This window comes from Protopterus annectens, chromosome 2.part0, assembly GCF_019279795.1.
Source record: "Protopterus annectens isolate FY-2018-M chromosome 2.part0, PAN1.0, whole genome shotgun sequence".
NCBI classification, from domain to species: Eukaryota; Metazoa; Chordata; order Ceratodontiformes; family Protopteridae; genus Protopterus; species Protopterus annectens.
The window spans coordinates 378,848,863-378,920,951 of record NC_056728.1 but is presented as its reverse complement, the minus strand read 5'-3'; positions in this window follow the sequence as shown (position 1 = coordinate 378,920,951).

Sequence of the window (72,089 nt, the reverse complement as noted above, 5' to 3'; positions counted from 1 at the left end):
GTCCCTCATAATTTTTTTAATTTACTGGTAAATCACTGAGAATTGCAGTATTATGCTGTAAAATATATTAGAGTTTTATGCTTCTTATTGTTTAGACAATGCATGGTACAACAAAACCTGCTGTTCTATTACATTTTCAGTGAATTAGTGTAATGTTTAAAAATTGTCCCTGATTTTGAGTCCGTCTGTTATTTTTAGCTTTGTCCCTGACACTTAGGAAAGGAGGTTAAGAGCTATGCATTGCCTAGATGGGTCTATATTATGACATTGAAGTTCTCTAACATCGAATGTTATAATATCGAACCCGTAATGTTGAACGCTGAAAACAGCGAAGGTGCAGAACATCGAATTCTTTCCCAGGGAAAGAATTCGGTGGGCTGTTGCTGTGTCTTCACAGTTTTCAGCGTTCAATATGTTGGAGCATTACGGTTCAGGTTCAGGTAAGTGTGCGATTTTGTGTAGGTTAGGGGGCAGGTTAGGTGAGTTAGGGTTAGGGCGCGGGTGAGGTGAGTGTGGAATAGTGACGGACCTTAGGGTTAGAGCTGGGTTAAGGTAAGTGGATAGCTAGTACTGTATGCAAAGTTTAGTTTAGGTGTAGGATTTTAAGTGTATGTGTGTGGATGGCTGTTTTTTGTGTGTGTTTGTGCTGTATGTATGTTTCTCGAAATAGCAAATTTTTTCCCTGGGAAAAAATTCACTATTCTGTCTGTTCAATATTTTCACACTTCGGTATTTAGGGTTCGATATAATAACATTCGATGTTAAAGAACTTCGATGTTATGATATAGACCCACCTAGACCCAGTGAATGACCGTGAAAATGATAGAAAGAGAACACTCCACTCCACTTTAAAGGTTTGGACTTCCTGAGGTGCTGCTGGATAATCTGTTTGCTTTTTACAACATAGTAAATGCATACATTTTCAATATCTGGTGCCCAGTTTCCATTTTCTGTTGATACAATGGTTATTGGCTAGAATGGGTGAGGGAGGCTCACAATCCTACCAAGGCAAGCTATTTGTTTGCCAGTGCACTAGACTCTATGCCATATTAAAGTAAATGCATTATGGCAAGTTTTTTTTAAGTAATTTATTTCTATCATCTTGGGTGATTTTGAAGATTATGACTCACCTCAGTTGACTCCCCTTCCATACAAATGGTGATGTCCAAGAGGATGCTTTGTTAGTTGAACAGTGCATCCCCTCTCCCTTGACAACTAGGACAAACTTGTCATAATTCTTTTGGAAAATGGGGAGCCAACTCAAGCAAATGTTAGGTGAGTCCTAATCTTTATAACTGTTTCATCTTTTCACACTATTTACTATTCCAATATGCTGTTTTATCATATATGCAAACATTATGCAGATTATGTGCTGATGTAGATGCAATTTAATGTACACTGGCATAACATCCAGGCAATTAAAAGCAGGGTACTAGACGATAAATTTGTATCACTGAACAAAGTCCTCACAAAATCCACTTGCATCTCATTTTGCTGAGTGTTGTAAATGTATCATTAGATAATTTAAATTAATTTGGTCTGAAAGCCTTTAAGGAATACATAAAAGTTGGAGCTAGGTATTGCAAAACACTGCAGAGCATAGTAAATTTGATATAATAGCATTGGTATAATTAATTATTTCGATACCTTACTGTTTGATTTTAAATGAACCAGTAGAAGGTTGTTAGAAAAATGATTTTGATTGTATTTTGATTTTATGATTTTGAGCTAATATATAATAACTACCTACTTAATTGCTATCACCTCAGATAATAAATATATGACTGTTAACTTTAAAACTTGATAAAGACTTACTGATGACTTAATTGGAATATGGTCTCTGAGGTCCATGACACTTTAATGAATCACTTTTCATTGTAGTAAAATTTGCTGACAGAAACTCAATAAAGCTGCATTTGGCAAACCAGAAAATTAAAGCACAGTAGACCAATTTGTTGGCATTTGGAAGGGTAGGCCCCTTTGCAACCTATATACTTAAAATCCAAATTCACATAACTTTGAACAAAACAGAGACCTTTGGAGAAGAGGTGTTTTATCTTCTCCTCTAAGGTTCTGCTGTTTTAACATATAGATAACCTGTAACATATAGGTAAGCAGGGACGAGAAAGCACAGCCATGTACATGGTGAACAGAGGAGTTTGACTTTAATTATAAGGCTCAATGGTTGTGGAATCAATGAGTGTTTTTAGTATTTGTTTCTCCTGCCTGGATTGTCTTCCATCACATATTAGAGATACCTTTGCTCTGTGGGAGTTTAAATCAATGTTTCTCAAATGCTTAACTGCTAATATTGCATGTAGCTGATGACGGTACAGCCCCACTAGTTATTTCTTTATCTCTTTATTTTCTGTGCTCTGGCATGACCTTCTTTCCTAACTCACAGTAATCTTCATATCTGTGCTATTGAATCTGTATTTAATACAGCATAGCTGCTTCAAACTAATTCCTCATCTCTGTTTCTCTCATGTTCTTTGGTTCCCCACAACTTCATTTAATATTTATCCTGTCACTTCTTTTTTTCTCCATATAACAGTATTTTTATTTAACATCTTTGTAGTATTCTGTTTGGGCAACTAGTTAATTAGCATGAATCTCTTAAAATATTTCCGTAGATTATTTGTTAACATTAAGCAATGAATTAATCCTGTGCACTTCCTTTTATGCTTGCTGTTGGAAATGTTCACATTCTTATTTGTTTTTCTCATTATTTACTTGCACAATTATGTTTATCCTCCTTTGACCCAAGCTGAAATGATTTTCCTTGGATCCATATACCACCCCATTTAACAAAGATTACATAAATTAATTCATTAAACAAATAATATACTAAGGTCTTTTTTGGTTGGTGTCATTAATACAGTTGCTGCTTGTTCTGTTATCCATTTAGAGAAAAATATGACAGTAGTGGGACCTCAGTCACATATATTAACATACTTCTTTCTTCCTTGTGCAAATATATTCCATATTCGGAGATCATGATCTGGGTCCTCCTTTCAGAATGCCTTTTGAGTTTGTGACATTTACTTGGAAGTCATCCTCTATAATCTTCCATATTTTCATTAGTTATCAGACACTCTTTATATATTTTATGGTAAAGGCTATTACCATTCCGGGAAAATGATGGTCACCAATCCCATTTTTCTGCTAAACACAAGCCCTTACTTGATAACCCTTTCACCTTGCTTCCACTTAACCATTTCTCTACATTGTCCCATAACTCCCGGATGTCTTCTATCTGTATCAATTTATATATTTCTTGCCATATATAAGATTGTAGAAGCAATAATTCTGATGGAGTTCATTCTCCATAACATTCTGTTCACTTTATTTGCATCTCTGTTTAATATGATGTGCTTCATATTGATCACTACTGCAGGATAGAACAGCCAGGCAGCTTCCAAAGCTTCAGGACACCTTCCATGCATCCAAACTGTCAAGCAGCCTGAGCTGAGTGGACTAAAAGACATGTTTGGGTACAGAGCCCTTCATGCTTTCCTGCCACCAAGGAGTGTACTCCTCTGAGGCTTTCAAGGATCGACAATGAGCTTGTACTTTCCTTAGCTGGACAAGGATAAGTTCCATCTGGGGGAAAAAAAACTTTCATTTTCTTATTTTTTATTGATTTTGTATTACTTTCATGTTCAGGAAAGTTATTTTAAAGTTAGGAGAGTTGTATTTTAATGGATTGTCACAAGACTGTAACATACTTTTAAATGGAGTACTCATTTCTATCCAGTTAAAGGTAGTGTTAACTAAATGATAAAATATTTTCTATGGTGAAACTCTGTTTATTTTATCATTGTGGGGCTGCCGGGATAGGGCACACCAGCAACATGCTTGATTTTCATGAAATGTGTTGGCAGCTTAAACTTAATTCCAGTGTTTCTCCTGGTTTAAATGACATTATTTACATCAGCAATGTGCTTAAATTTAGGACTTTCAACATGTGATTGGACTGTGAAGATTTATTTCATTTATTTTATTTCATCCTTGTGATCTTCCTTTCCTTTATTTTTACTATTTTACTTCTGTCATTACTATTACATGCTTTTCTATGATTCATTTTAGAATTTGTGTATTTTAACATTACTGTTTCTTTTACCATTAAGAGATAATTGATCTAATTGATTTAATTTACTTGTTTTACTGTGATTAGGTCATATATTTTTAAATATGTGGTGCATCAGGTAATCTGTTTACTCTGATGAAGTTCTTCAACTGTCAGAATGAAAGCGCTTGGGTATTCCTTTAATAAATTAGTTTTTGGACATTGCTGTTTGCCCCTTGGACATTTTCTTTGTTTTTAGCACTTTTGGTGTACTCCTTTTGTAGGTTTTTTGTTTCAGTGGTATATCCACTTGTGGCGACAGCATGTCTATGAAAAACTTTCCTTTAACCCAGCAAACTCCTCTGAGTTCTTCCAGTCATTCCCACCCTTTGCCGGAGGAGCTGACAGTTCTTTTACAACAACTGACTCAATACATTACTCCCTCCTCAGCTCAACATTTTACTGTAGAAAATGTAAAATGGATTTAACAGTTCTATGCCTGCTGCCCCTGAGAATTTTTACATCAATGGAGAATCTTCTATTAGTGATTTGCAGAGACCAGTTTAGAGATATTCATAATATGGAGACTACCATCAGCGATTTTGAAAGCAGAAACAATCCTGCGATGACTGGACAAGGTAATTTTGAACCTTGGTTACATTCCTATGAGCTATTTGAACTTTCAACTAAAAATATGGCCTCTAATGCTACATTGCAAACACAACTCAATATTTTTGAACAAAAATTAAGGAAAATGAAAGTTGTTCAGTTGGAAAATGTTTATCTAACGAAATGTGTACAGAGATGTATTGTTCCTAAGGGTCTCCAATTGTGGAAGTACCCAAACAGTCTTATTTCTGGCTCTACACTCTTTAAAGACCTTATTAGTTTATTTAACAGTACTGGATCAGAATGTTAGAATTAATAAAGGCTGACAATGAGGCTAAACTAAGTGAGGTCCACTTGGACATTAAGACATTACATAATTCTGTCACTAATGACGTTCTTCTTTCTGTATACAATGAGCAGTTTAACAACATTTTTCCCAGGATTGTCTAGGCATCTCAATCCAGCAGGTTAAGTAAATTTAAAAAACTGGAAAGGGATCAAAATCAATACAACAATGATTGAGCTTACCATAAACTCCTGAATAAGAGTGGTACATCTATTATTGACAACAGTCTTGTTAATTTCTATAATCCACCTTTGTTGGAATAACAGCCTCTACCACACACTGACCACACCACAGTGGAATCCTCTTTAGTGTGACATTTAGAAAGGATCACTTCCAACTCATACCCATGAGAACATCTGGTACATTCCAACCTACTGTCAGCAGGAACAATTACAACAAAAATTGTCTGCAAAGGGGAAAGGGGAAAACAAGAAGATGAGTGATATAATTTCGGTGGCATTTTCAGTATTACCCCCCACCCCCACTTCTACTGATAAGATGGAGAACATTTCAATTCTTAATCTTACTGAGAGAGCCTGTTCTGAACCTGTGATTTCTCTTTTCAAAAAATGTTTTAATTTTGCTGCTAAATGCTAGGAGTCTAAACAGGAAACTGCACTCACTGCAAGCATTCTTAACCCTGGAATAAGCTGACATTTGTGCAGTCACAGAAACCTGGTTCAAAGCTATGAAGAGCACCCCAGCCATACCAGGTTACTCATCCTATCATTCATTTAGACCCCAGACTGTGGGCAGCAAAACAAAAGGAGGTGGTGTTGCAATATATATAAAAGACAAACACACCTCTAGGCTGGTCAAACAGTATGATGCACAGGAAACACTGCAGATGCAGTTAACAATTGACAAAACCCCTATTCAAATCATAGCTAGCTATAGCCCTCCAACTTTGACTGAAGATGCCCACTCCACCTATCTGGACATCTTCAAATCTATCAAGATTCAACCCTTTACCCTGATCCTGGGAGACTTCAACTATCCAGCCATAGATAGGAAGAAATACTCATGCCAAAACACAAATGTCCAGACATCCCTTGATTTTGTCAATGCAAATGCCTTAGAGCAGTTGGTTGACACCCCCACAAGAGGTGAAAATATCTTGCATTTAGTCTTAACCAGCTTGAATAACCACTGCAGCATCACTACAGTGTCATCATCCCTTGTAAGATCCAACCACAAAGCAGTCACTTTCGAAGTCACCATCTCCCCTGACACCCCCCCCCCCCCACAGCTAGGGTCAAACAAAAAAACTTCTCCAAAGCTGATTACAACCTCCTGAGGGTCGGTATAAACAGCTTCACATCCCCCTCCCCCTCCATTGGAACTGGCACATATGTCCAAACCTCTACCAAAGTACTATATGAGCATTTATATAGCTGTATGGAATCAGGAATACCAGACAGGACAAAATCCTCCTCCTCAAGGAAGAGTAACCCTGTCTGGTGGACATCTACAATAAATAAACTCTATAATAAAAGGAAAAAAATTGTTGTCCAGGACTAACAAAGAGCAGGTCCCTAATCGGAAGCAATCTCTCCTTAGCCTGAACAAGCAAATAAGAGCACTAGTGAAATCCTCCAAAGCAAACTTCAAGTCCAAACTGGCCACATCTACTAAAGACAAAAATCATAAGTCCTTCTTCACATATGCCCACAATTTCAAGAGACACACCCAGATCTGCTCAGAACCGGTGGTCAAGGACACCACATACACAAATGCTGCAGATATAACCAACCTGCTGGCAGACAAGTTCAGTGAAAACTTCACCCCTCTATCCCCCCATCAGTAAAACAGGATGTCCCCAGTACCTGCCCCCTCTCCTTATCTCTAGAGAGCAAGTCATCACTGCCCTCTCAAAGGCGAAAAATTCAGCCTCCATGGCACCCGATAACATCCCAGGCTACATCCACATGAACTGAGGTATGAACTTGCAGCACCATTAGCCATCCTATTCAACCAAAGCCTGAAGAACAGCTTTATAGGTTCATAGGTTCATAGGTAGGTACTAGGCTATCGGCCCAAGGGCCTACGTAAGCCTAGCTAACAAGGCTCCCTGGCTTATGCCACCCAAGAAAGTTATTTTCCTGTGCCACTGTTGAGCAGAGACACAGAAGTGGTCCCCAGGGTGTATTTCCTATTTCCCATCCACTCATCAAGATTTTTCTTGAAGAGTGCCAATGAAGAACTTTGCTTGACATAGATGGGTAGCCTGTTCCAAAGTATGGGAAGTCTCTGGGACAGGAATCTATCCCTCCAGCATGTCCTGTTTATTCTGGTGACAAGGTTTAGGTCCCCAGAGCGTGTAGCTCAGAGGGATTGGGATTTCTTTAGGTGTAGCTCTGGGTTTGACATAGCTTTATATGTTAGGCAGAGATCACCTTGGAGTAGGCGATATGCTATGGAGTAAAGCTGGAGTTTTTTGAGGTGGTCCGTGTAGGGCATTTGTTTGAGGCCAGTAATCCTCTTTGTGAGGTACTTCTGTGGCCTTTCCAGCTGCTGCAGATGTGCTGTGAGGTACATTCCAAAAGGGGCGTTGTACTCTATAATGGGTCTAATGAGTGTCGAGTAGAGGAGGACAATGACCTCTTTTTTTCTGGATGAGAACCCTTTTATGATGGGGTGTGCCATGTAGGAACTTCCTGACTACTGTGGCGATGTGACTATCAAAGGAAAGACTACTGTCCACCTGGGTCCCAAGGTCTCTTATCACACATTCGGTGTTAAGTAGATTTCTGCCTATGTGGTAGTTCATGGGTACAGAGTTTTTACCAAAGGGGATGACACTGCACTTTTTGGCATTGAGCTTGAGGCCATGGCTCTGACACCAGGCATCTGTCTCAGTGAGGCCCTTCTGTAGGATGTCCACATCATTTGGGGACTTGACTTTGGCTCCTAGTTTGCAGTCATCTGCGAACTTCATTAGCCAGAGGCCTTCTGTGTTAGCCTGTACTTCAGAGAAGTAGATACCAAACAAGAGAGGTCCCAGGACAGAACCCTGTGGTACTCCACTTGTCACTGCTTTGAGGTCATATTTGGAGTCTGCAACTTTTACACTGTGGGTTCTGTCAGTGAGCCAGTTGGCAACCCATCTTGTGACGTAGGGATTTATACGTAGTTTAGTGAGTTTAGCTATAATTCCAGAATGGGGGATGGTGTTGAAAGCCTTGGCGAGGTCAAGATAGGCTGTGTGAACCACCTTACCCACATCTACGGCTTTGGTGACTGCCTCAAAGAAATCAATCAGGTTTAGGAGACATGATCTGCCTTTCACAAACGTGAACTGGGTGGGATCCAGGGTTTGGAGGTTACCAATGTCTTTGTTTATGAGTTCCATGATAATACGTTCCATGGCCTTGCAGACCAGGATCTTCAGGTTAATAGGTCGATAGTTCCTGGGATCAGTGGTGGCTTCCCCTTTGTGGAGTGGGATAACTGTTGCTGTGTGCCATTCAGTGGGCACAAAGCCTGATGCGAGGCAATTATTGAACATTGTGCTTAAGTGGGGAGCCAGTTAATTCTGAAGTTTGTGTAAAACGCAGCCTGGGATGTTGTCTGGTCCCATGGATGCTGTGTTTTTGGCTTTAGAGAGTGCAGCTTTTATCTGTGTAGTTGTGATTATTCCTCCAGTATAGATATGGGACCTTTAGGGGGTGAGGGGGGGGGGGGGTAAAGTTAGCACTGAACCTATCTGCCAGGATGTTGGCAATATCAGTTGGTTCTATAATTTTCATGCCTTTGTGCTGTAACCCAGAGCAGATCTAGGTGTTGCCATCGAGATTCTTGACATAGTCATAGAATGCTTTATGGTTGTCCTTAGAATTAGTGGCGATTTTGTTTTCATAGCTAGCTTTGGAGGATCTTATAAGGGATCTCAGCTTCTTACTGAGGCTGACCAGGGAACTCCTCCACTCATGGGATTTTACTCTCTTTTGCAACAGTTTCTTCCTTCTGTTGTACAGTTTATTTATGGCAGGGGACCACCAGATTGGCTTCCTTTTTTTGGAGGATAGCGTCATGGTTCTGTTTGGGATAGCACGATCCATGCACTCGTGTAAGTGCTTATAGAGTGCATTTGTGTAGGATTCAGCACTTTTAACTGTATTGTCCATCTGTATGGGTGTCATGAAGTTCACCACTTCTGTCTTAAGAAGCATGAAGTTGGCTTTGGAGAAATTTTTTACCGTGGTTTCCTTAATGGGGGTGGGGGTGGGATGTGGATATCAAGGGTGATTAGCTTTTGGTCAGATCGGACCAACGAGGAGTTGACTTCAGGTGTTGAACACCAGTCACTCATGTTGGTAATGACTAGGTCTAGGATATTGTTGCCCTTGGTGGGGGTGTAGATAAGTTGATCCAGGGCATTGGAGTTTATGAATTTCAGAAAGCGTTGAGCTAAGAAGTTGGTACACGAGTAGTTTTCCCAGTTAATGGTGGGGTAGTTGAAGTCACCCATTATCAGGGTGTTTAGCTGAACCCTAATATTTTCCAGTACATCAAGAAAAGTGGAGTGGGAATCCTGGGGCATGGTGGGGGATCTGTAGCAAGCTACAATTTGGATTGCAGTTTTGCCCAGAGTTAGTAGCACTTGGATAACCTCGGATACATTATGCTGAGCAACTAGCCTGGAGGTGTGGATATCCTTAATGAATATGGACACACCTCTGCCTTAGGTGTTTTGGTCCAGGTTGCATGGCCGAAAAGTGTGGTATGAGTTATAGCCTGGTAGTGCAGGGGTGCTCTCTGGAGCCTTGAACCAGGTCTCAGTCACTACACAGATATCGATGTTCTCCATTTTAAGGAGTACCTCAAGTGAGTGCATTTTGAGATTTAGACTTCTAGCATTGAGTAGCATTACCCTCAGTTTTTGCTTACCTGTTCCTGTTACGGTGGTGAATTTGTTATTTGAACCTTGCCTAAAAAAGGCACTATAGGGGCAGCAAGAGCCTTAGCCAGTATCTGGAATCCCAGGGGCGACAGGTGCAGGCCATCTGTGGCAAAGCATCGTGGTCTGTCGACCATGTCATCCCAAGCAGACAGATACTGGATCCCCTTAGAATGACACCAGAAGCTTAGCCAATTGTTGAAGTCAATCATTTTGTCCTTGTACTGCGGTATCATTCGGGGCGATGGCAGAATGCTACTCAGGGTTAGGGACATACCTGCTTGGGCTACAAGATCGGAGAGCTCTTCCATGTCTCTTTTCATGTAGTCCAGGGAGGTACGTCTCAGGTCATTCACAACAACATGGACAATGACAGAGTCATATTTGTACTTGTTGTGGAGTGACCTGAGTGCGTGGGTTATGTGGTGGATCTTGGCACCCGACAGGCAGCTGACAGCAACCTTCTCTTTGTTTAGCCTGGTGAGTGGGACATCAGTGTGCCTGACTATAGAGTCATCTATGACTAGTGTGTTGGGTACGCTATTTTGCCTTATTGGCTGTGGTTGAGTGGCACATTGAGTCTGTGGTCTCTGTGTCATTTGGGTTGTGTTGGGGGATGGAGGTTGCTTGCATTTCTGCTTTGGAGGTCTCTGTTGCTTAGACAGATTATTATTTTTTTTTTCAAAACAAGACGGATTATTATTGAGAGCCTCCGCGAATGTTTTTGTGTTACTCTGTGTAGATTTTGGTGGTGTAGATTTAGTGAGACTATGTGATGAGTGTGGTGTGGTGCAAATGTTTACCTTCTCCTCTTGACTGTCAAGTTCAGTTTTGGTTGGAGAGAGCTTTACGTCCAGTTTGGCTAGATAAGTGCATCTCTCACAGGTTGTAGTGTTGGGTGGTAGGAAAAGAGGGTTGTCTGTGTAAATGAGGCAATTTCTACATTGCCTCAAGATGCCCAGATTCATAAGATAGACAGGAGAGAACACTGAGAGCTGACCCTTGGACATGCCTGAATAAAAAACTATTTTCCTCTAGATAAGTGAGGAAGGTGAGTACAAGAGCTGTTTTTCTCTAAGCAAGTGAGAAAAGTAAGTACAAAAACTGTTTTCCTCTAGGTAATGAGGAAGATAGAGTGCTATATTAATTAGTAGCGTATTTAGTGCTTACAAGTTCTGAACAAGTGCTGAGCATGAATAAGCAAATTTAAGTGCTAAAACTAAGAATCTGTATCTGCACTAGACAAGTTACAGGACAGAAACAAGTGCAAATGCAGGCTTTCAAATCAGAAAGTTGAGAGAGATGGAAGAGATTGCCCAAACAGCCAATAACTACAATTTCTGGGCCAGAACCACTCTTTATGTGGTAGACAGGTTACCTAATGCTTACCACTCCCACTGATAAGCTAGAAGGCTTCCCTCCAACACAGAAAGGTTTTGGGGGGCTCAGAAGCTTACATATAGTCCTGGATACAGCAAATCTGTATCTAGAACACTAGTTACGCTAAAGGTAGGAAACAGGCTTACAGTTTTTTTTTGTTTTTTTTTTTGTCCCAGCCGAGTTGCGGACAGCCACTGTCATCCCTTTGCACAAAGGTGGAGCATCCACAGATCCAGGAAGTTATAGACCCATCAGTCTAAGTAGCCTGATCTGCAAGGCCATGGAGCGGATTATCATGGACCTCATTAACAAGGACATTGGCATCCTCCAGACACTTGATCCCACACAGTTTGGTATCATCAATGGGAGGTCATGTCTGTTAAATTTGGTTGACTTCTTTGAGACAGTCACCAAGGCCATAGATGAGGGGACGATGGTGCACGCCGCCTACCTTGACCTGGCCAAAGCGTTCAATACTATTCCCCACTCGAGTATAATAGATAAACTTTCTCTACTAGGCATCAATGCATATGTTACCAGATGGGAAGCAAACTGGCTCACTGATATAACCGACCTAGTCAAAATAAGGGAAGCCACCTCAAGTAGTAGATGCATAACAAGCAGTGTACCCCAGGGAACTTGAGGCCTCTGCTCTTTGGGATATACTTCTCTGAGGTGCAGGCAAAATCTAGTGGGCTATGGCTGACCATGTTTGCAGATGACTGCAAGCTGGTTGCTATCATCAATTCCCCTAGTGATTTGGACATCCTACAAGAGGGTCTCACCCAAACAAATGACTGATGCCAGAAACATGGCCTCAAACCAAATGCCAAAAAAAGCATCATCATCCCTTTCGGAGAGAGTGAAGTCCCTACATATTATCACATTGATATTAAGGTCCTATGCACACAATCAGTCATGAGGGACTTGTGCAGCCAGGTTGATAGCAAACTGACTTTTGACCACCATATTGCCTCCATTGTATGGAAAGCTTTCTACATTCTACATAGCCCACCTCATTAGTAAGGGTATCTCATCCAGAGACAGGTGGTCATAACATCCCTGTATTTTTCCCTTATAAGACCCATTACTGAGTACAATGCCCCTTTCAGCATGTACCTCACAAAGCACATGCAGCAGTTGGAGAGACCACAGAGGTTCCTCACCCAGAGAATCTAGGGCCCCAAACATCTACCCTACACAGATAAGGTAAACCCCTGTCCCTCTACTCAGTCTCCTACACACCTCTCAGAGGTGACCTCTGTCTGGCATACAAAGCAATCTCAGACCTCGCCCTGATGGCACTGCTGCATATCTGCAAGTTAAGCTCCACTCAAGTAACTGTGCACATGACGTCAACCTGGTATGTGACATCAATAGGACTTGATGGCAGGACAGATTTGTGTCCCAGAGGCTCCCCCTTCTGTGGAATAGACTTCCTCTCCATGTAAAGCAGAGTACTTTATTAACCTTTTTTAAGCACAACCTGGACAACTGGATGGGAACAGAAAATATACCTCTGGGATTCCACCTGTGTCCCTGCTGGACAATGGCATAGGGTGCTGACTTGTTGGAACATGGGCTAAATTCTTGGCTAGGCTTGTAAGGGCCTCAGAGCCAATAGCCTAGTAACTTCCTATGATCCTATGATCCATTTTTTAACCTGGAATTATTCCAGGTGCTGGTCCATTTAAAGCTTTATGCCAGATTGCTTAATTTAAGTTTATTTTTTGACAATACCTCACCTTCTAAAGAAGCAACATATTTACGTTTAAAAATGAAAAGTGTCTTCCTACCTCCAATTAATCATATGATAGCAGCTTTCAAAAGGGTCTGTGAACAGGACTTCAGAAGAGATTGGAAAATCCATATTTTGAAGTCCTTTAATTTGACAACCCCCATAAGACAAGGTGTCCAGTCTATCAGAAGCAACAGAACTCTCCGGATTACGAAACTGGACAAGGGGGGCATAGTTATTATGTACTCTTCTGACTATTCAATTAAAATGTCTGAATTACTGGCAGATGAGAATACATACAAGAGGGTTTCTAAGAATAAAATAAATATTACTTCAAAGTGTATTCAATTTACCAACTTACAATTTCATTAAAGTGGACAGTCCCCTTATACTATGTATTTTGGGATTCCTAAAAGCCACAGGACCTCATTAAATCCATCTTAAAGGCTCACTGTAGCTGCCACAAGGTATAAGGCTGAGCCTCTTGCTATTTTCGTAGATGTTATTTGCAAAAATGTACTAGACTCTAAACTACACATAGGTTCATAGGTTCATAGGTAGGTACTAGGCTATTGGCCCTAGGGCCTATATAAGCCTAGCCAAAAAAATGTACCCTTTCTTTCGCCACCCAAGAAAATTATTTTTCTGTGCCCCTGTCGAGCAGAGCCACAGAAGTGATCCCTGGGGTGAATTTACCATTTCCCATCCAATCATCAAGATTTTTCTTGAAGAGTGCTAATGAGGAGCTCTGTTTGACATAGATAGGTAGTCTGTTCCAGAGTATGGGAAGTCTCTGGGACAGGAATCTATCCCTCCAGCATGTTCTCTTTATTGTGGTGACAAGGTTTAGGTTCCTAGAGCGTGTAGCTCAGAGGGATTGGAATTTCTTTAAGTGGAGCATGTCCAACAGCTCTAGGTTTGACATAGCTTTGTATGTTAGGCAGAGATAGCCCCCGAGTAGGTGATATGCGATGGAGTAAAGCTGTAGTTTTTTGAGACGGTCTGTGTAGGGCATCTGTTTGAGGCCAGTAATCCTCTTTGTGAGGTATTTCTGTGGTCTTTCCAGTTGTTGTAGATGTCTTCTGAGGTACATACCAAAAGGGGCATTGTACTCTATAATGGGTCTAATGAGTGATGAGTAGAGGGGAACAATGACTTCTTTTTTTCTGGATGATCCTTAGAGATTCCTGGCAACCACTGGAAAAGTTGAACCATGTTCCCTATGATAATGACTATTGGTTAGTTTCCCAATGGAATCATAATTTTGAAACAAGTAATGAAGGATACAGTATACAAAATATCATGAATCATGCATGCAAAAAGGAAAATGAAAGGAATAAAATATAAAAAAGTAAAGATTAATACCACATTGTAATACAATAAAACTATTTACATAGGTATCTAGTCAGAGTAAATGACTTTATCTTTGAATTGTAAATAAAACATATTAACAAATATGTTTGCCCATTTTCTCCAAAATTTCCATTACTGTCAATCAGATATTGTAGTATAAAGTGGTTCTATTAGTTTTTTTCTTTAAAGTATTGATTTCTATTTGACCAACAGTCAGGCTAAGATTCTTGAATTCACTGAATGAAGGAGAAGATACCTTTTTTCCAACTGATGGTAATAATCTTTTGAGCTATAGCTAGTAAAGTCCAAGGGATCGAGCATCTTATTTTGGAACACACTTGGGTATAGAGGAGTTAAATAAAACAAATTACTTAGTTAATTGGAAATTGTCATTAAAGACAGTTTGAAAAAGTAATTAATATTACTCCAATATACTTTAAGGTTTTTACATTCATAAAAAACATTTTGCCAGTCGGCTTTTAATTTTATCCCACATCTCCAACATGCATCTTCATTAGCAAACATCAATGCTAGTTTATGAGGTGTAAAAAAATTCTGTGTAAAAATCTTCAGGTAAACAATTGCCAGTGAAGTGATAGTGTAGTGTGTTTTGAAGATTTAAAATAGATTTTTTTGTCATTGTCTGTTGGAAGATGTTCATTTACTGATGCAAAATAGTTCCAGTAAGATTTTTGTGATATATTTTTGTTTTCTTAATAATTTTGTAAATGTTAGACAAATAACCATTTCCTTCAAAAGGTTGATTTGAGATAAATATAATATATTCAATAAGTTTAGGCATGTCATATCTGACTGAGATTTGCATTAGTTCTATTTTATTTATGAAAAATTGCCTCAGAGATTGTAGAGGCAACCACATATCTTTGTCTATATTGTATTTGTCCATAAATTGGTTAATAGAGAGGAGCTTACCAAGTTCTGTTAATTGATGCCAAAATAAAAGATTTCTTTTTTTCAGAGTATTCATCTTGCAAATTTCAAAAGTTTCAAAATTATTAGGGGTAAAGGCAAAAGGAAAAGGTAAGAAAAGCCAAGAATGGATAGTATGATTCTTATTCAAAACTTTTTAAATACAAACAATGTGAGATTTATATATTGTGATAGAATTCTAATATTTTTATTTTCTAAGATATAGATTTTAAGGATCCAATAAAAGACATATGTTAAAATAGATAAGCAATCATGATTTTGATTCTGTATGGATTCTAAGCAGAACTGTTATTGCAGGTATTTCAATATAGGGGAGTAAGATGGATTTAGCCACAATGCTATATTTTTAACAATGGCAAAGAGGGTGTATGTCTCTATATCTGGAAGGTTGCTTCATCCATCCTCTGAGTTCACCAAGTGATTGTTTACAGCAATTTGAGGTTTATTTGGAAACCATAGAAAGGTTAATATCAAATTATATTTTTGAATAATGTGTTTGGGGGCAGGTAAAAGACTTGCATGAGATATATATTGGGTAATATAATTGATTTAATCAGAAATAACTTATCTTCCATTGTAAATAAATGTTTGCTCCAGTTAGATATCATTAATTTAATTTTATTTAAAATAGTATTATAATTTAATACGAGTGACTTGTTTAAATCTTCTGATACATAAACTCCTAGATAATGGAGTCTGCCATGCTTTACAACATATTCAGAAAACGTTTTGCTTGTGATATTATTTTTTTTGTTACAATTTAAAGGCAATATCTTTGTTTTATTTTCATTAATGGTTGAAAAGTAATCATGGAGTTAAATAGTGCTTGCAAGAAATGGTTTGTATTAGACAGGGTCAAGAGTATGTTGTCTGCAAACAATTGGAGTTTCAAGTTTAAAGCTTTAGAGAATTGTATACCTTGGATATTATCATCTAATTTAGTATTATTTGCAAAAAATTCTATCAATAAAGAAAATAGCAAAGATGACAGGGGCAACATTGTTTATTTCCTATCATTACAGTAATGGGACTGGACCTGTGAGAACCTAACTTTACATACACTACAGAATTTTCATATTGAGATTTACGTAATATATTAAAAACTTTAGGAAATTTATATTCCTGTAAAACTAAGAGAAGGTAGTTCTAGCTTATGGAGTCAAAGGCACTGTTAATATCTAAGGAAACTACAGTCAGGTCTTCTTCTTCTTCTTTTGGCTTTTCCTGGTTAGGGGTCGCCATAGCGGATCATCTGTCCGCTCATGATTGGCAGTGGAGTTTTACGGTGTCGAGTTGCCAGCCCGACGTCCAACCTTCCACAGAAGGCACACACACATGCACACACTCACACCTAGGGCCAGTTTAGAGTGTCCAATCCACCTACTGCATATCTTTGGGATATGGGAGGACAGTTGGTATTTAATATGGTCAATTAATGTTAAGATTCTTTTAATGTTATCATAAGTGTTTTCCCTTTGATAAAACCTGTTTGATTTTCATGCACTAGTAAGGGGAGAAAATGTTTAATTCTGTTGGCATACATTTCCATAAACATTTTATAATCTATATTTAATAAGGTTATGGGCCTATATGAAGCATGGCTGTGGTGAATACATGTTTTAAAAAGAGGGAGGAGCATAGGGTGACATACAAGAGTAGAGGAAGATGCACACAGGTGGATTATATCCTATGTAGGAGGGCCAGCCTGAAGGAGATTGGGGACTGTAAAGTGGTGACTGGGGAAAGTGTAGTTAAGCAGCATAGAATGGTGGTCTGCAGGATGATGTTGGTGATCATGAAGCGGAGGAGGAGTGTCAAAGCAGTGCCAAGAATTAAATGGTGGAAGTTAAAAAAGGGTGATTGTGAGGTGGAGTTCAGGGAAAAGTTAAGACAGGCACTGGGAGGCAATGAAGAGTTACCGAATAGCTGGGTAACTACAGCAGAGCTAGTAAGGGAGACTGCTAGGAAGGTGCTTGGTGTGACATCTGGACAGAGGAAGGAGGACAAGGAGACATGGTGGTGGAATGAGGAAGTACAGGAGAGTATACAGAGGAAGAGGCTGGTGAAGAAGAAGTGGGATTGTCAAAGAGATGAAGAAAGTAGACATGAGTATAAGGAGATGAGGCGCATGGCAAAGAGAGAGGTGGTGAAGGCGAAGGATAAGGCATATAGAGAGTTGTATGAGAGATTGGACACTAAAGAGGGAGAAAAGGACCTGTACCGATTGGCTAGACAGAGAGACAGAGCTGGGAAAGATGTGCAGCAGGTAAGGGTGATAAAGGACAGTGAGGGAAACATACTCACAAGTGAGGAGAGTGTGTTGAGTAGATGGAAAGAGTACTTTGAAGGGCTGATGAATGAAGAGAATGAGAGAGAGAGAAGGCTGGATGATGTGGGGATAGTGAATCAGGAAGTGAAGCAGATTAGCAAGGAGGAAGTAATGACAGCTATGAAGAGGATGAAGAATGGAAAGGCTGTTGACCCAGATGACATATACTAGTGGAAGCATGGAGGTGCTTAGGAGAAATGGCAGTGGAATTTTTAACCAGATTGTTTAATGAAATTTTGGAAAGTCAGAGGATGCCTGAGGAGTGGAGAAAAAGTGTTTTGGTACCTATCTTTAAGAATAAGGGTGATGTGCAGAGCTGCAGTAATTACAGAGGGATAAAATTGATCAGTCACAGCTTGAAGTTATGGGAAAGAGTAGTGGAAGCTAGGTTAAGAAGGGAGGTGATGATTAGTGATCAACAGTATGGTTTCATGCCAGGACAGAGCACTACAGATGCAATATTTGCTCTGAGAGTGTTGTTGGAGAAATACAGAGAAGGTCAGAAGGAGTTGCAGTGTGTCTTTGTGGACTTAGAGAAAGCATATGACAGGGTGCCTAGAGAGGAGTTGTGGGTATGAGGAAGTCGGGAGTGGCAGAGAAGTATGTAAGAGTGGTGCAGGATATGTACAAGGGTAGTGTGACATTGGTGAGGACTGCAGTGGGAGTGACAGATACGTTTAAGGTGGAGGTGGGATTACATCAAGGATCAGCTCTGAGCCCTTTCTTATTTGCAGTGGTGATGGACAGGTTGACAGATGAAATTAGACAGGAGGCCCCATGGACTATGATGTTTGCAGATGATATTGTGATATGTAGTGAGAGTAGGGACCAGATTGAGGAGACCCTGGAGAGGTGGAGATATGCTTTAGAGAGGAGAGAAATGAAGGTCAGCAGGGCTAAAACAGAATATATGTGTGTAAATGAGAGGGAGGATAGAGGAATGGTGAGGATGCAGAGAGTAGAGTTGGTAAAGGTGGATGAGTTTATGTACCTGGGATCAACAGTTCAGAGTAATGGTGAGTGTGGAAGAGAGGTGAAGAAGAGAGTACAGGCAGGGTGGAATGGGTGGAGAAGAGTGTCAGGAGTGATTTGTGACAGACGGGTACCAGTAAGAGTGAAAGGGAAGGTCTACAAGAGGGTAGTGAGACCAGCTATGTTATATGGGTTGGAGACGGTAGCATTGTCGAAAAGGCAGTAGTCAGAGCTGGATGTGGCAGAGTTAAAGATGTTAAGATTTGCACTGGGTGTGACTAGGATGGACAGGATTAGGAATCAGTATATTAGAGGGTCCGCCCAGGTTGGACAGTTTGGAGACAAAGCAAGAGAGGCAAGATTATGTTGGTTTGGACATGTGCTGAGGAGGGATGCTGGGTATATTGGGAAAAGGATGCTAAGGATGGAGCTGCCAGGTAAGAGGAAAAGAGGAAGGCCTAAGATGAGGTTTATGGATGTGGTGAGAGAGAACATGCAGGTGGTTGGTGTGAAAGAGCATGACGCAGAGGACAGGAAGAAATGGAAACAGTTGATCCGCTGTGGCGACCCCTAACGGGAACAGCCGAAAGAAAATGATGATGATGAGCCTATATGAAGCACAATATTTTTCATCTTTACCAGGCTTTATTATTGAGGATACTACTGAGTATTTCCAAGAAGGGGTATAGTTATGTCTTCTTTGGCTATAGTTTATACTTTTAAGAGTAAAAGCAACGGTTGTCCTTTCAAATAGTTTGTACATTGCAGGTAGGATATTATCCAGATCTGGTGCTTTATTCATTTTAAGCTTACTGATTTGTGACTTTAACTCGGTCATACTGATTGATTTATTAATAATATCTATTTGCTGCTGAGTTAACCTAGTGGAAATGTTTTTAAGAAATTATTTAATCTTATTTCTTGATAAAGATCTAGGGTTTGAAGATTTGAGTGTATTATAATGATGTCTAAAGGCTTCTAAAATTTTATTTAGATCAGTTACTTTCTTCTTTGTATGTGGGTTGTAAATTTCTTTTATTTGTCTAGCTTTAATAATTTTTTTGTTCTATTTGCTAGTTGTCTTTGGTTAACAGAATTCATGGAGTAAGAGTTTAATTTAATTTTCTCAAGATGTATCATAGTTTTGTGATGTAGTATTTCAGAATATTTATTATTGGTTTGTGTTAGTTCTGGCATTAAGTTAGAATTACCTTTTTGTATTTCTAATTTAAGCTTATCAAGTTTAATTTGCAGATCTAACATGTCTTTGTTCCATACTTTTTTCTTGTTAAAAAACCAAGATATTGTTTTATCATAAATATATGATTTTAAAGAGTCCCATATATATATATTTCTGAGATATCTTCAGTAGCATTTATTTCAAGAAATGTCTTTACTTCATTTAAATAGAATTCTTTAAACTCTTTTTGGTTTGTTATATATAACGATATTCTAGTGACAGGTAAGGAGTGAATTGGGACAAGATCTATTTCAAACACTAATGCATTGTGGTCTGATAAAGGACAGGCTATGACTTTAACCCCTACTAGTTTTGTTATTAAGTCATTTCAAATATAAACCCTGTCAATTTGAGAGCGAGAATTATGCCGATGTGAATAAAAGGTGAAAAATAATGAGTTTAAATCAGTCAACTCATTGACATCTTTAAAAATGACTGCGTCAATTAATTTCATAAGAGCTCTTGACATAGGAGATTTCTTTCACTTACAAATTGAGTCAGTATCTTTATCATCCATGATACAATTAAAATCTCCTGCCATTATTAAACTACCTTTGGCAAAATGGGTTATATCGTTGAACTGATGATTAACTGTTTTAGCCCCAACTGCCAGCAACCAGTATAAGTTAGCTAAGGTATAAATGTTCCTGTTTATTTCAATAGATACTAAGAAGAACATACCAGACATATTGTGATGTATAGATATTATCCTAGGAGAAAGAGTAGTATTTCTGAATAAAATAGCTACCCCCTTTTCTTTTGTTTAAACTAAGAATTTGCTAATACTGTGTAATTATTGAAATTTAACTTATTTATGTCTCAATCTAGAAAATATGTTTCTTGAAGAAATACCAAATAAGGTTTATGTAAATTGAGGTACTTGAATAAACTTCTCCTTTTAATATTATTATTTAGACCATTGACATTGATAGACAGGCACTTCATATTCTTAATGTAAATTGGAGTTTAAATAATAATGTAAGGTTGAAACATGATGAAATATATGAAAAGAGAGAAAATAACAAATAGTCACAGGTACGAGAACTATGTGCATAGACATCCAGCAACCAAAAGTTAAAACATTTGAAGACTTAAAAATGTGAATAATAAAACCAACACCCAACTCTATAAGGTTTATAACCTCTTGTCTGAGTAGTAAATCCACCAAAAATCCCTCTATCCATATCTATGTACAGTACAGATAAGTGCTCTCTGTCTAACAATTATACATATATTGAGTATTGTTATTCTTAAAATCGAATATTCAGCTTGTAATAAAAGATACATGGCATTTAAAATGTAGATCAAGTCAATTGACTATCTGTATGTGATAATATTTAAAGAAATCAAAGAATAAACTTGCATCATGAAAATGCATAATAATAGAAAGATATGGATCTATTACAAAAGCTTCAGTATGTAACCACAACATTGATACAAAACACAGCATTATCAGTTTTATTTTCCTCCCAACAGTAATCTATTATGTTATATAGAATATGGATGTTTGACAGAGAAATTCTTTCAATATAGATTCACTAGAAAAAGATAGCAAGAGAATTCTCAGTTCAGAGAGTCATAATATGTATATGATCTCCTAGTTATGTACATGTGTATGGCTTCACACCATATCATGGAGTATTCACTAAGACACAACTCATTATTAAGAACCTTATTAGTTCATATTTCAGTAAAAATTCAGAATATGTAAACACATTTAAGTGTCACACTAAACGCTTGGCACTTCACTGCCATTCATAACAATGTATGCATTTTTGCTGAAAACTGCTTGAATCTTCACAAAAAGCAATAGAATTATATGGATGGGAATTTTAATGCAACAAGTAATGTAACATTTACAGAGCAGATGTATTTGTAAACAAAATAAATAATTGTAATATTGCCTGTTTATGGTGAAGGAATGCAACCCAGAATATAGCTGTAATTATAATAGCTAATATGTTCAGTGACAGTGTTCTGTTATGCGTGTCGGATATGTTTTCCACTAAAAGGAATCTGTAGAGATAATAAGGTCTGTTTATAGATAAAAAGTTGAACAAACAGTGTCAGTGATATATGGTGCTGGATTATGCAATCAAGGTGGCCCAAGAAGTTGATTTTGTCATTAGTAACATAGTTTTAAGCACTGCAGGAAAATAGTAAAGCAATCAATTATATGCTAAAGTCCAAACAAAATTCACTCATCTATCTTAGTAATGATTTGCTGTATATGTTGCTCTTAGGAAGTAGCTTTCTATGTTTTCGGAGAGGTCTGAATACTTTTTGTAGTAAAAGGGGTACGGGGCTCACACATCTAGTTCTTGTATGGTCCAGCATCACCTAGGCTTACATTTTTGTCCACACTGATAACTCTCTGCCTTTTACAGCAGTCTGTCTGCAGTCTTAGTATTGATTCCATTCATTAGGGAAGCATTAATGTGGTAATTCGCATACACCTTTAATTAGCTTAATCCGTTACAAACATCTGTTTTGTTTAGATATTTTAATAATATTCCGTTTTTCTACCTATCATTGCTCATTTGAGATTTAAAAGCATATTTGCGCAATATCATCATGTAACATATTAAAACAAGTTTATTTAAAACAACCCTCATTTAAGGATATGCTCAAAATTGCATTCTGTAACTTCATCAACACCTAGATAAAATAGTTAATGGAAGTAGTCTGTACCTGAGGATCTGATGATGTGGTTTACGTAAGAAGAACCACTGCAGCTGTTAATTGTGTTTCTCCACAAGAGATCAAGTCTGCTCCTCTATAATGTATCCCAAATTCAAGATCGGAGAGAAGAAATGATTACTGTATTGGGTAAATTCTTATTTATATAAAGAGCTAAACATCTCAGCTTGCCTCTTGACCTTTGAGCTGATGTCATTGCTAAGGTGACTGAGACATCAGTGAAAGCTCGCAGAGGCATCTTCACAGCAAACCGCTACTATGTAACCTTAATACAAGCAAGAGACTGTCTCGTGAGCATGGTGGGAAAGAAGAGCTTTGAAGAACTAAGAAAAATGCTCAATATCTGAGGTGTTTGGTTTCTGTTACATACCTACAATCAACTGCATTACTAGCTGAGTTAAGTACAAACTTGCAGTGTTAAAGATTGTACTGCATTTTATTTTATTTTTCTGTGTATTTAATTGTTTCATTGGTCTGTGTCTCTCTGTAGTTATTTATTTTTCTATTTAATTGTTTCATAGAATACTGTAGTCTCTTTCTGTCTCTGCAGTTAGTTTCCTGCCCACCCTCCCTGTTCTTGTTTTGGTATTAATCTTGGTGGCTTTGGAATTGCCCGCCCCTCATGTAAATTTGTGTTTGAACACTCCTCCTGGGTCTATCTCATTTGCTCACTCAACCGAGTACAGTGAGATCATATTTTGACTTCAGACACTCCTACCAGTCCCATCTGTTCATCTATATCCCAGCTCTATTCCAGTCTAGTGTCACTAGCTTATTCTACCTAATACAGAGAGAACATTTGTGAAGGGCAAGCCACTTAGGTCATTAATTTTGAATTATCTTCTGTTCCTCCTTTCTCCCTTTCCACTTTCCAAAAAAAAAAATTCTACGCTTGTTGCCTGCCTTTCCTGTAACTAGTTTAGTCCAGATACAGATTTGCTGTAACCAGGACTGTTTTTAAGCTTCTGAGCCCCCAAAGCCTTTCTGTGTTGGAGGGAAGCCTTCTAGCTTATCAGTGGGAGTGGTAAGCACTAGGTAGCCTATCTACCACAAGAGTGGTTTCTGGCCTGGAAATTGTAGTGTATAGGCTGTTTGGGTAGTTTTTTCATCTCTTTCAACTTTCTGGTTTAAAAGCCTGCATTTGCGCTTGTTTCCCACCTTTTCTGTAACTAGTCTAGTCCAGATACAAATTTGCTGTGTCCAGGACTGTTTTAAGATTCTGAGCCCCCAAAGCCTTTCTGTGTTGGAGGGAAGCCTTCTGGCTTATCAGTGGGAGTGGTAAGCACTAGGTAGCCTATCTACCACAAGAGTGGTTTCTCGCCCAGAAATTGTAGTTTATTGGCCATTTGGGCAGTTTTTCCATCTCTTTCAACTTTCTGGTTTACAAGCCTGTGTTTGCACTTGTTTCCCACCTTTCCTGTAACTAGTCTAGTCCAGAAACACATTTGCTGTATCCCGGACTGTTTGTAAGCTTCTGAGCCCCCAAAGCCTTTCCATGTTGGAGGGAAGCCTTCTAGCTTATCAATGGGAGGAGTATGCACTAAGTAGCCTATCTACCAGAAGAGTGGTTTCTGGCCCAGAAATTTTAGTTTATTGGCCGTTTGGGCAGTTTTTCCATCTCTTTCAACTTTCTGGTTTAAAAGCCCATGTTTGCACTTGTTTCCCACCTTTCCTGTAATTAATCTAGTCCAGACACAGATTTGCTGTATCCAGAACTGTTTGTAAGCTTCTGAGACCCCAAGCCTTTCTGAATTGGAGGGAAGCATTCTAGCTTATCAGTGGGAGTGGTAAGCACTAGGTAGCCTGTCTACCACAAGATCCAGGTACAGATTCTTAGTTTTACCACTTGAATTTGTTTATTCCTGCTCAGCACTTGTTCAGAACTTGTTGTTAGCACTAAATAAGCTACAAATTACTACAGCACTCAACCTTCCTCTTTACCTAGAGGAAAACAGTTTTTGTACTTACTTTCCTCACTTGCTTAGAGAAAAACAGCTCTTATACTCATTTTCCTCACTTGTCTAGAGGAAAGTAGTTTTTTATTCAGGCATGTCCAAGGCTCAGCTCCCAGTGTTCTATTCTGTCTACCTGATGAATCTGGGCATCTTGAGGCAATGTAGCAATTGCCTCATGTACACAGACAACCCTGTCCTCCTACCACCCAACACCACAACCTGTGAGAGATGCACTTATCTAGCCAAACTGGAGGCAAAGCTCTCTCCAACCAAGACTGAACTTGACAGTCAAGAGGAGAAGGTAAACACCTGCACCCCACCACACTCATCACATAGTCCCACTAAACCTACACCACCAAAATCCACACATAGAAACACAAAAAACATTTGCAGTGGATCTCAATAATAATTTGCTCAAGCAACAGAGGCCTCCAAAGCAGAAACGCAAGCAACCTCCACCCCCCCAACACAACCCAAATGACACATAACCCACACTCAGTGTGCCAATAAACCACAGCTCATAAGGTAAACCAACATACCCAACACACTAGTCATAGGTGAATCTATAGTCAGGCACACTGATTTTGCACTCACCAGGCTAAACAAGGAGAAGGTTACTGTCAGCTGCCTGTCGGGTGCTAGGATCTGCCACATAACCCACGCACTCAGGTCACTCCACAACAAGTACAAATATGACTCTGTCATTGTCCATGTTGGTGTGAATGACCTGAGACATACCTCCATGGACTACATGAAAAGAGACATGAAAGAGCTCTCCGATCTTGTAGCCCAGGCAGGTATGACCCTAACCCTGAGTAGCAACCTGCCATCGCACAGAGTGATACCACAGTACAAGGACAAAATTATTGACTTCAACAATTGGCTAAGCTTCTGGTGTCATTCTAAGGGGATCCAGTATCTGTCTGCCTGGGATAACATGGTGGACAGACCACAATGCTTTGCCAGAGATGGCCTGCACCTGTTGCCTCTGGGATTCCGGATACTGGCTAAGGGTCTTGCCGTCCCTATAGTGCCTTTTTTAGGCAAGGTTCAAATGACAAATTCACCACCGTAACAGGAACAGGCAAGCAAAAACTGAGGGTAATGCTACTCAATACTAGAAGTCTAAATCTCAAAATGCACTCATTCGAGGCACTCCTTAAAATGGGGAACATTGACATCTGTTCAGTGACTGAGTCCTGATTCAAGGCTCTAGAGAGCACCCCTGCATTACCAGGCTATAACTCATACCATCATTTTTGGCCATCTAACCTGGACCAGAACAACAAAGGTGGAGGTGTGTCCATATTCATTAAGGATATCCACACCTCCAGGCTAGTTGCGCAGCATAATGCATCCAGGGTTATCTAAGTGCAACTAACTCTGGGCAAAACTGCAATCCAAACTGTAGCTTGCTACAGATTCCCCCACCATGCCCCAGGATTATCACTCCTCTTTTCTTGATATACTGGAAAATATTAGGGTTCAACCAAGCACCCTAATAATGGGTGATTTCAACTACCCCACCATTAACTGGGAAAACTACTCATGTACCAACTCCTTTGCTCAATGCTTTCTAGAATTCATAAATTCCAATGCCCTGGATCAACTTATCCACACCCCCACCAGGGGCAACAATATCCTAGACCTAGTCATTACCAACATGAGTGACTGGTGTTTCACACCTGAAATCAACTCCTTGTTGGTCATATCCAACCATAAGCTAATCACCCTAGATATCTGCATCCCGCTCCCACCCACCATTAAGGAAACCACAGTAAAAAATTTCTCCAAAGCCAACTTCATACTTCTTAAGACAGAAATGGCGAACTTCATGACACCTATGCAGATGGACAACACAGTTACGACTGCTGAATCCTACACAAGTGCACTCTATAAGCACTTACACAAGTGCATGAATCATGCTATCCCAAACAGAACCAAGACGCTAACCTCCAAAAAAAGGAAGCCAATCTAGTGGTCCCCTGCCATAAACAAACTCTACAACAGAAGGAAGAAACTGATGCAAAAGAGAGTAAAATCCCATGAATGGAGGAGCTCCCTGGTCAGCCTCAGTAAAAAGCTGAGATCCCTTATAAGATCCTCCAAAGCTAGCTACAAAAACAAAATCACCACTGATTCTAAGGGCAACCACAAAGCATTCTATAGCTATGTCAAGAATCTCATGGCAACACCCAGATCTGCTCTGAGTTACAGCACAATGGCATGAAAATTACAGAACCAACTGATATTGCCAACATCTTGGCAGATAGGATCAGTGCTAACTTTACCCCCCTCTCACCCCCTAAAGGGCCCATATCTATAGAGGAAGAATGCAGAGTCCCTGTAAACACATCTATGCAGGTAAAAGCTGCACTCTCTAAAACCAAAACCACAGCATCCATGGGACCGGACAACATCCCAGGCTGCATTTTATATGAACTTCTGAACAAACTGGCTCCCCACATAAGCACCATGATCAATCATAGTATCACTTCAGGCTTTGTGCCCTCTGAATGGCACACAGCAACAGTTATCCCACTCCACAAAGAGGAGCCACCTCTGATCCTGGGAACTATCGCCCTATTAGCCTGACGAGCCTGGTCTGCAAGGCCATGGAACGTATCATCATGGAACTCATAAACAAAGACATTGGTAGCCTTAAAACTCTGGGCCCCACCCAGTTCGGGTTTGTGAAAGGCAGATCATGCCTTCTGAACCTGATCAACTTCTTTGAGGCAGTCACCAAAGCTGTAGACGAGGGTAAGGTGGTTCATACAGCCTGTTTTGACCTCAACAAGGCTTTTGACACCATCCTCCATTCTGGAATTATAGCTAAACTCATTAAACTAGCTATAAATCCCTACATCACAAGATGGGTTGTCAACTGGCTCACTGACAGAACCCACATGTAAAAGTTGCAGAATCCAAATCTGACTTCAAACCAGTGATAAGTGGAGTACCACAGGGTTCAGTTCTGGGACCTCTCCTGTTTGGTATCTACTTCTCTAAAGTACAGGCTAACATAGAAGGCATCTGGCTAATGAAGTTCACAGATGACTGCAAACTAGGAGCCATAGTTGAGTCCCCAAATGATTTGGACATCCTACAGAAGGGCCTTACTGAGACAGATGCCTGGCATGGCCTCAAGCTCAATGCCAAAAAGTGCATTGTCATCCCCTTTGGTAAAAAGTCTGTACCCATGAACTACCACATAAATGGCAGACTACTTAACGCAGGTGGACAGTAATCTTTCCTTTGATAATCACATCGACACAGTAGTCAGGAAATCCTTCTATGTGGCACTCCTCATTACAAATGGGTTCTCATCCAGGAAAGAAAATGTCATTGTTCCCCTCTACTCGGCACTCATTAGACCCATTGTAGAGTACAACGCCCCTTTTGGAATGTACCTCACAAGACATCTGCAGCAGCTGGAAAGGCCACAGAAGTACCTCACAAAGAGGATTACTGGCCACAAACAGATGCCCTACACTGACCATCTCAAAAAACTCCAGCTTTACTCTGTAGCATATCACCTACTCCGAGGAGATCTCTGCCTGACATATAAAGCTATGTTAAACCCAGAGCTGTTGGACATGCTACACCTAAAGAAATCCCAATCCCTCTGAGCTACATGCTCTAGGGACCTAAACCTTGTCATCACAATAAACAGGACATGCTGGTGGGATAGATTCCTGTCCCAAAGACTTCCTATACTCCTCATTAGCACTCTTCAAGAAAAATCTTGATGAGTGGATGGGAAATAGAAAATACACCCCGGGGATCACTTCTGTGGCTCTGCTCAACAGGGGCACATGTAATTAACTTTCTTGGGTGGCATTAGCCAGAGAACCTTGTTGTCTAGGCTTACTTAGGCCCTTGGGCCGATAGCCTAGTACCTACCTATGAACCTATGAAAAGAAAGAAAAAAGGTAAGTCTCATGCAAATAGGCACCAAGAAACTGTGTCTTGTAAGAAAATAAAGTAAAGCACTAAGAGATAGAAAGGGATAAAGCCAAACTAGTCAAAAGGGCAGAATGCACAGCTAGGGACAAAAACTCCAAAGCCAATGATGGCAAATTAAACACCCAATCTGCTCAGGACACATCGTCCAATAAATTGTGGACCAGGTTAAAAGAATAAAAAAACAACAAACAAAGCACCCATTTAAGACATAACACAACCAAGAAAGCAAATGTCCACAAAAACAGCCCAAGACCCAGCTCCAAACATTATCTGCACACACAGAAATGGAAAGAGAAAACAGGAGTCTATGGGCTTAGATATAAATCAGGGATGTAATTATTCTTGAATTGAAAGTATTCAGGACTCCAATCTGATATTAAATCAAACAATAATCTTGCATGAAACCAAAAGGAGATTATATCAGGCAGTAATAAACAAGCATCCAAGTCCATTTAGCAATACTAATAATCTATGTAACAATAAATTGTATATGGGTACTGCTTTCAAAGAAAGAGGGAGAGAATCATGTAGATGCTCTTAGAATTTAACTATACTAACTATGCTAGTTTATAATGAAAACTTAATCTTTAATAGATACATGAAGATAAATAAAAAAGAACAAAAAATATATGTATTTAATGATGATTATTACAGAAAATATTTTAACAGTAGAATAATGTTGTGGTGAGAATAAAAACATACAGAAATTAATTTTTCATTTGTCCTTCAGTTTTTTCTTCTTTTGTTCCACAGCTTTCCATCCATTTTTTCAGCATATCTTTTAGGTATACTATTAGTCCAGTCCATTGATTCCACTTGATTAAGTATACTGTTGTTAAGTAAATATTTTTTTTACTCAGATAATTTTTATTTTAAATGTATAACAAACAAAAACAGAAATACTTGTTTACAGTTAACAAACATATTAATTAATAGATTACTATATACAGTATTTACATTCAGCCTGACATGAGTAGATTTGAATAATAACAAGTTTATACAAAAATGATTAAACATAATTTATGATGCAGTTGTTTTCATGAGGAGACTGATTCCACTTGTAAAGTGTCAATCGATGTCAAAACTTTCTTCCAGGGATTATTGACTAATGGCTTAGGAAACATTCTTAATTCTTTGGTTTTTACCTCTATTAATGCTGTCTTCTTCACTAAACACAAATAATATTCATTATTAGGCTCTGCGGTAGAGTCCCATTTCCTGGTTATACATTTCCTAGCTATAACTGGTATTGTCAAGTAAAGGTTAGGTTTATTTATAAAATAAACTTAATTTATATTCAATAATATTAAAGCATTGATTATGACAAATGTGTCTATAAATTGCTTGTAAGAAATTATTGATTTCATTCCAAAAAACTTAAATTTTCATACAGTCATAGAAAATGTGAGACCAATCGGCTTTATTGTTCTGTTGACATCTCTAACATAATCCATTATTAGAAGAATTGATTTTTTAAATTTTATCAGGAGTTAAGAAGGATCTATGTAGATATTTCCAGTTAAATATTCTCTAGTATTAAGAATAAGAAGTTAATTTAACTGAAAGTAGTATGTTTGATTTATTTTTTGAGGTTAAAGGTATCAAATATCCTTTAGCAATGTACTGCCGATATGCTGATTTAGGTGTTGTTTTATAATTTTTTATTAAATTATATAAATATGATGTTTCATTTTTCATATTTTTATTATTATATATAATCCCAAACAATCTAGTTATAAATTTGAGTGGATTTGGGAAAGAAGAGTTACTTATTATCCTACATAGATCCTTGGAGTTTGTCAAGACATTCTAAAGTATTAACCAGTCATGAGAATTTAAACTATAACAGATATTGCATATCTAAGACTTGTTGTTTTTTATGCAATGTTACCAGCATATTAAATGTTTTTGTTCCCAAGAGGTAAATATATCCCTATGAATCCTATATGGAAATTTCTTAGTAATACTGAAAGAGATTATTATTGTGAACCAAAGCTTTAAATCCATATTCATATTAATAAATTTCCTAAAAGTTTCAAAAAGATGGTTGATTAAATTTAACTTAGTGGGTTTAGTTATATTATATTGTAAATTTAAACTCAATGAATACCATAATATGTTATCCTTATCTATAGTTAAAGTGTTTTTAGTAATTTGTTTTCATTTATTATTATAACCGAGTGTATCAATTTCCAGTTAGATGTATAATTAGGCTTTATCCAATTTATCACAGTTTTAAGTAAAGTAGCCCTTATATAGGATTCAATATCTGGGAAATGTATTCCTCCCTGAGCCCATTGTCTGATACAGTCAGAGGGATTCATGAAGCTCGGCGCAAGGCCGGTGTAAGGCCTGCGCCGGCGGTGCAGTGAATAGTCGGCGTAGTATCGCCATATGCATAGTAATGAGAGCGCGCCGCAACCACAGACACGTGCGTAGTGTACGTGAGCGAGCCCAAGTAGGATGCGTCTGGAGGCGTGGCTAAGCCGGCAGGCGATGAGCAACCTAATGTGCTGACTGCCACGGTCCGCCCATAATAGTAATGGCAGCAGCCAGGGCCCGTGCAGAATGAAACGCACGTAGAGTATGCAACATAGTACCCGTCCCAACAAAACGGAGAAGCAAATACAACCCACGAAGCCCTAAGTGTACCCGTCCAAGGAACAAAGGATACGCGTAACACCGTGTTTGTCCCGCAATGCACCATCAGTGGGCATACCCAGAGAAGGTGTACCGCAGCATGTCAGCGCGCCGCACCGACATAGGAGTAGCGACTAAGGTTACCACCTGTCCCACTTTGCGAGGGCAGTCCTCTATGGGCAGTTGTGTCCCGATAAAAAATATTAAAAACGGCAAATGTGCTAAGATTGTAGGACATAATGATATCCCGTATTTAATGTAATGGTTGCATGAAATGGTTATTTCCGTAACTGAAATACCTAAATGTCACAAGAAATAGAATAAGCAACCAAACTGCTACAACAATAAGCTTTTATTTAGGCAAACAAGTGAAGTTCTATGCTATATAGTGACCGTGGGTATGTGTCAGCCTGTAAAATCTGATGTGAGTCGAAAATGTCCCACCTTGGCCACTGGAAAAGGTGGCAACCCCAGTAGCGACATGGGCATGGTCACCAGGGTTACCAGCTGTCCCACTTTGCTATGGACAGTCCCTCATTGGACAGTTGTGTCCCGCCAAAATCGAAAAACTGGCAAATGACCTGAGATTTCCTGCCAAAAATATTCCCGCAATATACCTGTAATAGTAGCATAAAACATATATTTTGTATATGAAACACATACATGGCATAAGAAACTGAATAAGGAACCCAAATGCTAACAGAATAAGCGTATATTATGGCAAACAAGTGAAGTTCTGTCAACTCCACTTGCTGTGGGTATGTGTTGTCCTGCAAAATCCGATGTTTCCACAAAAGATGTCCCACTATGGGCATTGGAAAAGGTGTCAACCATAATGGTCACAAGCAGTAGTGAGAGTACACAGCCGGGTAGCTGTGTCGACATAACAACAGGAAGGAACCAAGATACCTAAACACAGGCAAACATGTGCATAGCAACATGTCCCACACCCAACAACGTGTTTGTCGCATACACAGGACGGTATGTCTAAGTGTAATATCCAGAAGCAGAACCCATGCATGCAGATGTAATACACAATAGCCCCATTGTAGCATGTAAGTCCCACCCATGTACGCCTGTGCACCCAAACCAGCTAGCATCCTTGTGCAGCTACACACCTACACACAATGGGCATACCTGAAATGTGGTAAGAAGTATTGTGTTAGGCAGTGCCACGCTGGCAAATATGTACCCACATGTCACCAACCCACCTCAGGTACAGATATGGAAATGGCTGCATGTGAATGTGTCTGCAGAATGTGTACATCCCGCATGTGGTATGTACCCGTCCACACCATATAGGTTTGCACACGCCACGGTGCACATAACTGTACACATGTGGACAAGTCGGGTTGTTGAACCACCGCATCGATGATTAGCTATGCAGAGAAGTCAAACACATATAGCGGAACATGTGCCTACCAAACAGGACGTCCTAACAGGGTGCCACAGGCACAGAAGGGAAAGGTGGGACATCACATGTGGAGAGTAGCGTTGCCGGACGGCCAAATACACACGGTCAAGGTAAAGGACGGAACAACATGCATATGGCTGGATGGATGTTGTTAGAAAATATATATAGAAACACATATGAAGTGCCAGTTTAGAAGCAAAATACTATATAATGCATTGAATTGTACCGTACAATATGGCAGTAGAAATGATCATGCATGTAATTGGTGAAGCTTAGCTGCAGTGTGATCGAACTCTGACCCTGGCAGTAACCAGTACAGCAGGCTTATGTCTCTCAGCATTAATTATCTGCTGGGTTACAGAAAAATAAATGTATGTACATGCATAACATCCTCCCTTCCCCTGAGGAGGATGGCCTTGTGAGCTCTATCGAAGATAGAGTACAACTCCTTACCAGAGAGACAAAGGAACGTATTAAGAAATGAACTGACTATTGTATCGGAACAGTCCAGGGTCCTTGAAACAGCTACAATTACAGAAGGACACTGTAATTGACCAGGTGCCTTGCAAGGCTGTGTTATTCTCATGGGAAAACATTTTAAAAGCATGACCTCAGCACCCACGTATGTATAGAATATTGCGGACCATAGTGATAGAAATGCCCTGTGACCGACCACGTCAGTAAGGTGGGCAAAAGCTGATTGTAAACACTATATAAAGAAATTGCTTACTGTATAGAGTCAGACAAAACTCTCATACTTGGACTGTATATTATTTTGCCTGCCTGTGTACACTACTAAAACGTTGTGAACCCGAGCTTCCTGTGTTATTGACTGTCACTTAGAAAAGCCTACTGATTTCTACAGTCTGGTTTTAACAACTTATTTGACATTGTGGTCCTTCTTAGCCAGAATTCCCTTGGTAAGCTACAGGTCAGAGTGCATGGGTGGTTAGACATCTGCGCAGGAGAATTTGCCTAAATGGTTCTTCTTGAGTGAAAAGACCTCCGACTGAATTGTTGTGTGTAAAGAGGCTGTCCACTGTCTGATCTGTGGCTGAAAAGCGGAAAACTGGATCCCAAGAAGAAAACGTGCAGTCATAAACAGGAGGCTCAGGTAAGGAGGGTTTGCCTCTTTGTCTCTATTGTAGATCAGGGACCAGACTACATTGTGTTTCTGTTAACAGTTGTGATAGCAGGTGGAAGACCAATCCAAGTAGTTTTAAATCTGGACATAGATCAGGGGAACACAGAGTAGAGTAAATAGTCATTGTAGACACTACAGTGGATACAGGGAAGGAGATACCACGTGGTACGAGAGAAGGGTTACGTAACAGTCGTGTAGAGGATATGGGAGATTAGTGCACAAACAAATCATGTGATCCGCGTTTGACGGGTGACGTGAAGTATATGCAATTGCAGAGAGCACATAATGTGAGATATTCTGCAAAATGGGGTAATAAATATGACATTGATGGTATATTAGACAAAATATCGTTACTGAAACATTGGAATCACTGAAAATGTGATGCAGATGTTCTAGGGTAACCACCTGTCCCACTTTGTGAGGGACAGTCCCTCTTTGGCCAGTTGTGTCCTGCAAACAAACTGAACAAATGGCAAATGTCCTGATATCTTAGGACAAAGATTTCTCAGATATCTTCTTAAATGGTAGCATAAAACAGTAATTTTGTATCTGAAACACCAAAATATCATAATAAACAGAATAAGCAACTCAAATGCTACAAGAATAGGTTGCTCTCCTGGCAAAAGTGAATTGCTGTCCTTTGTACTGGCCGTGGGTATGTTTTGCCCTGCCAAATTACACGTTCCTAACACTAATGTCCCACTTTGTGCATTTGAAAAGGTGGCAACCCTAAGATGTGCAGGCGAAAAAACAGCGACAATTGGGTATCCGTCAAGCACATAGGTGGATTGAGGTAGTGAACCGAAGGGAACAGAACACTAGAAATGCAAAAGCATCATACGCATTACACAAAGAAGATAATAATACAGTAGTATCGACAGCCCCCGCCTCTACCACCTCCGATACCACATCCAGGATATGAAGCGGGAGGGCAGGCTAGTCCCCCCCACGTTATCCTGTGGCAACAGAGGTATCACAACGACCAAATGTAAGAGAAGCTATTGAAACCACATCCCGAACTCGTAACATACCTAGGGACACTCAAGTAAGAAGACAGTCACTAGAACAGAGTGAGGATATCTGTCAATTAATTGAAGTACCGAACCCTCATGCAGGACAGGAAGGCCAGGACCCAACTCCCTTAGTGTATAGACCGTGGACACCAGAAGATATCTGTAAAGTCACAGAGGGAATTCCCCATCTACAAAGTAATCACTATTCACCATGCAATACCCTGTATCTTCTGATAGAAAAGCAAAGGGGAATGGCGGATGGTACAGGATTTACAAGCTGTAAATCATGTAATAATACCTAGGGTACCGATGGTGCCAGACCCACACACTATATTGAATGCTATGAACCCACCACAGAAGTATCTTACCATGGTACATATAAGCTATGCTTCCTTTTCAATACCTATACATCCAGATAGTCCGTATTGTTTTGCATTTACATTCAGGGTAACAGATACAGCCATACCCGGCTATCGCAGGGATACTGTGAAAGTACAACGATATTCGCACAGGAGATGGCTAGCAACACGGGGCCAGTCAAGTTCTACTTTATGTGGATGATATTCTGCTTGCGGCCCCTACCCAGCAGCAATGTAGGGAAGATACAATAGCATTATTGAAATATTCAGCAGAACAGGGACATAAATTAAGCAAGCATAAATTGCAACTACAGAGAATACAGGTCAAGTACCTGGGATATGTGGTATCCAAGGAGGGTAGAACATTACATGACGATAGGAAGGCAGCAATTTCACAAGCACCCAAGCCAACTACCAAGAAGGGAATGATGTCCTTCCTGGGCCGACTAACATTTGTCAAAGCTGGTTACCAAACAATGCTTTGGAATCTGCTCTATTGTCTGCTTTAATCTTTAATACACCTATGGCAGCACAACATATACTACACTGGATTCCAGTAGCAGAAACAGCTTTCTGCAGACTAAAACGATTGATAGCTTCAAGATCTGTATTAGGTCTCCCGAATAATCATAACAGATGTTGTCAGACTGTAGATTGTAAGCAGGGATATATGACGTCAGTCTTGATGCAACAGCATGGAAGTAAGCAACGCCCCATAGCTTACTACTCATTGCAGTTGGACACTGTGGCATGGTCAGTGCCACACTGTGTACAGGCAGTTGTTGCAGCACCCATGGCAGTACAGGCCTCGGCCTTAATGTTATTATTCCACCCTCTCACTGTGAGAGTGTCTCATGCAGTTGCGATCATTCTGCTGCAAGAGAAAATAGCATTCCTGACCCATGCTAGACATCTGTCTTGTTTGACCATACCCCTGAGTCAACCTCATATGGTGATTGAACGTTGTACAACATTAAACCTATCAACGTCACGTCCGACACCTGTGTATGGCACACCACACAGTTGCCTATATGAAATGGAGGAAATAACTCCACACAGACAGGATATCACTGATATACTCTTAGATGATGCAGAGGTGACAGTTTATGTATGCGGATCATGTAGAAAGAGTCCTACAGGAAAGAATCAAGTAGGTTATGCAGTAGTTATTGATAATGAGATTGTAGAAGCCCAACCCCTGCAGCATAACGTGTCTGCTCAAGCAGCAGAATCGATAGCTTTAACACGTGCTTGTACTCTAGCGAAAAACTGATGTGTGGACATTTATACCGATAGTCAGTATGTTGTCTGTACAGTGCATGTTTATGAGCAGCAGTGGAAGAATAGGGGAATGATAACATCCACCGGTAAACCGATTAATCATGCGCAATTGATCTTGAATGCATTAGATTCCATTCAGTTACCCATTAAGTAGCTAATTGTAAATGTGCAGCTCATACAAAGCAACAGGATAACAGTAGGAAAGGTAAGGCACGAGCTGATGCAGCTGCAAATCAAGCAGCCTCACAGTTGGAAAGTGTCTTTTTGAATGAGGAATGACAATCCTCAGACATTCTAGATGTAGAAATGTTACAAACAATGCAAACATCAACTACGAAAGCAGAAAAGCAGACGTGGGTATGACGAGGAGCAATCCTTGAAGACGGACTGTACATATCCACACTGAGAAAGTCAATATTAACGTCTAATGTATTCAGATATGCGGCTTTGTGGAGCCATGGGTAGAGCCATGTCTCAACAGGGGGGATGGTACAGTTGGTTAACAGAATATCCCTAACATACGGAATTAGGAACCACATACAAACATCATGAGCAGCGTGTCATATTTGCAGTAGACATCATGCACAGGGAGCATTTAAACCGAAGGGAGTGGGTTTACCTACACCACCATAACCGTTCCGTACTATTTGTATGGAGTTTATACAGCTGAATAAATGTGAAGGGAAGAAATACTGTTTAGTGATTATAGATATATTATCAAAATGGGTAGAAGCATTCCCAACCAGGAATCCAGATGCAGCAGCAGTGGCAAAGGTGCCAGTAAAATAAAGTATCCCTAGATCTGGCATACTGTAAAGAAGCTACAGTGACAATAGAACACATTTTGTGAACCAGACAATCCAGCAACCTGGGGATTATTTGGCATTTCCATGAATATAAATTGCATGTACAACCCACAGTCAGCATGACTGGTGGCGTGTACAATGGGATCCCGAGAAATAAGTTGAGGAGGTTGGTGGGTGACACCCAGACGAGTTGCATTTGCTGTCTACCTCTAGCATTGCTGAGCATGACAACAGTTCCAAATGTAAAGTGTTTGACCCCTTAGTAGTATTTGGAATGGCATATCATGTGCCAGAGTGGAAAGCTGTCATGCCTGCAGAGCTGGAGGTCGATGGCTCATTAGCAGGTGACATGAGAGGATTGTTAACCAATAACACTGTTTTGCAGTCAAAGTCTTTTACAGATAAAGAGCAAGCGAAGCCGGACGCATAGCTGACTCCAGTATCTTGTGTGTATTTCACTGTTATCCAAATAAGATAATTGCCGAGTCCAACGTGTGAAGGTCTGTACCAGGTACTGTTGGCAACGCCTACTGCAGTAAAGTTTGCGGAGAGGTCGTCCTGGGTTCACCTCACATTTTTCAAACCGGTAAAGGATATCAAGTCTGATTTACATCTTGTAGCTGATATACCATAGAGACTGAATCATCCGGGCCAGACTGTATAACAATACAAAGCAACCCCAAAGACATTTGGTTTACTGTCCTACTGATCATACACCTATTAACCATGTTTGTGTTGACTTTACATTTGCTGGGACCTTACCTGCATATAACTACACAGATACAAATAGTGATACGTGATGAACTGGCCACAGAGTGGCATCCAAACTTCAACACATACCTAGGCATGACGGCGTGTGCATGTACAGACTATGAACATTTTAAATTGCTGTGTTTGTACTGCCATACCTACATCATATGGAGGACTTCCGATGTATGTTGTCCCCTTGGGGATAGATTGAGACTTGTGAATATTTACACTTTGATACAGGTTCTGTGAGATCACAGGACAAAGTGGCACTGTACTTACCTGTTACAGAAAAAGGAATTGTTTGTTTTCATAAACATGATACAGTTCAAGTTGGTGGGAGTATTTGTAACATAACTGTGTCTTACAAATGTCATATAACAGCCAAAGATCACAGTACTAGTTGTAGCACCATTCATGATTTGTATTGAAGCTTCATGAGAACAAAGTGGAAAGATGTGCAGAAACATCCTGAATTGTATAAACAGTCCTCTGTTATAGACAGGAAAATGTTACATGCAGAGTTAACCCGCATCAGTAGTAAAGTAGAATATTGTTATTTTGTTTGTGGGAAAAAGCATATCAATGGTTACCTGAGAATTGGTCCGGCAGTTGTTTTTGGGTTATCTGGCTCCAGTCACATGACATACTGCACAATTGCCTCTGGAGTGAAAGCGAACTATAAGACATATAGCTCGAAGAACTGGGAACACAGTCGAGAAACCTACTAATCCAGTGGGTGAAATGGAAGCTGTTCTGAAAATCCATTCTTCTGCAAGAGATAAAGGAATATTGACTCATATGGACTTGAGTGACAGCGTTATATCCTGGGCTGGAACACTCCCAGCTTGTGGAGTAGTGAAATCAATCAGGGAACAGGGGAAGTTGTCAAAACCTGTCGGAGGAATGAGCAATGTGACTTTTCGCTCTTGAACTTGTGACTGATGAACTGGATGCAATGAGAACTGTTGTGTCACAAAATGTAATAGCGCATACGACTGCACCCTGGCGGCGAGAATTGGTGCGTCGCGCTTATCAAAGAAGACCGCTGTGTCTAAGTACCACATAATAAGAACAATATCAACGCCCACCTAGAGGTAATACAGCAGGTGTCATCCATGGCGGAACCAGGCCCAAACCCACTGACGAACCATTTCCACAAACCATTTGGTGGATGGGGTTCAGTCATACTGAATATCTTGATTGCCATTTGTGTTGTTCTGCTCATATTGGGAGCATGTGTCTGTTGGGATACTTTGCATGTAAGTATTAGTCAGGGACTCTGTCGACGTATCTGTAACCGAGACTATGTATCAAGACCTGTAGTGGTATTTGTTAATACAAAATGAAATCCTTTCTGAAATGTACAACAAATGACTTGCCTAGTTAAACGTTCCAGAGAGGAAGAGGCTAGGGAATGAAATAATGTTGTATATGTTTCTGGATAGAATAGAAGCAATCAAAGGAGGGAGAATGTTAGCAAAATATATATTTAAACATATATATGACGTGCTAGTTTAGAAGCAAATAGTGTATAATGCATATTATTCTATTTTACAATATGGCAGTAGAGCTTATCATGCATGTAATTGCCTGTAGTGTAGCTGCAGTGTGATTGAACCCTGACCCTGGCAGTAACCAGTGCAGCAGGTGTATGTCATTCAGCATTAGTCATCTGCTGGGTTAGAGAATAATAAATGTATGTACAGGTATATCTGTCATCCTTCCACTGAGGAGGATGGCCTTGTGAGCTCTATCTAAGACAGAGTACAGCTGCTCACCAGAGAGACAAAGGAACCTAGTAGGAAATGAAGTGACGACGGGATCTGAACAGTCTTGGAACCTTGACAGAGCAGAATTTATCGAAGGACATTCTAATTGACTATGTGGCTCGCAAGGCTGTGCTATCCTCATGGGAAAACATTTAATAAGCATTACCTTAGCACTGTTGTAGGAATACAATATTGTGGACTACAGTGATGTAAATGCCCTGTGACTGACCACATCATTAAGGTGTGCAAAAGATGATTGTAAACACAATACTCATACAGCTGTTACTTGTATAGAGTAAGACAAAACTCTAAACTTGTACTGCATAGTTATTTGCCTCCTGGTGCACAGTAGTAAAACGTTGTTAATCTGAGCTTCCTGTGTTATTGACTGTCATTTTGAAAAGACGAATGAGTGTTACAGTTTGATTTAAACAACGTAATTGACAGATGTGTATGTTCTAGCATGGGAATAGGTCAAGCCAACCACCACAATCACCATGTGTACCACATACAAACAGCCAGTAACACGCAGTAGTAGTGCATGAAGGCATACACGACTGTGGGAATAGTACAGGACATATGGCACGTGCCAAGTGTAGATGCATAACACAAACCCCAGGATGGGTGTCCCTGCAAAGAGGAACATGTGCCAACCACACCTCCCACAGATGTACCGGCAATAAAAACACATGCCAAACACACAGAAACACTACCGTCCAACACACGACTGCAACGGAGGCTGGTCAAACACCAACATGAAGCATGCACAAACAGGGACTTGTGTAATTGTTGCCTTAACACCCCCCCATAGGCCAAAGAAGAATAGAATGGACATATGCATGTAATGTTGTGAAGGATGTGTGGTAGTCCTCAGTATCACAGTGTTAGGGACACAGATACACTGTCATCAACTGTGACGTATGTGCACTGTAGACAGCATACCTGCAAGTAATACAGAGGACAATCATGTGCCACAGAAATATACACTTGAGAAAGAGGATAGGGGATAGACAAGTGTAAATGGGACAAACTATGAATATAGGTTCATACGTCCATAGGTACAGGGTAGGCCATCGACCCAGGTTCAGCCATAACCCTACACCATAGTTAGGATTAATTTGCCAACCTTCTGTGCCGGAGATAAAATACTTATGATATTGCTGTACCTCTGTCAAGCAGTGATAATGATGTAATCCCCGGCCTATATCTGCAATTCCCCATCCAATGGACAACATACCCCCAAACAAGGCTAGGAAGGATCTCTGTCTCACATGTACTGCGATGTAGATCCACAGCATTGTGAGTGTCCGGTGACATATGTGTCACTCCAACACATCCCATTAATGACCGTGACAAGGTTCATGTCACCTGCCCTTGTGGTTCTGAGGGATGCAGATACAGTAGGTGAAGCATAGACATGACATATGGGTTGACATGGCCTCGTATGTCAGGCACAGGTCAACACTAAACAACAGGTATGTGACTGAATGGGGCAGGGTCCTACAAGTGGGGCAGCATTACACAAAACCATGTCACCCTGCATCTGTATGACAATTAACCTATGAGGCCTTCCCAGCTGCTGTAGGTGTTGGGTCAGATACCCTCCGAATGGGGCAATGTAGTAAATCATAGGTGTAACACGTAATGGGTACAAGGAGACAATGACCTACCCTGATGTAGATGTGAATCCCTGCACAAACAGGTGGGCAATGTAGAAGTCCCACTGAACCACGATAGCAACGTGTGTGTTGAACGAATGGTGACCGACAAACTCTGTCCCCTGATCCCTGGTAATCACCCCTGCACTCAGTGGACAGCCAGCTATATGCTGGACAGGGGTGACCTAGTACTCCTCGACAGGTATGATGTTGCATTACTTAGCATTTAGCTGTGGGACATGTCCCTGACAGCAGATATACATATCTGGGAGGCCCCTTTGAAGGATATCTGTGTCAGATGTCCGTCCCACTATGGCACCTGTTTCGCAGTCATCTACAAACAATGTTGCCCATAACACCCCTGTGTGTGCCTGTACTGTGGAAATGTAGATGTATGAGAGGAGTGGACCCAGGGAAGGGCCCCATGGGACACCGCTTGCGACAGGCAGTAGGTCTGACATGCTGCCAGCAACTATGACCGCGTGGGTTGTGTCACATAGACAGTTTACAACACATCCTGTGATGTACGTGTTCACATCCCAGCCAATGGGTTTATCAACGATACCTGAGGGGGGTAATGTGTTGAAGGCCTTTGCCAGGTCGAGGTAGGCTGTATGGACTGCTTTGCCCTCATCAATGGCCTTGGTGACTGATCCTAAAAAGTCAGACACGTTTAAAAGGCATGATCTGTATTTGACCAAGCAAAACTGGGTTGGATCCAAAGTATGCAAGTCCCTTATGTCATTATGTATGACTTCCATCATGATCCTTCTCCATGGCTTTGCAGATAAGGCTTGTCAAGCTAATGGGATGGTAATTACCAGGGTCAGTGAATGCACCATCCTTGTGAAGTGGGACTACAGTTGCCTTGTGCCACTACTTGGAGTGATCCTGAGGTGAGGCTACGGTTAAACAGCTGTCCTAACTGTGGGTTTAATTCCCCATTGAGTTCATGGAGTACACAGCTGGGACACCATCTGGTCCCATGGATGCTGTGTTTACTGCCTTGGAGAGAGCATTTCACACCTGCGTGTCACAGAAGTTCCAGGATCTACAATCCTCTGGTATAGATATCTCTCCATGTGGGGGGGGGGGGAGTTAGCACCGAACCTGTCGTCCATTATGTTGGCAATGTGTGTAGGTTCAGTCATCCTCACATCATTCTGAACCCAGTGTGAGCATATCTGGGAGTGTCCTCCCAGGTGTTCAACATAGCTAAAGAAGGCCTTATGATTGTCTGTCGAGTTCTTTTTGATTTCTCTGTTGAATTTCCCCTGGATGATTTCCTGACAGCCTGTAGGTTTTCACATACAATGAGCAAGGGTGTCTTACCTTACAAGTATTCCACTCTATCTTGTAGTAGCTACCTCCAGTCGTTCTAGAGCTTGTTCATGGCTGGGGTCCACCAGACTGGATGCTTGGCTTTGGTACAAAGAGTCTCAGTTTTGTATGGGATTGCCTGACTCATGCAGTCCTGTAGGTGCTGGTGGAAGGCATATGTACGTAATTCAGCAGTTTGAGTAATGTTTACCACTGGCTCAGGGGCCTCAAAGGAGACCACAGTAGTGTTCAGAAGTGTAAATTCGGCTTTTGAGAAAGGTATATGTATGGTAACCGGCACCACACACAGCATTGCATGCCAATAGCAGAAGCTATTGTAGGTTGTCCAAACACATGTGTGGAACATCATAGCAATAAACCACGCCTGGATGTGGGTAATGCTAGATATACTCACAGCAGACGTGGTGCGTTCCCGAGTCCGACGCCCGAGGGAACACACACATATGCGGCCTTATGCATAGGCCAACTAGGCAGCCTCCTAGGGCGCCGCACTACTCGGGGCACCTTTCAAGCCTTTATTTTGTGTAGGTAGACCAGGACGGGGTTAGCGGGTGATGTGGCGGTGGCATCATCGAATACTTCTGCCTAGGGCACCACGTGACCTAAGGCCACTCTTGCCATGGGTAAATACAGCAGTACCCACACCCAGACGCGGGTCATTGCTAGTATGACATATCATCTATGGCAAGAAACCATATATTCCCTAGACATAATGGCACAGCATGATGCCTGTCCGCCGCCTAAACGCCGACATACGCCACCCGCGGCGGTGTGGACGTACTGCGCGAGATGTCCGTTACCAATGTCGACACTGTCTCGCTCTGTGAAACAAAGTCAACATAGCGATTCAATACTAAACAGTGACGGAGAGGCCGATGTCCCCGTTGCTGAGCTGTTCAACCTGTTCCGCCATGTTAAATGTGTGTAGCAGAGCGGGACTGGCCCAAACTAAGCAACGGACATGTCCGTGGCTCAGTGAAAGCCATCACGCAATATTAAACCCATGTAATATGGCGAGACAGGTCATGAATACCGAGGGTTACTAATGGAAATAGGTCCGTTCGACCAGACCGTGTTCAATTACTATAACAACATCGACAACGGGTACGCCGGCCAATCAGCGCACATGGTTAGGAATTATGGGGGGGGGACATGGTATCATAGACACGAGCAAACCGTGGCCATGTGACTCATCTAACATTCGTACATGGTCAGGGCAGTTCCGTACACTGGGCGGACAAGAGCAAACCCAAAGCACCACAGGGACACCCTGACCATCGAAGGCCTGTATGCGTTGGGGATATAAGCCCCTGTGATCTGAACATCCCTGCGGTCAAGACATATGCATCCTGGGCCATGAACGGGTGGGAATAAGGAATGTTTAACATGTAGTACCGCACCTTTCCCAGCAGGAGAAGGGATGCCAGTGACGTGCGTGAGTGCGGGGGGGTGGGGGTGGGGGGATATGTAAATGTAGCTAAGTACCATGGGTATGCATATTAATGACACTGAACAGCTAACGTGTAGTGGTCACAGTAACCGGCAAACGTGAATGCAGTCCTGTTTGAATTACGACTATGGAACATATAAATGTGAATGTGTACGTAATGCGTCCATGCTGCAAAGACTGTTACATGTATAAAGGTGTACGTGCGTTCCGCACACGTCCGTCAACCGGATCACAGATATGTTACCGGAATAGTCACAACTAACACAGACCACGTAACCACACAGGGCCAGTAAACATATGGAGACAGAATACGGATATGCATGCGCCTGCGCGTAAACCACAATTAGGAAATGCACGCGTGCATGCGTGTGTGATCCCCTCGAAGCAGGGCAGGTTAAGGATGTGTCCTCCACGTCAACCAGACAGGTCTCATAAATGTCAGCCTCTGAAAGTATGGAATCGGGCAATGCCATGTAAAGTACCGTTAGATATAGTGAGAAACACACGCTATGTGATGAGACAAACATAGAATGTGGATAGAATAACGTATGTGTTAGTAGTATGGATTGATGACGGTATGCATCAGTAACCCGACCCACTTGTCAGAAGGTGCCCCATACGAATTGGCGTCCAGTTGGCTCACACTTGTTGACCGGCTACGCTAGCTGGATATATGTCCAGTGTCAGCAGAGGCCCGTGGAAAATGCCCACACACAATCATAGCACAGCATACCAAAGTACTCATATATGTAAACAAAAAAGAACAACAATAGAATGTGTCCTGAAAGGACTGGTTACACACAGATCCCAGACGACAGACAGATATATGGCAGTGGAAGCACGTCACAATTATGGGATCAGGTCCCTAAAGAAGCAAGAAGGTCACACATGACACGCCAGCGAATTGCCAGATAGACACTGGTCAATGTAACACACAGCAAGATTGAGGGCCAACCAGCCGTACACCATGCCAGAACCTGTACAGCGGAAAGGTATGGCATGGTAATTGATGTGTGTACACAGGTAATCCACAGACAGTAACAAAGAAAGGTATGAAACGAGGGGTTCACATGTATACATCTACACACAGCAGCCCGACGGCCCGTGATATATGACGCATGGACATAGATTTGTCACCGAAAAGAAGATGTAAACAACTACAGTTCATTCCATTTCATATTGATATAGTTATGATACAGTCATATTCACACGTAACATTGTGACTTTCATTTACATTCATATTTATACATATTATGCTTCAATTGTACTTATTGATTCCATGCTTTGGAATCGTAATGCAACAGTTATACACATTGATATTTCATACCATGATCAACACACTACATTCTAAGGTTTACTCACAACAATTATCAACTATGTGTCAATATACTGATTGTATTGACCAATATTGTAGTTATATAAACACATTGTTGTTGTATTATTGTTTCCATTAAGTAATGTATGCAACACTGACTTGTATATGTCACGTTATCTTCAAGACATGGAGCACTGTCCACTTAACTATGAGCAGGTTTACTGATTAATTGACTTTAAACTGACTCTGAAGGAAGTGTATAAGGGACGACTATGTAATGTATTTCGTACTACGACGATGACCCATGATAGTGGGTGAAAGAGCTTAGTATGATTTGACTGTGGAGTGTATCGTTTCTGTCATTGTCCGTTTTGGCCTGATATATGTTCAAGGATGTCTTTTATGAAGATGACCAGGACTAAAGGTTTGCTGTATTTACGCTTACTGGCACGTGGATATGGATAGGCCAAGTAATACATAATATGGGTAGACGAACAGACATCCGCGATTGGGGAACATACTGGCCAGATGTTGACAGTCCAACACGTTCTACACTTTACATATGCACATCGGTGTCCATTGTAGGACTCCAAAATATACCCATTTGAGACATGAAACAGCTGCAGACGACCCAGACGGTGTACAGCCGTGACTACGGCACAGCTATACATATGCACCACCAGCGTGTTCAAGGTTGATGACAACTGTCCATGAAATGCAGGACATATGAACAGAAATCCACAGATTGTCGTGTCCATATAAGTGAGTCCACATCCCAGTCCCGCACATGAAGGATGTGTAATGGGTACCGTGGAGGGTTGCAGCCATGGGATCCTGGGTATGCAAAATTGGGGCTCGGTGTTGTTTGGCAGATAATCCGTTGTCCCGCCCCGTGGGAGGGATGTGGGTATAGCCCATGCCTTACTCCCCACCAATGATGCAAAGCATCCACCAGATAATGGTAAAAGCATGTGTGAAATGTGTACAGCCCTATATTACTGTCCAGTAGGCAATTCCCATGGATGGACAGGTGTACGACCAAGATGGCACCCATAACTGGAAACCTGGTGGAATTACACAGCTGCAGTAAGGCATAACACAGGAAATACAGATAGGGAGTACAGTAGACACTCCCCATACAAAGTCAGACCGCCGTGCGAATACCGGCGTACACAGCGCTCGATCCACCAGCAACAAAATGGGGAGCACTCGCTACCATACAGCGGAACAGATGGGCGACCTGTGGAACACATACTAATGGCACACTAACAACGTCAAGTAGGATATGTAAGCTATGGCGTTCCCACCTATAAAGAAGACATGCTTCAATGAATACATAGGGGATCAACATGTTCCGGTGGTGTTATGTTGACAGTACAGTGACGGATATGTCCTATTGGGACGTCTGGGATTTATGTAAACCAGTTGCTAACCTGCATCTTTGGATATACATCAGTTATTTACAGTTCTAACACACCTGTTTTACGTAGCACCACGTAGAATGGGTAGTCAAAGAGACATCCACGATTGGCGAACATACAGCAGCGGTCAAAACCACTGGCCAGTTGGACACAATCCAGCAACATCTACCTTTACATTTGCACATATGTGTCCATTGTAGGACCCAAAAATACATTATAACAGAACGCCGACCAGCCGTTTCCGACCACCAGATGATGCGATAGCCGTGACTACGCACAGTTAGACATATGCACCACCAGTGTGATTAAGGTTGATGACAGGTATCTATGAAATGTAGGACATATGAGCAGAAATCCACAGATCGCCGTGTCCATACATGTGCGCCCACATCCCAGTCCCGCACACATGATGGATGTGTAATGGGTACTATCGATAGGTGCAGCAATGGGATCTTGGGTATGAAGAAATGGGGCTCGTGTTGTTTGGCAGATATTTCGTTGTTCCGACCCGTGGGAGGGTGTGGGTGTAGCACATGACCTACTCCCCACTAATGGTGCAAAGCATCCACCAGATAATGCTAAATGCAGGTGTGGAATGTGTACAGGCTATAACAGTGTCCAGTAGGCAATCCCCATGGATGGATATGCCTACGACCAGGATGGCACACATACTTGCAAGCCCAGTGGAATCACACAGGTGCAGTAAGGCATAACACAGGAAATGCAGATGGAAACTACAGTAGACACCCCCCATTGAAATCCAGACGGCCGTGCAAATACCAGCGTACACAGCTCTCGATCTGCCAGCAACAACATGGGGATCACTCGCTGCCATACTGCGGAACACATGGGCGACCAGTGGAACACATACCAATGGCACACCAACAACGTCAACTCGGACGGTCATAGGATGTTGAAACACTGGTGTTCCCGCTCATAAAGTACATCCGTCAATGAATCAATCGTGTCCACATGGTCTGGCTGTGTCATATTGACAATACAGTGGCGTACATGTCCTACTGGGCTGTCTGAGGATTACGTGAAGCAGTTGCCAACCTGCAGCAGTACAGCAAGACCATTTGGGTTAATCGTAGTAGAACATGGGTTTCGTAGCACAACATAATATGTGTAGTCAAACAGACATCCTCGAATGGGGAATGTACAGCAGCGGTCACAATCACTGGCCACATGGACACAGTCCAACATGTTCTACATTTTACATATGCACATTTGTGTCCACTGTAGGACCCAAAAATTAATCCGTACGCTATGTCAACCGTCCGCGATTGGGAGAGCCAGATGATGTGACCGGTGTGACTACGGCCCAGCTACATATATGCACCACCAGCGTGTTCAAGGTTGATGACGACTGTCCATGAAATGCAGGACATATGCACAGGAATCCCCAGATAGTCCAGTCCATAGATGTGTGTCCACATCCCATTCCTGCACACATGGAAGGTGTGCAATGGGTACTGTCGGGGGTTGCAGCCATGGGATCGTGGGTATGCAGAAATGGGTGTCGGACTTGATTGGCAGAAAAGCCGTTGTCCCGCCCGTGTGTGTGGGTATGGCATATGCGTTACTCCGCACTGATAATGCAAATCATCTACCTGAGAATGCTAAATACAGCTGTGACATGTGTACAGCCCTACACCAGTGTCCATGAGGCAGTTCCCATGGATGGACAAATGTACGTCCAGGATGGCACCCATAACTGCACACCTGTCGGAATCCCACAGCTGTAGTAAGGCAGAACACAGGGAACACATTTAGGGAGTACAGCAGACACTCCACATAGAATGTCAGGCTGCCATGCGAATACCGGCGTACACAGCTCTCAACCTGCCAGCAAGTGACTGGGGATCACTCGCTTGCATACCGCGGAACAAATGTGCGACCTGCGGAACACATACTGATGGCACGCCCACAACGTGAACTAGGATGGTTATAGGATGGTTAAGCTATGGCGTACCCACATATAAAGAACATCCTTCAATGAATTAATAGGATATACATGTTTCGTCTGGTAAAGTTGACAAAACAGAGGCGGGAGTGTCCCAATGGGATATCTGCAGATAGGTGAAAGCAATTGTTAGCTTGCAACATTGGAATTACACCATTTGGGTACAGTGGCGGATAACCCGGTTCACGTAGCACTACATAATATGGGTACTCAAACAGACATCCGTGATTGCTGAACATACGGCAGCAGTCAGACCCACTGGCCAGATGGACACAGTACAATAGGTTCTACACTTGACATATGCACATTGGTGTCCATTGTAGGACCCAAAATTATCCGAATGCAATGTGTACAGGCGATCTAGAGAACCAGAAGACCTGATAGCCGTGACTACGGCACAGCCACATATGTGCACCACCAGCATTTTCAAGGTTGATGACAAGTGTCCATGACATGCAGGACATATGGATCGGACTCCCCAGGTTGCCGAGTCCATAGACGTGCGTCCACATCCCATTCACGCATACATGGAGGATGTGCAATGGGTACCGTCGAGGGTTGCAGACATGGGATCGTGGGTATGCAGAAATGGGGCTGTGTGTCGATTGGCAGATAATCCGTGGTACCCACCCGTGGGAGGTATGTGGGTATAGCACATGCGTTACTCCACAATAATAATGCAAATCATCCACCGGAGAATGCTAAATGCAGCTGTGATATGTGTACAGCCCTCTACCAGTGTCCAGTAGCCATTTCCCATGGACGGACAAACGTTCAGTCAAGATGGCACCCATAACAGCAAATCTGCTGGGATCACACAGCTGTAGTAAGGCAAAACACAGGGAATACAGATAGGGACTACAGTAGAGACTCCACATACAAAGTCAGACCGCTGCGAATACCGGCATACACAGCACTTTTCCCAGCAAGTGAATGGTGATCACTCGCTGCCATACCGCGGAACAAATGGGTGACCTGCGGAACACATACTAATGGCACACCAACAACGTCAAATAGAAAGGGTATAGGATGTTAAAGCTATGGCGTACACACATATAAAGAACATCCTGCAATGAATCAATAGGTTATACATGGTTTCTTCGTGTTAATGTGACAATACAGAGGCGGGAATGTCCCAATGGGATATCTGCGGATTAGTGAAAGCAATTGTTAGCCTGCATCATGGGAACTACACCATTTGGGTTCAGTGGCGGAAGACCCGGTTTACGTAGCACTACATAATATGGGTACTCAAACAGACATCTGTGACTGCTGGACATGCAGCGGAAGTCAAACACACTGGTCAGATGGACATAGTCCACTATGTTCTACACTTTACATATGCACACTGGTGTCCAGTGTAGGACCCAAAAATTTATCCTTATGCAATGCAACCTGCTTGGAGCGGGAGACCCAGATGAAGCGGCAGCCATGACTACAGCACAGCTACATATATACACCACCAGCGTGTCCAAGGTTAATGACAACTGTCCATGAACTGCAGGTGATATGCACATGAATCCCCAGATTGTCCAGTCCATACAGGTGCGTCCACATCCCATTCCTGCACACGTGGAGGATGTGCAACGGGTACTGTCGAGGGCTGCAGCCATGGGATCGTGGGTATGCAGACATGGGTCTTGGTGTTGATTGGCAGATGATCCGTTGTCCCGCCCCGTGTGAGGGATGTGGGTATGGCACATGCGTTACTCCGCACTAATTATGCAAATCACCCATCGGAGAATGCTAAATGCAGCTGTGAAATGTGTACAGCACTATACCAGTGTCCATTGGACAGTTCCCATGGATGGACAATCATACGGCCAAGATGTCACCCATAAATGCAAACCTGGTGGAATCACACAGCTGTGGTAAGGCACAACACAGGGAATACAGACAGGGACTACAGTAGAGACTCCACATACGATGTCAGACCGCCGTGTGAATACCGGCATACACAGCACCCAATCTGCTAGAAGGTGAATGGGGATCACTCGCTACTATACCGTGGAACACATGGCCGACCTGTGGAACACATACTAACGGCACACCAACAACATTAAGTGGGAAAGTCATAGGATCCTGACACTATGGCGTTCACGCTTATGAAGAACATCCGTCAATGATTTAATAGGATCTACATTCTTTGGTTGTGTCCGTGTGCCGATACTGTGGCGGACATATCCTAATGGGACATTGGAGGATGACCTAAAGCTTCTCCTAGCCTGCATCATTGGATCTACACCATCCGGTTTCGGTTTAGAATACCCTGGTCAACGTAGCACTACATAATATGGGTAGCAACCACACATCCGCGATGGGGGAACATACAGCAGCGGTCAAACCCACTAGCCAGATGGACACAGTCCAACAAGGTCTACACTGTACATGTGCACAATGGTGTTCATAGTAGGGCCCCAGAGATTCATCCGTATGCAATGTCAACCAGCCACGATCGGGAGACCCGAAATAACTGACAGCCGTGTCTACGGTACAGCCAGACATATGCACCCCCAGCGTGTTCAGGGTTGATGACAGCTGTCCACAGAGGGCGTGACATATGTACAGATATTCCCATATTGTAGAGCCCATAGATGTGCGTCCACATCCCATTCCCGCACACATGCAGGATGTGTAATGGGTACCGTCGAGGGCTGCATCCATGGGATCCTGGGTATGCAGTAATGGGGCTCGGTGTTGTTTGGCAGATAATACGTTGTCCCGCACCATGGGAGGGATGTGGGAGTAGCACGTGCCTTACTCCCCACTGATAGTGCAAAGCATCCACCGTCTAATGCGAAATGCAGGTGTGAAATGTGTACTGCTCCATACCAGTGTCCAGTAGACACTCGCGAGGGATGGACAAGTGTAGGACCGAGATGGCACCCATAACCGCGAACTTGGTGTAACCACACAGCTGCAGTGAGGCATAACACAGGTAATACAGATGGGGAAACCAGTAGACACTCCACATACAAAGCCAGACCGCTGTGCCAATACCGGCGTACACAGCTGTCAATATGCCAGCACCGGAATGGGGTTCACACGCTCCCGCGGGAGACATGGGTGACCTGTGGAACACATACCAATGGCACAATATCAACGTCAGCTAGGAAAGCCATACGATGGTGAAACTATGGCGTCCCCACCAATGAAGGACATCCTTCTGTGAAGTAATACTGTTAATGTCAATTGACCATGGAATACACATAATCCACATCAAAGACCCGCTGGCACCTTATGGCACACAAAGCACGACACACATAGGTAGATGATACAGTCAACGTGAGCGTTCGTCCACGACAGGTCACATGTGGTATCCAAAGGTTACTCCATAGACATGTCAGCGCTATCACCCGTACGCTCCGTGAGACATACACATAACATAGACGCGTCCAGGCTTTATATATCCCCCCTTACACTTCCATGTGTTACCTTCTGTGCAAACAATGAACATGTAACCACAGCATAGAAAGCACAGACGCAATGTTTACCACACACACATATGTTAACACCTCAGAAGGCATCCTATTAACACATGTATCATATGATATTGTACTATGCTGAATACTCATCATTGAATGATCTAACAATGTATATGGCAGATATGCACAGCATATCACTGTAATACAGCGGTACAGAACTGAATGAGTGGACGAATGTGTGCTAACCCTACATCTGTACCTAAACTACATCCATGTTACGGGGGCTTGCTCCACCTGCCTCTCAAAAGAGGCCTCATCAGTGTTCCATCGGTCAGCCCTGGTGTGTGGGCAACCCTCCACCTACTAAACCAAATAGATCCGCATACTATAGCATAGCTGATGAGGTCCCCCACTGGTATTACAACCTGGACATCATAAAATGCCGAATGTAGATGTATGCCTTGAGATCTGCCCACATCCGGCCGTAGGCGTACAGCATTCCTGCGGCTGGCCAGGGCGCCGCACTACTAGGGCCACCTGTCTAGTAGGTGTGTCATGTAGGTATACCATGATGGGGGCACCATGTGCTGTGGTGGTGGATGCCAAGGAGCCCTACAGCCTAGGGCAGCAGTCGATCTAAGTCCGCAGCCATAGGAGGGGTAGTACAGTCTGCAGGTATGTGCAGACGTGCACATGAAACTGCGGTCCACAAGGATTAGCCATGGTGGCGACACATGCACAGATGGCTGTAGCGGGACACACACACAACCATGCATACAGCACAGGTAGACATACACACACCATAACTAGCCAAGTACACACAAGGTGTATGGCGTGTACGGGTACACTGCCAGGACTGCAAGGATAGCTGTGTGTTACGATATCCAGCAGATGTCAATACGGTGTTCTGGAATACGGACAGTGCATGGACAATGAGTGGATATGCAACGGACCACAGTCATATGTGTCTCCCGTGCAAATATGTGATACATGGGAAAGACAGCCGTCCATGCTAGAGCAGCAGTACGGCCACAACATAGGTACGTAGATATACAATGACAGAGATACAGACGGACACATGTGGCAGGCCCGGGTGTGTCATGTACACAGCATCACCCCAGCACACCATAGCATGGTGTACGTGGAGATCACGCTACGGTGGTCGCCAACCACAACAGACACACAAGCGGTACACGAACTGCATACCACCATCCAGAAACACAGGGATGGCGGCAGGATAGGTGTGTTATGCATAAACCACAAGGCAATACCATATGAACCCATGCAGCTGGGAGCATGGACACACACACACATGTGGCAGGCATGTTGTTTGACCACACACCCACATACCCAAATGCACAAACGTACAACACAGGTATGGAATGTGCTACGTGGACCACCGAGCACACCACCAGCAGAGGCACATGTACAGGTGGGTGGCAACATCCATAAAGGAATGGCCGCTGATAGCCGAGGTATGTGTTGCGAAGCGTCTAAAAGCTAGTTTATCTGCAGAGGCAGCTGGAAACACACACACACACACACACACGGAAGGGCCGGGAGTCGAACCTACGCATATCTACATGATCTCACTACAGTATGAAGCATTTACAGAACGCTACCGAGTTTACTGAGCACAGCGCTGTCAGAGGCATACTTCTAGGTGGGTGACATCACTTGTAAGACAATAGCCGGCAATAGCCGAGGTATGTGTTGCGAAGCGTCTAAAAGCTAGTTCATCTGCAGAGGCAGTTGGAAACACACACACACACACACACACACACACACACACATATGCAAGGGCCGGAAGTCGAACCTACGCCTATTTACAGAACGCGCTACCGAGTTTACTGAGCAATGCGCTGTCAGAGGCATACTTCTAGGCGGGTGACATCACTCGTAAGACAATAGTATGTGTTGCGAAGCGTCTAAAAGCTAGTTCATCTGCAGAGGCAGTTGGAAACACACACACACACACACACGGAAGGGCCGGGAGTCGAACCTACGCCTATCTACATGATCTCACTACAGTATGAAGCATTTACAGAACGCGCTACCGAGTTTACTGAGCACAGTGCTGTCAGAGGCATACTTCTAGGCGGGTGACATCACTTGTAAGACAATAGCCGGCAATAGCCGAGGTATGTGTTGCGAAGCATCTAAAAGCTAGTTCATCTGCAGAGGCAGCTGGAAACACACACACACGGAAGGGCCGGGAGTCGAACCTACGCCTATCTACATGATTTCACTACAGTATGAAGCATTTACAGAACGCTACCGAGTTTACTGAGCACAGCGCTGTCAGAGGCATACTTCTAGGCGGGTGACATCACTCGTAAGACAATAGCCAGCAATAGCCGATGTATGTGTTGCGGAGCGTCTAAAAGCTAGTTTATCTGCAGAGGCAGCTGGAAACACACACACACACACACACACACACACACACACACACACACACGGAAGGGCCGGGAGTCGAACCTACGCCTATCTACATGATTTCACTACAGTATGAAGCATTTACAGAACGCGCTACCGAGTTTACTGAGCACAGCGCTGTCATAGGCATACTTCTAGGCGGGTGACATCACTCGTAAGACAATAGCCAGCAATAGCCGATGTATGTGTTGCGAAGCGTCTAAAAGCTAGTTCATCTGCAGAGGCAGCTGGAAACACACACACACACACACACACACACACACACACACGGAAGGGCCGGGAGTCGAACATACACCTATCTACATGATTTCACTACAGTATGAAGCATTTACAGAACGCGCTACCGAGTTTACTGAGCACAGCGCTGTCAGAGGCATACTTCTAGGCGGGTGACATCACTTGTAAGACAATAGCCGGCAATAGCCGAGGTATGTGTTGCGAAGCGTCTAAAAGCTAGTTCATCTTCAGAGGCAGCTGGAAACACACACACACACACACACACACACACACACACACACACACACACACACACACACACACAAGGGCCGAGAGTCGAACCTACGCCTACCTACATGAACTCACTACAGCATGAAGCATTTACAGAACGCTAACGGGATTACTGAGCACAGCACTGTCAGGAGGTATACCCCTAGGTGGGTGGTATCATCTGCAGAGGCAATGCGTCCGATAGGGAATGAAGACAGAGTGCGCAGTCACGCAGCCTGTTACCATCCCAAGGTGGCTGTACAGTAACACGTTAGTGCTGCAGTCGGGAATACCAAATAACTAGTGATCAGTACATCACGACAGAAATACGGGATGCACCACATGACACTTTACCCTATGGGAGGGCATCCGTCGTGCAGGATGTAGGCAGCCAATGTGGCATGACAGCCACATATGTGTCACCTGGATGGTCACCATGGCTATACAGGATGCCATTGGCCATGGCTACACGCCCAGTTGCAGACATCGATGACGACTGTCGTGTGTACCCCCGGCGGGTGTACTGGCCATGCCTCCCACACCTAGCGGTTGCAAAGGGGAGACAGACATGCTCACGGGGTATCAACGCAGTCGGGCGCGGTGTGCACTGTCCTGTGTGTCTATCTACACAGCTGCTTACTGGGCATGCTCAGACACTTAGACTCGGCACAGAGCAGACATGCATACACATGGAGCAACAGCATGGGTGGCAGAATGTGGACCGTCGCATGTCTGTCCAGCCACACAACAGCAACCCAGCCATGGCACAGACGTGGCCGTTGCGAAGGGGATACAGGCATGCACCCGGGGTATTACTGCAGTCGGGCGCGGTGTGCACTGTACTGTGTGTCCATCTACACAACTGCTTACTGGACATGCTCAGACACTTAGACTCGGCACAGAGCACACATGCATACATATGGTGCAACAGCATGGGTGGCAGAATGTGGACCGTTGTGTGTGCCCAGCCACACAACAGCAACCCGGCCATGCCACAGACGTGGCCGTTGCAGCAGGGAATATCCAGGTGCAATTAACCATGGGTAGGACCGCCCTACAGTTTGTTGCATGCTACAGACCACCCTCCCAAATCCAGGATACCTGCACAGCCGTCCTGAGGACACTGGTGAGTGTGCATGCTCTCACAACAGCACCGTATTGGGTGACGTCAAGCACCCATACATAGACTGGGAACATTACCCATGACACAACACCCTACGCCACAGGTCCCGGGTGTTCATACACGTGACCGCTGTGAAACAGCCATGAACCATACCCACTAGGGGGGACGTATACCAGTTCTTCCCATCACACATGGGGAGGAAATGCTCCACACAGGATGTACATCCCTCAATGGTGATGTCAGACCATATAGTGTATCCACTGGTAATCCACATCCTGCACCCAACACTGGCATGGGAGACCTAAGTGAGGACCTCTTCACAGCAAACCACAGACATCATACGACCGGTGTGGTACCCTACAAGTCCACCATGCCAGTGGTGAACACAGGCCGCACTGCCAACTCCCTTATGAATGCCTTCTCTGAGCACACACAGGGATGTCTGCACCAAGTGATCATGATAACATCAGGACCTTGTCCACCAAAGGTAGGCACATGGTCTGGTGGACCACAGCCACTGACAAACCGTACATCAGCAGTTGGAGCTAATACATGACGGAGCATTATCAGTACCAGGAAGCCATCACCCATTCATACCAGCGTCAACATACGGCCACACATACAATCATCCAAGGCCGCTTGTGGTAGTGGTACTGCAGAGGGCACATGAGACAACCATAGGGCCTTCCTCAACTGTGGTAGGGACATGGGTGGGAGCGCACAGACATGGCCAGAAATGATCCAGAATGGTACAATGGTCACTGCACCCACAGACATTGTCAACAAACCAGCGGACATGTCCCATGCATACATCCACCCCCCACCCCAAGAGGGGACATATCCATCCCACCAGAGTCTAGCCTCGAAAACATCTCATATGCCCTGGAGTAATCTGATATCTGTTAGATGGTTAACACAGCACCAATGGGCCCCGATGGTGTCCCTGGCTGTGTGCTACCCAACCTCATTGAGGCCCTCACCCCACACATAAGGCCACTGTCTCATGTTAGCCTTACTACGGGCTAGGTCCCCGCTGGATGGCATATGGCATCTGTGGTCCCACTATGCCAGGGTAGTGCTGTTATGGACTGCAGACATTACCGCCCTATCAGCTTGACAAGCCTTGTCTGCAAAGCTGCGGGGAGGGCCATACAGGTGCCCATGAATACAAACAGTGGTGTACAGCCAATACCGGAACATACCCACAACAACTTAGTCAAGGGCAGATGCTGCCTCCCAAACCTGCTCGTCCTGTCTGGAGCAGTCACCAAGGCCATTGATGGGGGTAGGTCGGTTTGCACACACTACCATGCCCTGGTGGGAGCATTCAGAATGCACTCCACGTGGGTTTCATGGAAAGGCTTACCAGTGTACATATGGGGACATAAGTCACACGATGGTTCTCAGAATGGTTGGAGGTCACACCACACAGGGTGTGTGTTCCTGGTGCTGTGTCAGACTAAAAGCTGGTCTCGAGTGGAGGCCTACAGGGCTCTGTCCTGGGCCCCCTGCCATTCGGCATTTGACCTTACAATGTGCATGCCAACATAGGGGGATTGTGGCAGACAAGGTATGCAGATGACTGCACACCGGCCACCATACCCAACACCCCATCTGACACGAACATCCACCTAGGGCGTCATACACATGGATAACTGGTGCGAGAGCCATGGCCTGTTGCTACATGCCAGAGAAGGTGCAGACCTACCCAGTGTGAAGGACATGTTTGCCCCAACATAACATGTAGGTGGTGATCCATTCAACATGGTGGACGTGTTCATGGAAATGGGTACCACACCTGTCAGTAACCTCTGTCAACACACACAATGCCAATGTGGGTGGGAAGACATTCCACTGTGGCCACCTGGTCTGGAAGGAATCACATCCACATCACGGGTGTTCATTGTACCCCTGTACACATCACACACCACAGCAATGATTGTGTACAATGGCACATGTGGGCTGTACCTAACCTGACACCTGCAGCACTCGGAAGGACCACAAACATTCCACGAGGCGGGGATAAAGGTGCTGGGACATGTGTCTCACACTGCCCAACCAAGGGGACTCCGGCTGTATACCTTCCCAGCACGTCTGCTCTGTGGTGATCTGTGCCTGACATACACAGCCATGTCCAACCTGGGTGACATGGACAAGTTCCACCTCCTAGGCTCCGGGAAACACGGCCACAGAAGCAACTTACACACACCTCACCACAAAGATGACTAGGACGTGCTGGGGGAACAGGGTCAACGCCCAGAGACCCCCCTACAACACGGAGAGGATTGCCAGCCCATGTGAAGCAGAGGCCCTGACTGCCTTTGTGCAGGAGTAATCATGACGTGTGGATGTGTGATCATGAGTATGCACCAGGCATCATCTCTGTGTCAGTGCTGGACAGGGGACAGGAGACTGATGGATGTGGTACCCTCAACCTAAGGGGTGTTAGCAGCCACACACAGTCTTGCTAGGTTTACACATGCCGCAGGACACATAGCCTGGTATGTACATGTGCGCCTATGTACCTATGTAGGGGTCCATGCCGGTTATGGTACCTGTGCTATGCTGCTATTGCCAGATGTGCCTGTGGGTACCCCACGACTACATGTGGGGAACTGATAACAGTGCTCCCAGTGGGCACATGCAAGTACACCATAAGTGGCATACGGGTTAACTGAACCAATATGGTGCTACACATGTAACCAACACGCATACTGTGTACACAGAACAATGAATGCTGCACCTGCACTACATGGTATATCTGCTGCATGATGTCAGTGCACAAACCACATCACATACGCACCTGTCACCTGCCATACACAGCCAGCACAACATACACATCACATACTATGCAGACACAGGTATCACATACACCTCTCACTATGTTGTCCACCCTGTGCATCAGAATATGTTTGCATAACCGTGCACCAATGGTGTAGCTCATGATTATGTGGCAGAGACTTCATCATATGCACAGGGTGATATGTGTGCCACAGGCATAGGCTGTACCAATGGATGACATCATGTGTGTGCGTAAGGGCCTGTGCATTTACTGGGCATGACTGTGCAGAATGCATGTGGATGTGGTGGAGCCCTACAGTTGTGTTTGCTGTGTGTGGGTATGTGTGTACACAGTTCAGTCATCTGTGATGCCTACACGGGGTATACTTGGCAGCCCCAGACTGTACAGTGCAGGTGGTATGGCTCACTGTGTCGGCCTGCGGCGACGTGACCCGTGCCTGCCTGGGGTCACACAGGCACTACCAGGTGGAGGTATAGAGTGGCCACTCTCCGATGACACATGTCCGCTGGAAACGTGTCCACGCCGGGGCCATCCAGGGCCACGTCCATGTGGCCTGCTGTGTCCTGGTGTGGTCGGTGTAGTAGCAGCTGCACTGCTGCTGCTACCAGCACTGTGTGGGTGGGCATGGGTGGTGGCACGCACACGTTGACCTGTACTTGGTGGTGTTACTAGCCCACGGCCATGTGCCCTATGCCTCACCCCTACCAGGTGTTCCTGCACGGACAGCTCACACTCACGGATGGCCATGCCTCGGTCGAGGATCCCAGCCATCTCACCCAATCTCCTATCCAGAACATCGGCAAGATGCTGTTGGGCATTCGCCAATGACTGGATGTTCTCATTTAAGGAACGGATTGCAGACCTCTGCAGCCTCTGCCCTTCCTGGTTCTGCCATTCGGCACGTGCCTGCGCCGCCATTATAGTCTGGAACATGCGTCTGGTTATACCAGCTGCTGCACCCTGTATGGCAGGTGTATGTCTAGCAGTGCTCCTCCTACGAGCAGCACCTGCCACATGCCTGTGTGGCACTCCACCAGTCATTACACTGGCAATGTCGTGTGTACCCGCACCTTCTGCAGCCACCACACATTCCTGCTCGGTGCCAACAGACGCTGACTGTCCGTCATCTATGGGCAATGGTGTTGCAGTATGTGTCGGCATCTGAACTGTGTGCGGGGATGAAAGGGACGTATGTGTGATGTTCTCCAATGGCACAGTGTCTGCCTGTGACGACCCTGCCTGTGCCTCATGCACATGGTCATCACCACTAGTATCTGTGGGGACACTAGCATCAGATGGACCGCAGGAGGGGAATGCACCTACAGCACCTGTCAATACAGAGACATACCGTAAGTTACATTACAGACATGCTGACACACACAGCCACACACACACACACACACACACACACACACGCTGACACACACACGTGGACACACACACATGCAGACACATCATGCATGTGATATTGCATGTGGCATGCAGCATTCCCACACCACAGCCCAGTGAATGCAGCCCAGACATTAATAGTGGCAGTATGCATACTGCCCTGGAGTGCACACTACAACAGGCAGGTGTCTGTTAGTAGGCATGCAGTACACACATTCATGGTAGTTTGCATGCATCACCGTGATACACCGTGTGGCCACGGGCGAGTTAACTGTACACATGGCTGCCATCACTATGTCATGTACACCGCAAACACGTGCGGTATCATGTGGACATGTGTCAATGGTGTCCCACCACATGCACCACATCACAACGGATGTCACAGTGCAGTGTTATGTGTACAGTCTACAAATACAATGCATCTGTAACAAGGATGTCTGTGCATGTGTGGTTGGTGTGAGCTGTGTACATAGCTGTGCAGTGTGGAGTACGGGCACTGTGCCACTGCACGGTAGCAGGACACCGGTATGTTTCTGTGCGATGCGTGACCTGGACGCATTACATTGCCATGTCTGAAAATCAGTTCAGCTGCTCAGCAGCACGTATATGGTGGACATTGGTGGCACCTCTATTGGCTGGGGACAGTCATTCCATTTCACTGGTGTACCACATCGGATGTCCAGGGGGCCCACTACAGTGATGAGCCCACTATGTGTGGACAGGGTGCAACGGTGACTACCCACTGCGGATGTACTGTGTGGCAACATGCCTGTAGGTATCACCCATGGCCTTGTTTGTCTGGGTCATCGACAATTGTGTGTGATGGACCTCATGCACACGGCCCTGTGGTGGCACATGTGACATACAACCGTACTAGTCTGAGGTGTCACATTCCCTACGGCTATGCAGACATTGTGGATGTCTGCTATGTCGTGCATAGGTCATGTCATGGTGTGACAATGTTGCAGACAGACATCCACGTGCATGGGACATGTCATGTGCCATGTCACAACATGTGCACCCAATGCAGGGGCATAGGTCACAGTGGTAACACCTGTGCTCTGGCCAGATCACAGCTCACTATGTGGTACTGTGTTCATACTGCAGAGGCATACCAATGCATACTACACATGCAGCCATTGTGGAACACCTTCACCATTGTATGCATAGCTGACTGCACATAACACACCAATGGGTTATGTGGTGTCATGCCACTCTATACTAACGGTTGGATCTACTGTACATGGGTGGTGTGTGTGTCGGATGGTGCAACCTGTATACCGTGACTGGGGCACACCCAGGTGTGCATGTCATACCTGGACACATGGGGAATATCAATACACCGTATCATGCCTTTTACTAGCAACAGACTTACCTGTGACAGACCCTTGTCTTTGCGACACGCCAGACGTACCTGTATAGGGATGACACAAAGGTATGCACATTATCCATTACTATCGCCACAGTAAGCATTCTGCATGTCACATCATGCACCTGCGTGTTCACATGTGCTCTGCACATGTGTGCATACACAACATAGCATACTGTAGTATGCATCCTGTGTGGCCATATACCTGGCATGTGTTGCTATATTATGTATTGTACTATGACACCCACTCCTACGTCACTTGTCATACAAACATGCAACACTGACTTACCAGGCAGCTCCGAGCTCATTGTTTGGGAGACACCCACCTCCATGATGGACGTGAGGGTTTCAGCGTGTTGTTCCATGGGTGTCCCCAGACCGGCCAGGAGCTCCTCCGTGGCTGTGAGTGGGGGCTGGGTTGGTGGCCCACCACCTGTCCCACCTTGTTGTCTGGCGATTGCAGCGGCACGCTGTCTCGCATGCCGGATTAGGTCTGTGCAGTGCCTGCGGATCTGTTGATATGTGCGGTTGTGGCCGCCCAGGCTGTTCACCCTCCTGCATATCCTGCCACATCTCCTCCCGTTGTTGTGCCTGCAGTGGCACATGGCTGAATAAGATGTCATAATTATCATGTAGCAATGGTATGATCACCTCGTCTTCTTGTCGGCTAAAGGCAGGCAGCCGAACGTGGCATTATCTGTAAGACATAACGATGGTGGCAGGTCACATTTACACTGCTGTTCTGGCATACTGCTGGGAATACATTGCTATGACATGTACAACATCTGCACAGTAATCTCTGCAAGGCATCATGGCAGTGATACAGCCAATGTGTTGCCGTCACACCATTGAGCAGTGGGTGTCATTTCATATCTGTGTGTCACCTCATCACACTGTACACGCACCATGTTGATGTTAGCCTGCTGTGGACATGTGTACCTGTCTACACCTGTGTCCATATCAGTTGGCACGGGTCCCCTTGTGACAACAGTTCTACTGTTCACCTGGATGCTGTCTATATGTCAATAGACATCACGTACGTGGCCATTATGAACATCAGCAGTGGCACTGTACACATACACATGGACACCTGCACATGTATGTGTTGTGCCATGTACATCCACACAGCACTGTATGGGTGTTGGGCAACTTTCCACGGCTCACCTGTGTTGCACATGTGATACACATGGGACAATGTGTAACCATGCCACATTAGCAGGGAAGGTCATGCATAGCATGTACACACGCACATTGTCCACAGCAGCACACAGCACCTGTAACACCACAGGGTGCATCACCGTAACATTACTGCTGTGTATGGTTGATAGTGACAGTGCCTTTTGGCCATCACACCATGTAGGACTGTGATAGCACATGCAGCCTTGCTGGGCAGGGCTGCATGGTGTGGCAAGGTATGCCACATACATGGCACTGGGATGTGATCCACCTGGGGGGGTAATAATATTGGCAGGGTGGCTGTCCATTCCATATGTCATTGCTATGTGTTTTTGGACATTACACATGTCTATCACCATGGTGTGGACACTGGCCTTATGCAAGGTAGGCTGCACGCTGCTTGGTGGGGGTGTGTCTGGTGCATGCAGGTATCACACACCCATGCATACACTGTAACCCTGACAGGTGCTATGTGCTGCGATATTGATCTACACAGTGCTGTATGTGGCCACACACTGCTATCCCGTGCACATGGATGGTTACCTGGACTGACGTGGGTACCACATATGTCTACATCCAGTGCCTGCTGCCACCCCCATGTCTGCTGGTGCACTACACACCGCCATCCCTCCCTCTGGAAACGTGATGTTGGGCACAGCATAGGTATCCATGTATGGGGACAGGGATGTTCACATAGCAGGGGCACTGATGGTATCGTCGATCTGACCATACACATATGACGCACCCATCACACATACAACCCATTCATTATGTTGTGAAGAACAGTGACACAGCTATACTGCTACGCCGGAGACATTCACAGGCGTACATACACAGATGCATGCACGTCCAGCTTTGGCATGGCCTGGACTATTGGTGTGGTTTGGCACATAACGTGTTTGAGTGTGGCTGGCGCAGAAGTACTGTGCACATGTCTACACAGTCTGCCTGTTCTACAGTAGGCATCGTTTATGTGCTGTGCACATATCAAATCTGCACATTGTGTTGGTGTCTGTCTATCCACGGGCCAGTGGTGGGACACACAGAGCTATTGTTGAACATATATGCATGCAACCCTGTACTGCTGTACTGCTAGCTTCTCAGGTGCTAATGTGTCATACACATGCACACCATACCCACGGATGTGGTAGTGGGTTGCCACCCGTACCCATCTCCTCTTGTGGGTTGCTATCATCCCACACCCTCTTTGTATTGTATATTCAGGCTATGCACCTGTGTGGGGCTTGTGGGTGTGCAATGCAGTACTATGTGCCTTTGCACCCATCGCAGAACAAGTCATACAGGTACACTGGCGGCCATACACTGCACAGCTTGATGTTGGCACATCACATGTTGTACACACATAACACATCTCCTGTGGGACATGGTCAAATGTACAGGCATGTCCATCAGTCACATGCCACTACTACCCCTACATGACGGCTATGCAGGACATGTGGCGGTACAGCAACTGTCACATGTGCACCTGCAATGCCCCCCTACCTGCATCACGTGGTACTGCCTGTGGGGTATGTGCATCTGCACCCATGCTATGGCCATAGATGACAGTTGTACATCGATATGTGCAACATACCTCATTGAGAGTTCTCATGTGCACATGTTCAACATGTCAACGCATTGTTTGTGTCTGTCAGACAGTCATTGTTGTGCATGGTTTACATGGCAGCCATGGCGTACTGTGTCTGATTCCACGTACTTCATTGGGCTACCAGCATTGTACATTATCACGGCACATTCCAGCCATCACATAGCCATCCTAGATGACAGTGGGAGGTGTTCTGCCATGTGCACATATGTCACACAGTACGAGGGTGACTGACACACATTCTCAGGACAGGGTTCTGACTGCTGTGGATGTGTGTGATGCTGTCGACGACCATGACTGCACCAGATGGTGTCATCTGGATGTGTAACATTCACAACACACACCTACCTTCACATAGCAACACATCATCCACAAGGATGGACATCCCTGCATGAACACTGTATGCAGTATGTCTTTATGACCACTGCATGCACCACTGGTAGCCACCAGCATGGCTGCCAACAGCGGCAGTGTGTATCCTGTGTGAACATGGGTTACACCATTCACAACACACCTGTGTCAGATGTCCCTGTTGTGTGTCACAGTGCAGTTCCACACATCATGTAACAGTATACATCATGCACCGGTATGTTGCAGACATGTGAACGGCTGTGCAAGTCAACATATGCACACATGACACATCACCTGGTACAACATGTCTGTCTTACCACATGCTATTGTGACCACCCTGTGATGACATTGTACAGGCTACGTGGAATGGGACATCTGATGGCTCAATGGTGTATTCACCCTCTGGGTGTGTGTCTAGCCGAGTGTACAGTAGGCAGTGGTCTGCACACAGGGATACTGTACATTTGCCTACTTTGTCACTGCGACTGTTGACTATGATCATACTGTACTTATGCAGGCATGTGGTATTGATCCAGTATGACAGTCATGGTCAACCACAGTACTGTGGCACACATGACCTGCGGACATCTGCCTAGGGTGTGGGGCCCACATGTCCATCTTCACATGCTATGCTGCCTCTGCAGCAGTGTCACATGTCTGTCGACAGCAGGGCTGTCACAGGCAGGCAAGGCATGCAGTGATGTGTGACAATGCTTGCACCCCCCACTGTGCTATACACATGCACTGCACACACAGTAAGGCATGCCTGACATTAATCTGCGGTGCCTGGGACCTGCCTCCATGCTCTACAGAGCACACCTGCCGGTCCAGATTGTACACAGATCATACCTCCCAGGCACATACCTGGACTGCAACACACACAGGTGAGTGGATCCCACATCACACAGTGATTTACACACATACTGTATGTTTTTCTAAGACAAATGCATCATAGGTACTCCATGTTCGGATACCCATGTTTGTGACCGCTAGACACATTGTGACACGTGACGGTGAGTACACTGTACACCACAGGTTACATGCTGGCTGTGTTATCATACTGTACATTGCACCTCGGACAGTTGCTACTGCCATGTGCTGACAGCAACACGCACTTCCCTAGTATGGACTCCCATGTACCCACACATGCTTGGCCATGCACTACACATAGCTGGGTGACACATTAAACAAGACATACCATACCTACACTACCCTTGGCATGCACCATACCTCCATGTGTCTGTGTGCTATACCTACAGACATCCCCCTCTGGTTGATGGACATATATGCTTTATGCCCTGCTAGCCACACCCTGGACACACACCCATTGCAGCATACATGGTACATGTGCTCAACAGCCGGTACTACCAACATCTGCTGATGGGGTAGTTAATGGCATGGCACCCCGGCAGACGGACAGTATACATGACTATGCTGACACATATCACAATGCACTTCCGCTACATGTACGCACTGGTAGGGACCATGCTATTCCACACAGAGACATGGTGGTACTGGCCTTTTTACAGATGCCACGGTGGTATGCATGTTCCATGCACATGTGCTGTATGGGCGCATGTGCAGGCTGTTGCACGGTGGGTATGTTCAAATGTGTGTGGTGCATCACTTGACAGTCATGGTGTGTCCTCGTGGTCCATCACATACTCCACAGCTAGCTACCTACACATGACCACCATACTTTGCAGTGTGGGCCCTCACGCAGTGTGGTGGTATGTCTGTGTTGTTTGGCTACTTCCACATTCAATGTAGCATACGACAGTCACCCAGGCATTGCCGACAGAGATGTTGTTGGAAACATGCCAGCCAATGGGATACCTACCAATAATATACACTCTCACTCACTACAGGGTTCCAATCCATACATGGACATCGCATTGTCTCTGTGGACACATACATGGTACTGCCATGCACACATTGTGTCCTCGGACACTGTCCCAATGTCACCTCCAATCTCCATAGCTGTTATATCCCGCCAAACTGGTTGTTATGTGTCTCTGCAGCAGCCCACTGAATTAACTGCTAGCCCATTCATGGACGTTGTGTACCTTGACCACCACACCACCGCATCTATCACACTACACATGGGTGGTAGTGCATTGCACGTGGGACTGCATTCATACAGACATGACTGCACCATTCGGTATGGCACTGGGGCACATCCTCACATACATGCTTCACACACTCATTGATGACTTCCATGCCTTTACTGGCACCCTTGTTGGGCGTCTGTGTGCCACAGCACACCACATCCACATGATGGCCACCTGTCATACCATTGCATGGGTGGTTGGTGTAGTACAGAGGGTAACAGATCAGACATTATCCCCACATTGCCCTTCAGCATCATTCCACATTCTGGTATTGGCAATGTACACATCCACCATCACATCATACCCTGTGTCTCAGGATGTTAGGCTATGTGACTCCTGGACAGGTCACACAGTGGTGCAAGCATATCATGCTACCTACGACATGTAAGGTACATGTGGCATTACACAGTCCTCAGTCATGTGTCCCCTCATGTTCACTATTTGCTTACATACACAACATGCTGTCACGGAGTAATGTCCATGTCTACATGTCCCACATCTACATACCTGGCAGCATTCTAGCTCCACCAGCTCATACTGCTAACAACCATACAGGTGTCGGTGTGGCAGATATATCGTGTAGATGTCATTGTGTCAGATACATCACAGATGGTGCATACACATCACCTTTGCATAGCGACAGTCATCCACTGGGTATCACGTGGATACTGTCCCTATACATGCATATCACATTGTACATGGTTGCTGTACACACACATGCCCCACATGGTGCTGTGGTTGCCATATTCCACTGTGGCGTGGGTACACATCTGCAGGGCCACACATATCTGGACTATGTGTGTTGCTGGGACATTGGTAGCCTTTGTACTTGTGCCATACACACATCTACACACAGGCAGGGTTACTATAACACATTCGTGGTGTGCCTTCCACAATGGCTACAACTTTCCATGTCACAGTATAGTCATGCCGCGATGTATACCAGGCTCAGACAGTTTACATATGCAGATGACAGACGGGGAACACATCTGTACTCATCTGCATACCGCTTACACAGTGGTGTCATGTACTCTGCCATGGGCCATGTCCTCTGCATTACTGATGCATGTAGTACTCCTACATGGCATTTGCAGTGGGCAGGGTGAATGAAGCAGTCATGCATATGTGCACACAAGCCACATTGCTTAGCCTGGGCTTCTGTTTACCTACACAGACTAGACACACACCATGCTGTAGAACATAGGTCCTGTGCACATCCCACAGGGACACACTGTGGCACTGGTCATGTGATAGCTCCCTTGCTGATAGGGTGACACATACACATGGGACCACCACAACAGCAGTACTGTGTAGACATGCAGTTGACATCCACCTTTGCTGTCCAGTGGACAGTACCATGGGGGGATGGCACGACTGTGTACATTGCACATGTGTTTACACATGGATCTGCCAGACATCATTGCTGCACACATTGCACCTGCTACAGATAGCTTGGACATGGTTACTTGATGTTCCTTCCATTTTGGGTGGCTATTCTGCTACTGCTCTGTCCCATATCTGCAGGCCATACATATCCTGTTAATGTACATAACACTAGGCCATACGTCCATCATGCATGCTATGCCTGTGATACTGTGTATAATGTCTGAACGTATCCATCATGATAGCTTTACATTATACATACTTGACATGGTCACCCTACTGCGAGGCATACGCACGCCGTGCACATTACGTATGACATCGACAATATCTGCCCATACACATGTGTGCTGTGACACTATACATACATGTCCTATCCCCTGCTGTGGCACTTCATTGTTGGACATCCACTGCCAGCATCAGCGTGGGTGGTGGCATTGTTCTGTGTTTTAAATCACGATGGCACCCCTTGGCCTATCCCAGCTGTGTACATGATGTCCCACTGCTGTGCACACGGTGTCCACAGTTGTTGGTATACTCAGCAGGTTAACACTACATAACCACCTTTCACCACTCTCTCCTTTATGGACAGCTATCTTTACTGACAAACACCGTTCACATACAGTGCCGATTCGTCATACATATCATGCGTTACACACCAGTACATCTCGTGGGTTCTACATACCTTTCCTGTATTGCTTTCCGTATTCCGTTTGTGTCTCGCTACTGACAAGTGATCGGCTCTTGTAGGAATAACGTCTTTGTTCGGTATGAACATACAGTTTGACTATCCTGGGAGTCTTCCTTATATCCGTCGTCACCTGCGGCATGTGAGTTCATCACACCAATAGCTGTTCCTTGGTGTGTACTTATGCGCATATCACCTGTGCATCTCCTCCATTCGTACGGTACTCGTCGGAACTAGGGCATGGTTCATTCATCGTCTGGGTGTTGGTTATCTGCACTACATTCGTGGGGATGGTATGTATTGTGTTATATTATGTGTGACTACAACCGCTATGTGTGGCGTCAGGTACATTTGGCTGTGGTGTTAGCCTTGGATTGTGTGTGTTGGGTATGGTATTATGTTCCACATGTGGGTGTCCGTGTCCTGCGGCGCCTGTCGATGGCGTTTGCATTCTGATGTGTAACATAGCTCTTGTATTCCTGTACACAATGGATGCAGGTATGCATCCGCTGCTGATAGTGGTTCCCACGCGGGATGTTGCGGGTATGCCGCTGTCATTAACTGCCTGTATGTTTGTGCTGCTATTTCGGATTGTATCCCTTTGATATGTGCGATGGGGTATATCGGCGGCTGTACGGGTTGTGGGCCTTGCATTTGTACATACACGGTATGCTTCTGTGTGTGCTCCATCCCTGCCTGGGGAGTTACAAGTTACCTGTCTGTTGTTCTAGGAGTGTAGGTTTTGTTGATGTCGTCTGCTGTCGGTACCGCCTGCTTGTGTGCTTCCTGCATGTATTCCTCCGTCACATCGGTAGTATATCTGCAGCTGTTGACGCGTGCCGACTATCCCTTGGCATTTTGTCACGGATATTTACGGTCATTGTGGTCCTGTAGTTGGGACGGCCTGTATGCTACCGGTTGCCACCTATTCGGGGGCGATTGCTTGTTTAACACTCGTAGAACACACAGCGGTGTTTACGGACGATACGTGTCCACGATCGGTGCCGGGGTAGCACATGCGTATTTCCGCGGTACATAACTATTGCTGCGTAACGTTGCCGATATATCGTATTGGAATTAATATACATACGGTGATGGTTTGTACATGCGTCCTTTGCATGTCATGTTGGATATACTCCTGTGGTACATTCTGGGACATTTTCGATTTGCATCGTTTTACGTCGCCACGCGCCTAGCCAGTGAGGAGCTCTCAGTACTACTTTGTGGGTACTGCTATACATACGCCTGTGGTTCCTATACTGTATGCCTACACATGTTATTCCACTCCGCCTGTCACATGCCACCTACATACACATTTTATAGTGTCACACACATTACACTAGCACAGCGGAACACACGACACCCTCACCTCACACATAGACATACTGCCGCTTTCGCAGGGACGGTTGCACACAGTACCTACGTTGACCACATCGCCGGCGGTGGTGTCTACCTCCGCCCTCATATCCTAAGAATATTACACGCACATGTCCTGTTACTGTATCGTGGCCTGGCGAGCATCCCGAATGGCGAATATGCATTTAGGTGGGTTGACCTTTCCATGGGTGGCGTTCCCTGCTCTGTCCACCCTCCTGGATAGTCGGGTTGTCGTTCAGTATGTTTACTATGTTGAGAGTTCGCATCTTACTGCATCTGTAACCTTGCATCCCTGTGATTCCCTGTTTAACTTGTTGTACTTTATATCTGTGTATGTGTACATATATTTCTACGTGTGTAATGATATCTATATCCATATTTGTGTATGCACATATGTACATATGTAGACACCTTGCGCCGAATGTGGCAGCATACGGCTACGCCGTCTGCTGTCGGACCCGTGTGCGGTTGAGGTGTTGGCGTTCCATGCTCCGCTGGCTGTTGGTTGTGCAGTGTTTGGGTGCTACCTATGTTGGAGTCACACATGGGACCGCCCATACAGTACACATTACGGGCGGACATGTTTGTGTGCCGTCCATTTCACTGTGTGTGCAGGTAGGGAGGTGTCAGTCCATGGGGCCTACGCTGTCAGAGTATGTGCTATACGTTCCCTCTTTGCCAAGGCATAGGCATATTGGGTACGCCTCCGTCTGCCTACTGGGGCTGGCACAGTGTGTTCATGGCGCTGAACACCCTGTGCCTGTGCTTGCCTTGGCAGTTGTGGCGGGCTTGGTGGCCCTACACCATTATGTCCCTGCGGCAGCTGTTTCCGCAGGATCATATTATGTAGCATAGCACATACTATGAATATGTGGGCACATGTGCCTGGAGAGTACTGCAAGGCTCCACCAGATGTATCCAAGCACCGGAACCGTGATTTCAACATCCCAAACACATGCTCTATGATTATTCTGGTTTGTGCGTGTGCCTCATTATGGCGTTCTTGCATGTGTGTGTGTGCATTTCTGATGGGTGTGATCATCCACGGCTCCAATGCGTAGCCAGCATCCCCACAAGGTGACCTTGTGTGATGTCCCCTGGCGAATACCTGATACAGCTGTGAGGCATGCCAGATATGGGAGTCGTGGTAGCTTCCGGGGCTGCCAGCACACACATCCATGATAATGCCCTGCGCATTGCACACGACCTGGCAATTGATGGAGGGGAATCCCTTGCGGTTTATGTAGCGTCTATCCTGCTCACCGGGTGGTGACTTGATTTCTATGTGCGTACAGTCTATCGCACCCAGTACCTCCGGGTATTGTGCCACACAGTGGAAGTGGCGCATATTGCTAGCCAACTCCTCCTGAGATCTGGGGAAGTATATATACTCATGGGCATGTCGTAACATGGCATCCAGAAACTGGTGTAGTACCCTGGATGCTGATGCCTGTGAGATGCCCATTATATCCCCGGTTGGCCTTTGAAAGGTACCTGTTGCCAGTATTCGCAAGCTTACACATACCTTTGT